Consider the following 72,089-nt stretch of genomic DNA (forward strand, 5'->3'; position numbering starts at 1 on the left):
AGTAAAAGCGTGCTATGTTCGGCCGGGCCGAATCTTATATACCCTCCACCATGGATCGCATTTGTCGAGTTCTTTTCCCGGCATCTCTTCTTAGCCAAAAAAAGGATAAAAGAAATGATTTGCTCTGCTATTAGGGCCGATATGGCCCATTTACAATACCAACTGACCTACACTAATAAGAAGTATTTGTGCAAAATTTCAAGCGGCTAGCTTCACTCCTTCGGAATTTAGCGTGCTTTCGACAGACAGACGGACGGGCGGACAGACCGACGGACATGGCTAGATCGACATAAAATGTCGCGACGATTAAGAATTTATATATTGGGTTGCCCAAAAAGTAATTGCGGATTTGCGGAAAGTAAATGCATTTTTAATTAAACTTAGAATGAACTTTAATCAAATATACTTTTTTAACACTTTTTTCTAAAGCAAGCTAAAAGTAACAGCTGATAATTGACAGAAGAAAGAATGCAATTACAGAATAACAAGCTGTGAAAAAAATTTGTCAACGCCGACTATATGAAAAATCCGCAATTACTTTTTGGGCAACCCAATACTTTATGGGGTTTCAGACGAATATTTCGAGTAGCTACAAACAGAATGACGAAATTAGTATACCCCCCATCTTATGGTGGAGGGTATAAAAATCAATTTGTGTTTGTTTGTTTGTATGTTTGTGTGTTCCTTATAGACTCGGAAACGGCTGAACCGATTTTCTTGATGGTGCATAATGACCCCGTGGTGAAAGTAGGGTACTACGTTTTTTGATATCTGAAGGGGGTCGGACCCTCCCCCTTACCCTAATTTTCAGAAACGCCAGATCTCGGAGATGGGTGGTGCGATTTAAGCACCATTTTGTGTGCTCTCACATAGTGGCCTATAAATAAAAATTTAGTATTCCAATTTCGGATGGGGTACCTAGGGTACCCCATAAAACCTACCAAACATATATTTGGAACAATCACGACCATATGGGACTCAAATGAAGGGTATTTAGGACAAGAAAACGCATCTGATATCCAATTGTCGGACCAAGTGCTAGGGGGACCACGTTTCTGGGGGTCCACCCCTTCCCCAAACTGGACTTATTTACTGACCATGGGAATATGGGGCTTAAATAAAAGGTATTTGAATGTAGAAATAGAATCTGATATCCAAATATGGGACCAAGTGTTTGGGGGCCGCCTCTCACCAAAAACATCCCCCAAAGGGGACAAATTTACGACCATAGCAATATGGGGCTCAAATAAAAGGTATTTGGGAGTAAAGCTCGACTTTGATATCAATATTCGGGAAAAGTGTCTATGGGGCCACACCACCCCCACAACACCACCCAAATAGTAAGTATTTTCTGACTATTGCAATATGAGGCTCAAATAAGAGGGTTTTTAGAGTGGAACACGAAACCGATATATATTTTCAAGGCTAACTCACTGAGTGGCCGCCCATCCCCCAAAACACCCCCCAAGCCGGTCATGTTTGCCGACTATGGAAATATGGGGCTTAAATTAAAGTTATGTGGGAGTAGACCACGTATCTGATATCAACATTAGGGGCCAACTGTCTAGCGGACGTCCCACCACCATAATAACCCCCAAATAGGACGTATTTGCTCACCAAGACAATTTGGGTCCTAAAGAGAGTGGAGCCAAATATTCATAGTTTTTAGGGCCAATACCCCAAACCGGACATATTTGCTGACTTTTGCAATAAGGAATTTAAATGAGATTAGAAAACGAATTTGAAATCCAATTTTGAGGGCAATGGCATTATGGGGTTGATATATTTTATGGGGCTGATATATTTTACGGGCTTAGTGTTTGGGGGACCACCCCAATCCTAAAAACACCCCTAAATCGGGCATATTTACCCACCATGTCAATGTGCAGCTTAAATGAAAGGTATTGGGGGGTAGAGCAAGAATTAATACCCATTTTCGGGACCAATTTTCTGGGGGACTACCCCTTTCCCAAAATACCCCACAAGGAGCAATTTTTTACTGACCATCGCAATATGAGGCTCAAATAAAGGTATTTGGGAGTAGAATACGAATTTGACATCCAAATGTAGGACCATATATTTAGGGCATCACCCCTTTCCCAAAACACCCCCAAAGAGAAAATATTTTCGACCATGTCAATATGTGGCTCAAATGAAAGGTATTTGAGATTAGAAAACGAATTTGATAACCTATTTTGTGGCCATGTGTTTGGGGGACGCATGATCCTGTAAACTCCTCTTAATCCAATGGCAATATGGAGTTTAAATAAGTGCTATTTGAGAGAAGAGCACGATGCTGATATTTTTTCAGGGCCAAGTATCTGGGGGACCACCTCTCCCCCGAAAACACCACTAAATCAGAAATCATGAGTAGACGGGCTGAAATGAAGTATTTTAAGAAAGGAGTACACCTTACATCCAAACTTAAATTCGTAGACCAATAAAGATCATATGGGATTGAGATAAAGGCACTTATATTGTGAAACTCTTAGTCAAATTAGCATGGTATTTAACTAAAAGATCTTCGAAAATAAATATTCCAAGGAAACTTTTGTTCCATATAAAGTAAAAGAAGGCGCAGCGGAGCGGGCCAGGATCAGCTAGTATAAAAAATTTTCATAATTGTCTATATTTCGATATTTTATTTATTTGTTTCGTTAGTTTTTTGCCTAAACTTCACTAAAATGATAAAGTGAACGCAATTTCTATCGAACTAATGAGGCTATCCGCATGAATTTTTTTCACAAATACTTCTTATTGATGTAGGCCACTGGCCGTTGTAAATGGTTCATTTGGTCCAGATTGATTTCAGCTCATAATACCTAACAATTTTAAACTACTTTGAAATTGTTTCGTACTACGTTTCTGGGAACGGACTCAGCTCAGTTTGAAAAGCTTATTCAAAAAGCGGATGCAAGTTTTTAATGTTTTTATACCCAACACCCCTTTAACAAACATGCTGATCGACTCAAAATCACTTTCTGAATCGATTCACCCATGTCCGTTTGTTTGTCTGTCTATCTTTCTGCCCGTGGTAATTTGTGAACAAATTTATTACAGGCATCACTTTTAGGGTCAAAGCCTACTTAAATTGGAGGAACTCGGTTCAAATTTTTATATAGCTCCCATATCTATGTTCGTCCGATTTGGACTAATACTGCGACAATATCATCATTAGTTAACCGATCCTCGCGAACTTAGGTGCAAAATTTTCTCTTATGACTCTTCTGATCACTAGCGAATTTTATAGAATTCGGTTTAGATTTAGATATAGCTCCCATGTATATGTGTTGCTCGATTTTCTATAGCCTTTGCAAGCGCATATATCAAAATTTCTTGCAAAATTTATACTATTACTATTTCTATTTACAATTTCTTCAATGACCCTTGAAATATTGTTACTTTTTTACCGTAGACGTCGTACTTTCAATTAAAACATAGTCCGCTTACAATTACTTAACAATGATTTTTAGATCTAATTATTGGGTTGCCCAAAAAGTAATTGCGGATTTTTCATATAGTCGGCGTTGACAAATTTTTTCATAGCTTGTGAGTCTGTAATTGCATTCTTTCTTCTGTCTGTTATCAGCTGTTACTTTTACCTTGCTTTAGAAAAAAAGTGTAAATTAAAGTATATTTGATTAAAGTTCATTCTAAGTTTTATTAAAAATGCATTTACTTTCTTTTAAAAAATCCGCAATTACTTTTTGGGCAACCCAATATTTGCTCTACAACTGTTGTTTGCTGTATTACGAATAAGAGAATAATAAATAAGTAAAAAGGCATTTAGTTCGGCCGGGGCGAACTTTGGATACCCACCACCTCGGGTATATATGTAAACCCCCTTTCGTCACAATCCGGTGAAAACTGGATAGCTTAGCACCCAAATTCGGCACGGACATTGAGTGGTCTAATAAATCTAAGTCGCTGTTGAATTTTGTATTTAAAATTGCAACAAAATCGGGTAATAAACAAAGCTTTCATGAGCTTCATACCCTAAATCGGCATATCGGTCTATATGGCAGCTATATCTAAATACAGTCCCATCTTTACCATATTTGGGTCGGATAGCGGGTAACCTTAATTTACTTACTGTTTCAAATTTCAGCGAAATCGGATAAAAAATAAAGATTTTATTCACTTCAGACTCTTTATCGGGATATCGGTCTGTATGGCAGTTATATCTAAATATAGTCCGATCCGAACCATCAAATGTTTCAAATTTCAGCGAAATCGGGTAATAAATAGAGCTTTCATGGGCTTCAAACCCTTTATCGGCAGATCGGTCTATATGACAGCTATATATAAATATAGTCCGATCTGAACCACATTTAAGTTCTACGATAGGAGGCGTAAAACAACTCAATATTTCAAATTTCAGCGAAATCTAACCGATAAAGCTTTTATGGGCTTTAGATCCTTTATCTGGAGATCGGTCTATATGGCAGCTATACCTATAATTTCAGCGAAATCGGGTAATAAATAAAGCTTTTATTCGCCTCAGACCCTTTATCGGGATATCGGTCTATATGACAGCTATTTCTGAACATAGTCCAATCTGAAGCATATTTGGATCCAATGTTAGGAGGCGTAATACTACTTACTGTTTCAAATTTCAGCGAAATCGGTTAAAAAATAAAGCTTTAATGGCTTCAGACCCTTAATCGGCAGATCGGTCTATATGGCAGCTATATCAAAATATAGTCCGATCTGAACCATATTTGGATCCTATATTAGGAGGTGTAAAACTACTCAATGTTTCAAATTTCAGCGAAATCGGTTAAAAAATAAAGCTTTAATGGGCTTTAGACCCTTTATCTGGAGATCGGTCTATATGGCAGCTATACCTAAATATAGTCCGATTTGATCCATATTTAGGACAAATATCAGGAGGCTTAAGATAACCCTCTGTTTAAAATTTCAGCGAAATTGAACAAAAAAATAAAGCTTTTATGAGCTTCAGACCCTTTATCGGCAGATCGGTCTATATGGCAGCTATATATAAATATTGTCCGATATGGACCGTATTTGGATCAGATGTTGGAAGGCCTAAAACTACTCACTATTTCAAACTTCAGCGAAATATCCGATTTCGCTGAAAATTTAAATATTTATGGGCATTAGACCCTTTATCGGAAAATCGGTCTATATAACAGCTATAGCCAAATATGGTCCGATTTGGCCCGTTCAAGAACTTAACCAGCGTGCATCAAATTTCAGCTCAATATTTCAAATTTTGAAGGCTGTAGAGTGATAAAAACAGACGTTAAATCGTCCTAGAATTCTACGACGATCCGAAATATATATACTTCGTAAGGTCGGAAATTGATATTTCGATGTGTTGCAAACGGAATGACTAAATAAATACACCCCCTATCCTACGGTGGTGGGTGTAAAAGTATAATAAAGAAATTCGAGGGAATACTACAAGGCGGATTTCAAAAAGGTGGTCTCAGCCGAACAGCTGTTACCAGCAAACCTGGCCGTTTGACGGTATTAAGATGTCAGATTTTTGTTTGTATTCCCTTTATTGTTATCTTCTTTTTCGTATATTCTCTGCTCATGCACGCACATGTATACACACACGTACACAAATTTCTTTGTGTGTGTTGGCAATACGTCGATCAGCTTGATGGCAAGATGGCTGCTTGCACCATATAATTCGTGGTTGTTGTACAAACGAGACCACCTCTAATTCTTTCGCCTTGGGAATACTACAAACAATGTGTGATGACGTAATAAGAAAACTGTTGCAATTTGAAATTTAAAATAACGGAAATTAAACTAAAGGGACCTTAAAACTAATAAACCCCATTTGTTACAACGTGTACGGATTTTGGACGTAATTCTACAAAGTGACAAGATTTTAATAAAATGTTTTACAAAAATAAAATTTTTATGTAATTTTTTAAGACAACATTTCAATGAAATTTTTTCTAAAGTTCTGTGATTTTATTGTTGACCTTTGGAATTTTATAACTTCGTCGTTTTGGTTTGGCTCGAGGTCATCGAATAATTTACGAAAACAGGTGTTGATGTGTTATTTAATAGTTTTATTTGAAATTTGTACCAATATTTCGACCACCGCCGGTGATCTTCATTAGGTTTGAACTATAAATTTATCAAATAAGTAATTTTACAAGTAAAAGCGTTCGGCCGGGCCAATTCTTATATACCCTCCACCATAGACCGCATTTGTCGAGTTCTTTTCCCGATATATCTTTTTAGGCAAACAAAGGATAAAAGAAAATAATTGATTTAATATTGGAGCTATATCAAGGTATGGTCCGATTCGGACCATAATTGTATTGAATGTTGGAGACCATAGTAGTAAAAGTCATTGTGTTAAATTTCAGCCAATTCGAATAAGAATTGCGCCCTTTAGGGGCTCAAGAAATAAAATATTGTAGAAAGATTGGTTTATATGGGAGCTGTATCGGACCATATTTGACACGTATGTTGAAGGTCTCCCATGACCATGAGCCGTGACCAAATCGGATAATAATTACGCCCTCTGGAGGCTTAAGAAGTCAAGATCCCAGATCGGTTTAAATGGCAGCTATATCAGGTTATGGATTGATTGAAACCATATTTTTTACAGTTGTTAGAAGTCATAACAAACTAATTTTTAAAAAATTTAAACTAATTTTGTTCTAAACAAAAAATTTAAGTAAAATTTTTTAAAATGATAAAATTTAATATTTATCAATTCTACAAAGACAACATTTTTCTAAGGCCAGGGCCGTAGTGAAATATCCATGTTTTTCACGATTACTGTGTTGAAAAACTACAAATATAACACTTTTATTAAAATGTTATCATAAATTATGGGAATGCCCTAATGAATGAAATCAGATTGTGATTTTGCTTGAACATATATTATCTACAAAAAGTAATCGTAAAATATATTAATTTTCGCTGTGAAACACGATCTTTATGGTCACCTTAAGTGCGAAAATGTGCAGGGGCAAACCCCTAATACCTTTCAATTGAGCTCAACATTGACGTGGTTGGTAAATATGCCTGTTTTAGGGGTGTTTTGGCCTTGACCCTGACCCACTTGACCCTGAAAATATATCAGCATCGTGCACTACTCTCAAATATCATTTATTTGAACCCCATATTGCCATTGGCCTCAAAATTAGATATCAAATTCGTTTTCTAATCTCATATACCTTTCATTTAAACCCCTTATTGCAAAAGTCAGCAAATATGTCCGGTGTAGGGTATGGGCCCTACAAACTATCAATATCGAGATCCACTCCATTTAAGGCCCAAAATCGTCAAAGTGAACAAATACGTCCTATTTGGGTGTTTTTATGGGGTGGAACGCCCCTAGGTGGTTGGTTCCGAATGTTGATATCAGTTTCGTGGTCTACTCCCAAATGCCTTTCATTTGAGCCCCATATTTACATAGTCGGCAAACATAACCGCTTTCGAGGGTGTTTTAGGAGGATCGGAAGGCCGTTCAGTGACTTGGCCTTGCAAATATAGATCAGATTCGTGTTCTACTCTAAAATACTTCTTATTACAGCCCCATATTGGAATGGTCAGCAAATACGTCCTCTATGGGTGGTGTTATCGGGGTGCGGTGGTCCCATACACACTTTTTTCCGAAAAATGATATCAGATTCGTGCTTTTCTCCCACAGACCTTTCATATGAGCCCCATATTGCTATTGTAGTAAATTTGTCCTTTTTGGGGGTTGTTTTTTGCAGAGGCGGACTTATTTACTGATTATGGCAAATAATAATGTTTGGGGGGTATTTTGCGGAAGGTGCCACCCCCAGAAACATGGTCCCACATTCGGATACCAAATTCGTATTCTACTCGCAAACACCTCTCATTTGAGCCCCATATTTGTTTGTAACACCTCGAAATATGCGTCTGAGACCCCATAAAGTACAAATATTCTGGATCATCATGTCATTTTAAGTCGATCTAGCCATGTCCGTAGGTCCGTCCATCTGTCTGTCTGTCGAAAGCACGCTAACTTTCGAAGGAGTAAAGCAAGCCGCTTGAAATTTTGCACAAATACTTCTTATTGGTGTAGGTCGGGTTTTTTGTCCATAAGCAGGTTAAGTTCGAACATGGGCTATATCGGACTATATCTTGATATAGCCCCTATATAAACCGATCAGCCGATTTAGGGTCTTAGGCCCATAAAAGCCACATTTACTATCCGATTTTGCTGAAATTTAAGACAATGAGTTGAGTTAGGCCCTTCGACATCCTTCGTCAGATCGGTTCAGATTTGGATATAGCTGCCATATAGACCGATCCTCCGATTTAGGGTCTTAGGCCCGATTTTGCTGAAATTTGTTTTTTCCGAAAAATGATATCAGATTCGTGCTTTGGCTTGCTTGGCTCAGATCGGTTTAGATTTGATATAGCTGCAATATATACCGATCCTCCGATTTTGGGTCTTAGGCCTATAAAAGCCACATGTATTATCCGATTTTGCTGAAATTTAAGACTGTGAGTTGTATTAGGCCCTTTGACATCCTTCGTCAGATCGGTTCAGATCTGGATATAGCTGCCATATAGACCGATCCTCCGATTTAGGGTCTTAGGGCCGATTTTGCTGAAATTTGGGAAAGTGAGTTGTCTTAGGCCCTTCGACATTTTCTTTCAATTTTACCCTGATCTGTTCAGATTTGGATATAGCTGCCATATAGACCGATCCGTCGGTCTTTAAATTTTCGCTGAAATTTAGGACAGTGTAGTCTGTTAGACTCTTCGACATTTTTTCTGGTGGGTATCCAAAGTTCGGCCCGACCGAACTTTACGCCTTTTTACTTGTTATATATAAAGATATGAGAGCTATATCTAAATCTGAACCGATATCCCTGAAATTCACCAGCAGTGTCGAGGGTCAGGGGAAAATCCCTCCACCAAATTTTGAGAGAATTGGTTCACAAGACTATTTTATTGCAATATTACTGCAAATCGGACGAACATATATATGGGACTATATCTAAATCTGGACCGATTTTGATCAAACTCTATGTATATTGTGGTAGTCGTCGAGGAAAGCGTTGTGCAATATTTTGGCAAGATTGGTCAATAAATGCGCTTGCAAGATTGGTCAATAAATGCGACTGCAGTTTGTACTCAAATTAACATGGACAGACGGACAGACAGACAGACAGAGGGACATAGCTAAATAGAATCAGAAAGTGATTCTGAGTCGATCGGTATGCTTATCAATGGGTCCTTCTCTCTTCCTTTTGGGTGTTACAAACTAATTCACTAAGTTATAATACCCTGTACCACAGTAGTTGTGTAGGGTATAAAAGAAAGCGCAAACAGACAAACCAATCGAAAGGCACGTCGCGAGTGGTGTAGGTCACTGCCTATACACAAAAACAGCACTGGCAGAATCAACTGTTGGGCGATCACCGTGCGAAGAACAAAAGAATTTTGCAAAGAATGTTTGTGTTTGTTGCTATTAGCGTCGTTGTTTAAGTTCGATTTGAATAAGGAAAGTAAGATTTGATTTGTTTTCTATTGCGCTTATGAATCAAGTCGACTTAAAGAACCCTGTTCAAATTCAGATGTGTGCTTTACAACTTACTGTAGTTGGAATGGTTGTAAAGCACCATGATCCATTTGACATCTCCTGCTGATGATTTCTCTTGGTCGAAAATGAAATCGCGAAACCAGGAAACCAGTCAAATGCTTCTAGCAACAACACACTCTTTGCTAACTTTTAAATCATTTTTTCTATAATATTCTTTGAATAGAAGGCATTAAACAATGGTCTAAAGCCGACCAATATCCTGCAATTGAATCTCAATAAAAAAATTGTTCATAAAACTTTTTATTTATTTTTGATTTCAATGACACTTTTGTGAAAAAATTATTGAAAGCTTCTTAAAACACAACACATCAATAACGTTTTCTCTAAAAATAATATTTGACTGTTTTATTTTTTAATTTTGCTGTTTTTCAATTCAAGCTTAGGGTCTTTTGTATTTAATTTATTTATCAACATTTTGATGCGTTTTCAAGATATGTATATATCTTATTATATATAAAAATCAATTTGTATTTGTTTGTAGGTTTGTTTGTTTGTTTGATTGTTTGTTTGATTGTTTGTTTGTATGTTTGTGTGTTCCTTATAGACACAGAAACGGCTGAACCGATTTTCTTGAAATTTTCACAGATGGTGCATAATGACCCCGTGGTGAAAATAGGGTACTATATTTTTTGATATATAAAGGGGAGGCGGACCCTCCCCCTTACCCTAATTTTCAGAAACGCCAGATCCCGGTGATGGGTGGTGCGATTTTAGCACAATTTTGTGTGCTCTCATATAGTGCCTTAAAAATAAAAAATTTGGTATTAAAATTTCGGATAGGGTACCTAGGGGGGCTGTCCCACCCTAAAACCTACCAAACATATATTTAGGCCAATCACGACAATATGGGACTCAAATGAAAGGTATTTAGGATAAGAAAACGTATCTGATATTCTATTGTCGGACCAAGTGCTAGGAGGACCATCATCATCGAACACATTTCGAACCGAACACTGATTTTGGTAATAAAATTCAATGATTTGCAAGCGTTGCTCGTTAGTAAGTCTATTCATGATGAAATGTCAAAGCATACTGAGCATCTTTCTCTTTGACACCATGTCTGAAATCCCACGTGATCTGTCAAATACTAATGCATGAAAATCCTAACCTCAAAAAAATCACCCTTTATATCTATATATCATTTACTTGAACCTCATATTGACATTGGCCTCTAAATTGGATATCAAATTCGTTTTCAAATCTTATTTAAACTCCTTATTGCAAAAGTCAGCAAATATGTCCGGTTCGGGGTATTGGCCCTAAAAACTATGAATATTTAGTTCCACTGTTTTTAAGACCCAAATTGTCTTGGTGAGCAAATACGTCCTATTTGGGGGTTGGTATGGTGGTGGGACGTCCCCTAGACAGGTGGACGCTAATGTTGATATCAGATACGTAGTCTACTCTCAAATACCTTTAATTTGAGCCCCATATTTCCATAGTCGGCAAACATGACCGGCTTGGGGGGTGTTTTGGGGGATGGTCGGCCACTCTGTTGGCCTTGAAATTATACATCGGTTTCGTGTTCCACTCTAAAAGCCCTCTTATTTGAGCCTCATATTGCAAAAGTCAGCAAATACTTACTATTTGGGTAGTGTTGTGGGGATGGGTTGACCCCATTGACACTTTCCCAAATATTGATATCAGATTCGTGTTTTACTCCCATAGACCTTTTATTTGATCCCCATATGGCTATGGTCGTACATTTTTCCCTTTGGGGGAGGTTTTTGGGGAGAGGCGGCCTTCCAAACACTTGGTCCCATATTTGGATATCAGATTCTACTTCTACACTCAACTACCTTTTAATTAAGCCCCATATTCCCATGGTCAGTAACTAAGTCCTGTTTGGGGGGTGTTTTGGGGAAGGGGTGGACCCCCACAGGATCATTATGCACCATCTGTGAAAATTTCAAGAAAATCGGTTCAGCCGTTTCTGAGTCTATAAGGAACACACAAACATACAAACAAACAAACAAATCTACAAACAAACACAAATTGATTTTTATATATAAGATTCTTATTAAAAAAATTTATTTTATATTTTTTATACCCGCTTCCGAAGGGGGTATATTCATTTTCTAATTCCCTTTGCAACACATCGAAATATCCATTTCCAGTTTAGTACAATTAATTTATTTAGTCTAAAAAATTTAACGTGAATGTTGTATTTCTAGTGTCCTCATTTAGATGCGGCAGTTGCTCTCAATCGTCATAAAACTTGCATGAATTATGCCAACTTTTTCCACACTTGATTCTAAATTATTAGTGAACTAGCTGTACCCGGCCCGCTCTCCTGCGCCTTCATTAGCACCACGCGATAAATAAGTTTCTTACTTACTACCATATGAATCTCCAAGTACAATTTGTTTATATACTACCAAATTCCATTTATTGAACCCCATATAGCCATGATTGACAAATATTCACATTTTGGGAGGTATTTTGAGGGGTAGGCAACCTCCTATCACTTGAACCTCAGTTAATACCATATTCGTAATCTACTCTCGAAAACCTATTATTTGGATCCCATATTGTCATGATGGTCTAATATGCCCACTTGGGACGATTTTGGTTTTGGGGCGGCCCCCTTAGTAGTTACACCCAATTTTTAGTATTCGGTAATTATATTTGCACTCTACTCTCGAATACCTTTCTATATTCGTTCTGTATTGTCCCGATCGGTGAACTTTTTATTCGGGCGGTACTCTTGGGTCGAAGCCCTAATCCAATTTTTGGCAAAAAAAATTCATTTGCGTCCCATATTGTCCCACTTTTTGGTTGTATTTTTGGGATGGTTTGTGTCTTGGACCCAATTTTGATATCTTTTCTCTTCTCCAAAATTCCTTTTATTTCAATTCCATACTGTCCCGATTTTTTAATTTTGGGCGCTACTTTTTTAACGGTTTTGGGTCTGGAGTGGCCTGCTAAGTACTTGAATCCAATTTTATGCCAAGTTCGTAATCTACTCTTAAATACCTTTCATTTGATACTCATATTGTCCCAATTGGTATATATATCCGTCCGGGTGGGTTTTGGGGTGGTGCGTCCCACAGGATATTTTACCCCAAAATTGTATACCAATTTCGTGTTTTTGGGGTACCTTAAGGTGGTATACAAAATTTCGCTTAAATCGGTGCACCCATCTCCGAGATCTGGCGTTTTTGAAAATGAGGGTAAGGGGAGGGTCCGCCCCCTATTTGGATATCTTAAAATATTGTACCCTATTTGGACATCTTCAATTTGGTCTATAATTTAGCTTTGAAGCATCTTACAAACGAACAAGTAAAAGCGTGCTAAGTTCGGCCGGGCCGAATCTTATATACCCTCCACCATGGAGCGCATTTGTCAGTTCTTTTCCCGGCATCTCTTCTTAGGCAAAAAATGATATAAGAAAAGAAAGAAAGAAAAATCTGCTATTAGAGCGATATCAAGATATGATCCGGTTTAGACCACAATTAAATTATATGTTGGAGACCTGTGTAAAATGTCAGCCAATTCGAATAAGAATTGCGCCCTTTGGGGGCTCAAAAAGTAAAATAGAGAGATCGATTTATATGGGATCTGTATCGGGCTGTAGACCGATTCAGACCATAATAAACACGTATGTTGATGGTCATGAGAGGATCCGTCGTACAAAATTTCAGGCAAATCGGATAAGAATTGCGCTCTCTAGAGGCCCATGAAGTCAAGACCCAAGATCGGTTTATATGGCAGCTATATCAGGTTATGGAACGATTTGACCCATACTTACCACAATTGTTAAAAGTGATACTAAAACACTATGTGCAAAATTTCAGTCTAGTCGGATGAGAATTGCGCCCTCTAGAGGCTCAAGAAATCAAGACCCAAGATCGGTTTATATGCCAGGTATATCAGGTTATGGACCGATGTGAACAACACTTGGCACAGTTGTTGGATATCATAACAAAACACTTCGTGCAAAATTTCATCCCAATTGGGTAAGAATTGCGCACTCTAGAGGCACATGAAGTTAAGACCCAATATCGGTTTATATGGCAGCTATATCAGGTTATGGACCGATTTGAACCATACTTGGCACAGTTGTTAGATATCGTAACAAAACACGTCGTGCAAGATTTCATTCTGATCGGATAAGAATTGCGCACACTAGAGGCTCAAGAAGTCAAGACCCAAGATCGGTTTATATGGCAGCTATATCAAAACATGGACCGATATGGCCCATTTACAATACCAACCGACCTACACTGATAAGAAGTATTTGTGCAAAATTTTAAGCGGCTAGCTTTACTCCTTCGGAAGTTAGCGTGCTTTCGACAGACAGACGGACGGACGGACGGACAGACATGGCTAGATCGACATAAAATTTCACGACGATCAAGAACATATATACTTTATGGGGTCTCAGACGAATATTTCGAGTAGTTACAAACAGAATGACGAAATTAGTATACCCCCCATCTTATGGTGGAGGGTATAACAACGCTTGCAATTTATTGAATTTTATTACCAAAATGCGTGCTCTGTTAAGAAAATTCATTGTGTTCACGAACGAAGCTCATTTCTGGTTCAATGGGTACGCCAGTAAGCAGAATTTTCGATTTTGGAATGAAATCAGCCAGAAGCATTGCAAGAGCTACCAATGCATCCAGAAAAAGTCACAGTTTGGTGCGGTTTATGGGCGCTGGCATCACTGAACCATACTTCTTCAAAGATGATACGATTCGCAACGTTACTGTGAATGGTGAGCGCTACCGTGAGATAGTATCCAACTATTTATACCCTCCACCATAGGATGGGGGTATATTAATTTCGTCATTCTGTTTGCAACACCGCGAAATATGCGTCTAAGACCCCATAAAGTATATATATTCCTGATCCTCATGTCATTTTAAGTCGATCTAGCCATGTTCGTCCGTCTGTCTGTCGAAAGCACGCTAACTTTCGAAGGAGTAAAGCTAGCCGCTTGAAATTTTGTACATATATTTTCTATTAGTGTTGGTCGGTTGGTATTGTAAATGGGTCAAATCGGTCCATGTTTTGATATAGCTGCCATATAAACCGATCTTGAGTCTTGATTTCTTGAGCCTCTAGAGGGCGCAATTCTCATCCGATTTAACTGAAATTTTGCACGTACTGTTTTGGTATCACTTTCAACAACTGTGCTAAGTATGATTCAAATCGGTTTATAATCTGATATAGCTGTCATATAAACCGATCGTGGATCTTGACTTCTTAAGCCAATAGAGCACGCAATTCTCATCCGATTTGGATGAAATTTTGGACGACGTGTTTTGTTGTGACTTCCAATAACTGTGCTAAGTATGGCGTAAATCGGTATAGAACCCGATATAGCTGCCATATAAACCGATCTGGGATCTTGACTTCTTGAGCCTCTAGAGGGCGCAATTCTCATCCGATGGGGCTGAAATTTTGTACAACGACTTCTCTCTTGAACTTCAACATACGTGTCTAATATGGTGTGAATCGATCAATAGCTTGATACAGCTCCCATATAAACCTATCTCCCGATTTTGCTTCTTGAACCCCTACAAGACGCAATTCTTATCCGAATGAACTGAAATCTTACACAATGACTTCTACAATGTGCAGCATTCATTTATGGTCCGAATCGTACCACAACTTGATATAGCTCCAATATCATAACAGTTCTAATTCAATATTCTATGTCTGTCTAAAAAGAGATACCGATACAAATGCGATCAATGGTGGAGGGTATATAAGATTCGGCCCGGCCGAACTTAGCACGCTCTTACTTGTTATACTATCCACCATAGTATGGGGTATACTAATTTCGTCATTCTGTTTGTAACTACTCGAAATATTCGTCTGAGACCCCATAAAGTATATATATTCTTGATCGTCGCGACATTTTATGTCGATCTAGCTTTGTCCGTCCGTCTGCCTGTCGAAAGCACGCAAACTTTCGAAGGAGTAAAGCTAGCCGCTTCAAATTTTGCACAAATACTTCTTATTAGTGTAGGTCGGTTGGTATTGTAAATGGGCCATATCGGTTCATGTTTTGATATAGCTGCCATATAAGCCGATCTTGGGTCGTGATTTCTTGAGCCTCTAGAGTGCGCAATTCTTATCCGATTTCAGTGAAATTTTTCACAACGTGTTTTGTTATGATATCCAACAATTATGCCAAGTATGGTTCAAATCGGTTCATAACCTGATATATCTGCTATATAATATGATCTTGGGTCTTGATTTCTTGAGCCTCTAGAGTGCGCAATTCTTATCCGATTGGAATGAAATTTTGCACGACGTGTTTCGTTATGATATCCAACAACTTTGCCAAGTATGGTTCAAATAGGGCCATAACCTGATATAGCTATCATATAAACAGATCTGGGGGCTTGACTTCTTGAGCTTCTAGAGGGAGCAATTCCTATCCGATTTGGCTGAAATTTTGCATGACGTATTTTATTTTTACTTTCAGCAACTGTTTTAAATGAGGTTCAAATCGGTTCATAACCTGATATAGCTGCCATATAAACCGATCTGGGATTTTGACTTCTTGAGCCTCTAGAGGTCGCAATTATTATCCGATTTGCCTGAAATTTTGTACGACGTATTCTCTTATGACCATCAACATACGTGTTTATTATGGTCTGAATCGGTCTATAGCCCGATACAGCTCCCATATAAATCTATCTCTCTATTTTACTTCTTGTTATATATAAGAATATAATTTAGTGCATTTATATTGACGTAGCAATTTTTAATCCCCTTCATCGTAGAATGGAGTATACTAATTCCGTTATTCTGTTTGTAACCCCCATAAAGTATATATATTCTTGATCGTCATGTCATTTTAAGTCGATCTAGCCATGTCCGTCCGTTTGTCTGTCGAAAGCACGCTATCTTTCGAAGGAGCCTTTTGAAATTTTGCAAAAATTTTTTTCTTAGTGTAGGTCGGTTGAGATTGTAAATGGGTCATATCGGTCCATGTTTTGATATAGCTGTCCTATAAACCAATCTTGGGTCTTGATTTCTTGAGTCTCTAGAGGGCGCAATTCTTATCCGATTTGAATGAATTTTTGCACGAAGTATTTTGTTATGATATCCAACAACTGTGCTAAGTATGGTTCAAATCGGTTCATAACCTGATATAGCTGTCATGTAAACAGATCTGGGGACTTGACTTCTTGAGCTTCTAGAGGGCACAATTCCTATCATTTGGCTGAAATTTTGCATGACGTATTTTATTCTTACTTTCAACAGCTGTGTCAAATAAGGTTCAAATCGGTTCATAACCAGATATAGCTGCCATCTAAACCAGCTTTTGCTTGTTGATATCATAATTGAAGAAGAGATTTTTTTACCCAAGGGTAGAATTTATTTATGCATACAATTTGACCGTATAATTTTCCATATTTTGTTAAATTTACAATATTTTTCACCAAAAGAAGAATGTGTCATGGAATCTTAAAATTTTTTCCTTTATTTTGATTAATTTTTCCTACCCTAATTGAATAAATTTGGTTGGCGATAAAGTTGTACCGTTCTCATTGAATTTGTTTTGTTTTTTTATATCTTGTATAGAAGGTTTTAAAAACACTCTCTCGTTTTAATCAGCCTCTGCCTGATTCTCAGCTGATTGCCTTAATTTGTACTTCATTTCACTCAGACCACCCTATAGTGGCAGCATTTTTCTTGGTAAAGCCTAATTACCGAATGATGACTTTAGACCTGAAAATGGTACATTGATGTAGCAAATGTTTGACGTTTTGCTTTGGTCATATCCAATAGGTAAAACCAAGCCCAAAAATGATTGCAAAATTTCGAAAGACTTCATTTCTGTTGGATTCTTCAAAGTGTTCGGTTCGATATTACGGGAAAGATAAATTATAACCTTTTTAGACCTTTTCGGTTTTGCGAGGAGGCTGATCTCCCGAGTGCTTTTGTCCACAATTGTCTGCCAGGGAAAAATCAACAGAAAGAACACTGATCGAGCCAACACTGAACACACACCTAAATACACAAGGAGCTTTACAGCAAGTCTCATTGAAATTCTGATTGCTGCTGGAGCCCACGACGGTTAGTGCCGCAACAGTACAAGCCAGATTGATAAAACTTCACCTGATGCCGAGCATACCCTGGAATTTCTAGTCCGACCATTGTCATATTAATATAATATCATTCTAATATTATACAGCACAGTTACTAATGTCGTCTTTGTTACCATCATATTTCGCCTTAACTTAAGCAGCCCAACAATGTTCATTTCATTTTGTCCATGATGGAGGCCACACACCGAGATTTCTAATTTGACTTGTACCAGTTCGCCTATCTGAAACAGGCCAACTTTTGTAACAATCGTTAAATTTCCGTATGTTCATTGTGGAGCTCGAAGAAGAAGTGGAGATCATAAGCAGCAAAATATCGCTTTCATACACAGTGTGCTAAATTTAAAAGAACATTTCTCGATTTGAAAATCGCATAATTTTTGCTGTGGTTTAAAGGTTTTAAGTATCATGAAATTGACTTAATTCTACATATTTATGCAAGATATTATAAATCTCTTTTGAATAGCATCTGCAGCATCGCAACATAAGAAGGCCTTCACTATGGGACGATTTGCTGGTGAGTCTTAAGTAAATGCTTTGATTTCATATAAATTTATATTGTCTTGCACTGATATTTTTTCGTGAGTGTATAAAAATGTTTACAATGATTCTGTGACTATTGCCTTGCATTAATAACAAAAACAAATTCATTGATGAATTTAGGCTTTCTTCTTTTTATACCCTCCACCATAAGATGGGGGGTATACTAATTTCGTCATTCTGATTGTAACTACTCGAAATATTCGTCTGAGACCCCATAAAGTATAAAGGGTGATTTTTTGAGGTTAGGATTTTCATGCATTAGTATTTGACAGATCACGTGGGATTTCAGACATGGTGTCAAAGAGAAAGATGCTCAGTATGCTTTGACATTTCATCATGAATAGACTTACTAACGAGCAACGCTTGCAAATCATTGAATTTTATTACCAAAATCAGTGTTCGGTTCGAAATGTGTTCATTCACCGTAACGTTGCGTCCAACAGCATCTTTGAAAAAATACGGTCCAATGATTCCACCAGCGTACAAACCACACCAAACAGTGCATTTTTCGGGGTGCATGGGCAGTTCTTGAACGGCTTCTGGTTGCTCTTCACTCTAAATGCGGCAATTTTGCTTATTTACGTAGCCATTCAACCAGAAATGAGCCTCATCGCTGAACGGTGAATGAACACATTTCGAACCGAACACTGATTTTGGTAATAAAATTCAATGATTTGCAAGCGTTGCTCGTTAGTAAGTCTATTCATGATGAAATGTCAAAGCATACTGAGCATCTTTCTCTTTGACACGATGTCTGAAATCCCACGTGATCTGTCAAATACTAATGCATGAAAATCCTAACCTCAAAAAAATCACCCTTTATATATTCTTGATCGTCGTGAAATTTTATGTCGATCTAGCCATGTCCGTCCGTCTGTCCGTCCGTCCGTCTGTCTGTCGAAAGCACGCTAACTTCCGAAGGAGTAAAGCTAGCCGCTTGAAATTTTGCACAAATACTTCTTATTAGTGTAGGTCGGTTGGTATTGTAAATGGGCCATATCGGTCCATGTTTTGATATAGCTGCCATATAAACCGATCTTGGGTCTTGTCTTCTTGAGCCTCTAGAGTGCGCAATTCTTATCCAATTGGGATGAAATTTTGCACGACGTATTTTGTTCTGATAGCCAACAACTGTGCCAAGTATGGTTCAAATCGGTTTATAACCTGATATAGCTCCCATATAAACCGATCTTGGGTCTTGACTTCTTCGACTTCTTGCGAAATTTCGGCCAAATCGGATAGGAATTGCGCCCTCTAGAAGCTCAAGAAGTCAAAACCGCAGATCGGTTTATATGGCAGCTGTATCAGGTTATGAACCGATTTGAACCATACTTGGCACAGTTGTTGGATATCATAACAAAACACGTCGTGCAAAATTTCATTCCAATCGGATAAAAATTGCGCCCTAAAGTGGCTCAAGAAATCAAGATCCAAGATCGGTTTATATGGCAGCTATATCAAAACATGGACGAATTTTGCCCATTTACAATACCAACCGACCTACACTAATAAAAAGTGTCTGTGTAAAATTTCAAGCATCTAGCTTAACTCCTTCGAAAGTTAGCGTGCTTTCGACAGACAGACAGACGGGCGGACGGACATGGCTAGATCGACATAAAATGTCATGACGATCAAGAATATATATATTGTATACCACACTCTTCCAATCCCACCAAACAGACAGCATAACCTTCTTTTGGTGGATATCAACCTTTGAAGTGGTTTGAGCTGGTTCACCATGCTTGGACCATGATCGCTTTCGACTAACGTTGTTGTAAACAATCCATTTTTCATCTCCAGTTATGATTCGTTTTAAAAACGGATCGAATACACACAAGCGTTGATTCGGTTTGTTAAATGAATTTCTTTCAATACATGTGGTACCCATATTAAAATTAACCCCAAACAAACAAATGTAAACAAAATTTCGCGCACTTTTTTTCTAAAGCAAGCTAAAAGTAACAGCTGATAACTGACAGAAGAAAGAATGCAATTACAGAGTCACAAGCCGTTGAAAAAATCTATCAACGCCGACTATATTACCGACAATTACTTTTTGGGCAACCCAATATAATAGTACAAGTAGAGAGTTTCCTTGTTGTAATTTTAACGAGTAGAGCTTTTCAGTAAACATTTATTGCGACCCAAAACAATTGCGACTAAATATACCATATATCCCTCGAACTATACTTCGCTCTTTATCATTTATTGAAATAAAAGTGTATCCCAATAGGATCATTTGTCCACTATTTATTTCAACATGATCTGTGTAAAATCGAAATGTCCAATTAAAAAAATCGAAGAACCTATGGTATCTTGCTGGTTATGTTATACGACTTATCACCCATAACATAAGAGAAGATAAAGGACTTCGTTGGTGTTGTGCAAAGTATAAAGTATTCGATGTTGAGTTTTATGCATTTTTTAAGAATAGTCGCAGTGAATTCGAAACAATAAATAATGACCTCGTCGCCTTAATGTAAAAATTTGCAAGATACAAATCAGTTTTTGAAAATGCATCATGCCTGGAGAATTTTCTGCAATCACCCATCGATTCAATGCGTTAAAGAAAAAAACCATTGAATCCTAATATAAACGCAGTTCCATGTAATATTGAAATTCCAATGGATCAACAACCATCAACCGGTTTAGTCGCCGACTACACGAGACTTAATACTCTGCCGCCTTCTGGTCTATTGACTCCATCGAACACAGCTGTTTCATCAAGTGCTCCTAGTGCCTCTGCCTTACCGTCTGGAACAACAACATTTTACACTCCACAAGCTACACCCAAACTACCAATTACGACTCCTAAACCACTTAAAGTTGCCCATAAGAAAGCGATTTATGCAGCGAAATTCGCTGCTGAAACTTCCACTGATGACATGTTATTTTATATAAAATCAAAGATTGACATTGATGTCGAATTGAGTGTTTACAAATTTAAGTACCATGAAAGGCGTAGCAAAGCTTCTTTCCGAATCACTGTTCCAGAAGACATTTTTGAAGTCGTTATAAAACCTGATTTTTGGCCCTCTAAGGCATTTATCCGAGAATATATCTTTAAGGATACGCCTCGATCTAATGTTGTTTACCTCCCAACTAATTCTAACTCTGAAATTATGCCAAAAAAATTAATTTATCATATGCTGCTGATTACATATCTCTAGTATATCAAAATGTTAGAGGGTTAAATACAAAACTGTCGTCTCTTTACCCAGATAGCTTTATTTTCGATTATCAAATCATCGCTTTTACTGAAACTTGGCTTCAGAATAAGGTATACGATTCTGAAATATTACATTCCAAATATCAAATATATAGGCGTGATCGGAACGATAAAATCTGGCGGTGGTGTGCTAATAGCGGTCTCCACTGAATTTCCTTCTGAAGAAATAATAGTGGAATCTTCCTTGGATATTGAATTTGTAGTCGTAAAAATATTTCAATATTTATTTCATGTTCTTACGTCCCACCCTCTTCTTCTTCTGTGAGGATATTTATTTAAAACATGTATCTGCAATCCAATCAGCATTTCAGTCATCTCAAACAAGAGACACATTGATTGCCCTTGGTGATTTTAATCTTCCTCAAATTAACTGGATTCATTCGTCCGAGTCAAATGATTTAACACCCGTGATACCAAATGGCATTTCTAATGAATGCATCGGCATATTGTTAAATTTCAAATTAATTACATAAACAATTCATTTTCTAAATTACTCGATCTTGTTTTCGTTAATCAACCAACTGAGCTATGTTTAAGTTCTAATGATCCGGTTGTAAGTACTGAGGATAGATATCATCCGACACTTAAATTACTTATACCCTGTCCCACTTCTAAAGTTAAAAGAGATGTAGCAATTGAAAAAGTGTACTATTTTGCTAAAACTGATTACATCAAACTGAACTCCCTTCTCTCATCTGTTCATTGGAATGAAATTTTCAGATCTAAAGATATCAATGAAATGATTTCAACTTTTTATACTGTGCTACTTGACTTTATTTCTCAATCTGTCCTTAAAACTACTTTTTGCAACGCATCTGGTCCTCCATGGAATACAACCAATCTTTCTAGGCTGAAGAACAAGAAGAATCTTACGTATAAAAATCAAATTTTGTTTGTTTGTATGTTTGTGTGTTCCTTATGGACTCAGAAACGGCTGAACCGATTTCATTGAAATTTTCACAGATGGTGCATAATGACCCCGTGGTGAAAATAGGGTACTACATTTTTTGATATCTGAAGGGGGGCGGACCCTCCCCTTACCCTGATTTTCGGAAACGCCAGATCTCGGAGATGGGTGGTGCGATTTAAGCACAATTTTGTGTGCTCTCATATAGTACCCGAAAAATAAAAATTTGGTATTCAAATTTCGGATGGGGTACCTAAGGGGGCTGTCCCACCCTAAAATCTACCAAACATGTATTTATGCCAATCACGATAATATGGGACTCAAATGAAAGGTATTTAGGATAAGAAAACGTATCTGATATCCAATTGTCGGACCAAGTGCTAGGGGGACCACCCCCACGTAGGCCACCTCTCACCATAGCAATATGGGGCTCAAATGAAAGGTCTTTGGGAGTAAAGCACGACTTTGATATCAATATTCGGGAGAAGTGTCTAGGGGGCCACGCCACCCCCACAACACCACCCAAATAGTAAATATTTTCTGACTATTGCAATATGAGGCTCAAATAAGAGGGCTTTTAAAGTGGAACACGAAACCGATATATATTTTCAAGGCCAACTCACTGAGTGGCCGCCCATCCCCCAAAACACCCCCAAGCCGGCCTTTTTTGATATTTGCTGACTTTTGCAATAAGGAGTTTGAATGAGATTAGAAAACGAATTTGATATCCAATTTTTAGGGCAATGACATTATGGGGTTCAAATAAATGATACATAGATATATGAGAATAGAGCACGTTGCTAATACATTTTACGGGCTTAGTGTTCGGGGGACCACCCCAATCCCCAAAACACCCCTTAATCGGGGATATTTACCGACCATGTCAATGTGGATCTTAAATGAAAGGTATTGGGGGGTAGAGTAAGAATTGATAGCCATTTTCGGGACTAATTTTCTGGGGGTATACCAAAATTTTTACCGACCATCGCAATATGGGGCTCAAATAAAGGTATTTGGGAGTAGAATACGAATTTGATATCTAAATGTAGGACCAAAACACCCCCAAAGGAAAAAAAATATTCGACCATATCAATATGTGGCTCAAATGAAAGGTACAATATTTGCGATTAGAAAACGAATTTGATAACCTATTTTGTGGCCATGTGTTTGGGAGACGCCTCATCCTGTAAACTTCTCTTAAGCCAATGGCAATATGGGGTTTAAATAAATGGTACTTGAGAGATCACGATGCTGATATTTTTTCAGGGCCAAGTATCTGGGGGACCACCTCTCCCCCGGAAACACCACTAAATCCGAATATCGGGCTGAAATAAAGTATTTTAAGAATGGAGTACACCTTACATCCAAGCTTAAATTCGTAGACCAATAATGATCATATGGGATTCAGGTAAAGGCACTTAGATTGTTAAACTCTTATTCAAGTTAGCATGGTATTTAACTAAAAGATCTTCGAAAATAAATATTCCAAGGAAACTTTTGTTCCATATAAAGTAAAAGAAGGCGCAGCATATCGGGTCCGGGTCAGCTAGTAAATTATATAAAAGGTTTAAACGCTCAGGGTCAACGTCTGACTTTTCGATGTATTCATTAACAAGATGCGAATATAATAAAGAAAACAAATTGGCGTATGATAGTTATTTGAATAAAATTAGAAATTAACTGAAATCAAATCCTATATCCTTCTACAAATTTGTGAATTCAAAGCGCCGTTGTAACAGTTTACCGAACTTTCTTAGATATAAAACTAAAGTAGCTGATAACGATTCAGGCATTGCGACATCTTTGCTGACTTTTTTAGCACTACCTACTCAGATAATTATTATGATTTATGTGGAACATATCCATACACAATCAACAATTCAGCTTTTATAGACGTATCTGAGATTGGCGAAAACATAGTACTTAAAAATTTAAGGTCACTGAAGATAACTTTTAATCCCGGTCCAGATGGAATTCGATCGAACATTTCAAAGCGCTCTCGAGCTTTCGTATCCTCTTTGTACACTTTTCAACAGTTCATTAAAGCATGGATATCTGCCGGAATTGTGGTTATTTAAAGCCGGAAATCGCATTGAGGTATCTAATTACAGGGGCATTTCAATTTTGAATGCTATTCCGAAGCTATTAGAGAAAATTCTGACTGACGCTATTTTACATCAAGCCTCTTCTATATTGTCTCCCTACCAACATGGATTACGGAAATCGAAATCGACGATAACAAATATTTTAGAATTTACTTGTTTGGTCAACGATGGCTTTAGGGAACGCCACCAAACGGATACTATATATACCGATTTTAGTAAAGCATTTGATAAAGTCAACCACAACCTTCTGTTAAGAAAAATAGATCTTATTGGTTTCAGTCCATCTTTACCAAAGTGGATCAGATCATATCTGACTCGACGTACTCAAAAAGTTAAATTTGGTACTGCAGTTTCCAAATCAATTGTTGTCTCTTCAGGAATTCCACAGGGTAGTCACCTTGGCCCTGTGCTGTTTTGTTTGTTCATAAACGATCTCCCTTTTGCTTTAAAGCACTCGAATATTTTGATGTATGCAGATGATGTAAAGATCTTCAGATCAACGAGAGACTCTGATGAACAGTGTTATCTTCAGTATGACCTTGACACTCTTTACGAATGGTGCAACCAGAACTTTATGAAACTTAATATTTCCAAATGCAAACACATATCATTTTCAAGAATAACCTCTCTTAAAACTAACTACTTTTTGGGTTCCAATCAACTTAAAGTAGTCTATAGCTTTAAAGACCTTGGATTTCTTCTAGATCAACGCTTAAACTTCCGTCAACACATCTCAATGGTTGTAAACAAAGCACATAGTGCTCTTGGCTGGAATGCTGGAGTAAAGAACTTTACGATTTCTCTATGACTTAACGATTTTTCTGTGGGATCCGTACTACAATATTCATTCTGATTTGATAGAATCAGTCAAATCAGAATGAGTATTTTAGTACGGATCGAAATGGGTGGGACAGAAGTTCATTACCTTCGTATGAGTACCGATTAAATCTTATAAAGCTTCCTACATTAAAAAGTCGTAGAACCATGCTAAACATTACGTTTTTGACTAAATTAATTCATTGCGAAATAGATTCCTGCTTTCTTTTGAGTCGAATTTTCTTTAACGTTCCTATCAGACCTAGCAGATATTTTGATCTTTTGAAAATTTCTTATTATAAAACCAACTATGCCAATAATGATAATGAATATAGGTGCCGAACCTATGTTATCAATTTAATCAACTGAAAGATATTATAGATCTATCTGAGAATCGAGAAAGTTTAAAAAGGAAAATTATATTATTTTTAAATTCTTTGGTGAATACATTTGTGAATATTGTATATTTTTATTAGTCTGAAAGGGTGTTTATTATCTGTAGACTTAAATACAATTCGGGACCAATTTTCTGGGGGTTTACCCCTTTCCCAAAATACCCCACAAACAGAAATTTTTTACTGACCATCGCAATATGGGGCTCAAATAAAGGTATTTGGGAGTCGAATATGAATTTGATATCCAAATGTAGGACCATGTATTTAGGGCATCAACTCCCTTTCCCAAAATACCCCCAAAGGGAAAAAATTTTTCGACCATCCCAATATGTGGCTCAAATGAAAGGTATTTGAGATTAGAAAACGAATTTGATAACCTAAATATTTTGGGGCCATGTATTTGAAGGACGCCTCATCCTGTAAACTCCTCTTAAGCCAATGGCAATATGGGCTTTAAATAAATGGTATTTGAGAGAATATCACGCTGCTGATATTTTTTTAGGGCCAAGTATCTGGGTAACCACCTCTCCCCCGAAAACACCACTAAATCAGAAATCATGAGTAGACGGGCTGAAATGAAGTATTTTAAGAATGGAGTACACATCCAGACTTAACTTAAATTAGTAAGTTAACTTAAATTAGTAGCCCAATAAAGATCATATGGGATTCTGATAAAGGCACTTATATTGTTAAATTCTTAGTCAAGTAAGCATGGTATTTCACTAAAATATCTTCGAAAATAAATATTCCAAGGAAAGTTTTGTTCCATACAAAGTAAAAGAAGGCGTAGCGGAGCGGGCCTGGGTCAGCTAGTGATATATATAGACCAATCATGACAATATGCTATTCAAATGAAAGGAATTTAAGGGAGAAAACGTATCTACTATCCAACTGTCGGACTAAGTGTTTGGGGGACCCCAAAACACCCAAAACAATATGGGACTCAAATGAGAGGTATTTGCGAGTAGAATACGAATTTGGTATCCAAATGTGGGACTAAGTTTCTGGGGGGTGCACCCGTTCCGCAAAACACCCCCAATAAAAGGTATTTAAGTGTAGAATACGAATCTGATATCTAAATGTGGGACCAAGTGCAGGGGGGACCGCCCCTTCCAAAAACAACCCCCAAGAGGGCTCAAATGAAAGGTCGTTGGAAGTAAAGCACAAATCTGATATTAATATTCGTGAAAAGTGTGTATGGGGCCACCCCACCCCCATAACACCACCCATGTAGGACGTATTTGCTGACGATTCCAATATGGGGCTGTAATAAGAAGTATTTTAGAGTAGAACACGAATCTGATTTATATTTTCAGGGCCAAGTCTCTGAACGGCCACCCCATCCCCCAAAACCAGTCTTGTTTGCCGACTTTGGAAATATGTGGCTCAAATGAAAGGTATTTGGGAGTAGACCACGAAACTGATATCAACATCCGGGACCAACTGCTTAAGGGACGTTCCACCCCCATAACAACGCGCAAATAGGACATATTTGCTCACCATGACAATTTGGGTCTTAAAGAGAGTGGAACTAAATAGTCATAGTATGTATATCCAATACATATCCAATATATATACAATTTAAAGTTTAAATACATTGGACAAATTTGAATTTGTCCCTTTAATTTAAGTACAATCTATCGTAGAATAAGTCGAAGTATATGAAGTCAAATTGTGAATTGTAAATGAATTTGTAGCACGTAAGAAAATATCTATTAGCACTAAGTGTATATATTGTGAATTTCTAATCTTAAGCCATTTTTAGTACTTAAGCTCATCTGCAATTCTTTTACTAATGAACTGCCCACTTCTTCTACAACCGCAGCAAGGTGAGCAACACATCTCTACTCTTTCTCTCATAATAAAACTAGTGTCTCTATATCCATACCCGAACTTTACCATTGCGTTATTTTTTTTCTAACTCTTTTTCATTGGGTTTACCTTCTCGTCATCTAACTTATTATTCCTCGCTCTATGAGGAATAATAAGACTAGTTCATCGCATATTATTACAGTCCACACAGCATCGACTGAGGGAATTCCGCCAGTGACGTCACCGCCTCTCTTTTCTCAAAGCAACAGCCGCTCTAACCCCGCTTCACGTCTAACTGGAAAGCCCCCATTCCTGTCCATGGTCCTTCGAAACCGTTCACTGAGTTAACCATCAATTGAGGTAAATCCCATCTGCAGTGTCTAGCATACGTAGATGTGTGTCATCGTTTCGGTAAGTGAAACCACATAAGTTGTCTAAGAAGTCAAGTCAAACAAAACAAAAAGACATAAAAAGGCAGCATACATTACATACACACTCAAAAAAAAAAAAAAAAAAAGAGAAAGAAAAAAGGAGATAGTGCCACACACAAAATTTACAGAAGGTCAAAATCGCATGTGAAAATTAAAAAACGCATTTTTAAATGCGGAGTGAAACAGGGGAAATTCTACGTAAAATCCCTTAAAAAAGAGATAAAATTTGTTATACTGCGGAGATTATCAGCTCGTCTCTATTTCTCTCAAAAAGTGTGTATGTAAATGCCTATGTCTATATACATAAAAAGATAGAATCGTCAATTGTGAGAGGAAAGTGCTAAAAGTGCAAAGAAGTGTTGTTTCTGTCTGTCCTCATGTGTTGGACACGGTGAAAAGTGCTGAAAATAACGTTATTCAAAACATATTTTTACCCGTCTCTGAAAATTGCTTAAAAGTAGTGTTATTTTGTTCGTAGCCATAAATCCCGTTAAAGTCAAATGAAAGTCGTTTAAAGTCTACATAACGGATTATGATTACAAGGAAAAGTACATAATTTATACCAAAAACATAAGATTCGGTAATACATAGGCGGTTCTATATACAACACAAAGTTCAACGATCGTTTCGTACAGTGTATAAGGGAACAGAGATTAATGTTAGCTCTCTCATTAGATTGGTATTGAGAAGAGAACAAATAACTAAACTGCAACAGGAAAGGCCAATGCCAACCACGAATGAAGAGCAAAGGAAAAGAAGAAGCACTCAGACAGACAGACACACACTTACAAGAAGAAGAATTTATTACATTTAAATAGATTTGAAGCTAAATGGAAATGAAATAATTAAAAGGAAAACAAAGGGCAAAATTTAAAAGAAGTGTAAAAAAAATAATATCGCACTTATTGAAACACTAATTCTAAATCACAGCACTATAGTTTTTATTGCACGGCTCCCTCACAAAAAAAACGTACATTATTGCACGATTCTATCTCCATTTACATTTCAAGTATAATCACCATCATCCACCTGCGACAAACGTAAACAAAAAAAAAAGAAAAAACAACCACGAACCTATCAAAGCAACTGGGTTACGAAAAAAAGAGAAAATTAAACTGAAGACATAAAGCGTAAATAAACAAAGTGAAAAAAACATAAACGCCATTCTCCGCTTAAGCTTTGTTATTGGCAAGTATGAGTGTATGTTTGTTCAAGGGGTCTCGTCCGTGCTGCTTACTCCCTACGCATTGACTCTGTCGCTGCTCAACAGGCAGAGCCCACGCGTTCAGCCACCTGATACACACACGTACATATGTAGGCAGGTTGGTTCGCTCTCACTAGAAGTGGTCATATGAGGATCAAAACAAACCACCAAATACGCGGTGTTGCCAGACTAGGGGGTTGGTAATATGTTGTGGGATTCATGTTTTTCTGAGAAAATTTCCGCGCTTATGTAAGTTGACGGAAAACCAACCCGTCCATAGAAATAGAATAGAAGTTTGGGAGTAGAAGAACAGTGGTGTTCATATAACGCCAGCAGACATACACTCGGAAAAAAAAAGATAAAAAATAAATAAATAAATGTTGGATAAATACAGCGGCAGTGCATTCGTGGAGATTTACCTTTCAATTCATATGTAATCTGAATTGATAAGCAGGAATAGTTTACATACTAACAGAGTCAATATATATATTAACTAACCCTTTTCATTACAAATCATATACGTATTGTTTACCTGATTTTCAGCCTTTGTGTGAACTTGTTTAACAAGTTAAAAATTTTTTTATGAATTAAACAGAGATATTTGAAGAAATTTTTGGGGTTATAATAGCGTATGTGTTTTTACAATTTTTGGAAATTGATATACACATATGATCAAGAAACCAACTCCAAGTAAATTTCAACAACTACCATCTGCAGGTGTTGTGAATTATTGAATACCCTAATTGCCCAAGTCTCTTAATGCACTTTCCTATACAGTAGGGGTTGCTCTATTGGACCGCGTTTCACAAGTTTGGTGCATTCAATAGAAATTTAATTTTCAGACACCACTGGTCCATCCTATTACGCTCATGTCGGAGATTTCAGTCCCTCACTGTGAATTATTTGGGTTGACTCTGAAATTTTGCCTTTGGTATTGTCGCTTTGAGTCTAAGACTACCCTTTAGACGCCCGCAAAGATTCTGAATTTTTAATTATATTTGGCATATGATGCAAGACCCGCTACTTTAATTATTCAGAATATTGTCACCTCCCTTGTTAGCGGAACAATTTTGACTATTCATCGGAGCTTTACGCTTGCACTCAATTCAATCGCAAATCAAAATTGTTTCTATCTCCCTGTGTTTCCAGAGGCAAACGGAATTTCTTACGACTTTTTACCAAATAATTCTACCAAATAATTCTGCTACGCTAGGTTTGTTTTCAGACCGGAATTTTCAGACTCTTCGCTTACTCACCCACTTTCTCATCGTACACTGTGTTGTACGCTTACTCGCTCTCTTTGCCCTCGTTCACTTTATTTTACGGAATCAGTACATGATGAGCTTGGAAAACGCAACGGCAGACTTGGCGTCACAGCCTTCAGTATCTAATCCTTTATCGAATTCCGCTTCCGCAATCAAAACTTCGTCGAGCCATGACAAGTTTCTTTTCGATTGTGACCATTTGATCAACTTTTGCACTCAGTTTGAACAGAGTGACATTCAGGATCAAACTGATTCGGTATTGGAAGTGAAATTGGAAGATCTCGAGAATCGGTGGCAACGACTGCAGGCTACCTATGAAGGTCTCATGCTAGCTCCAAGGAATGTCTATACCAAAGACTTCCGGGAGAATGCTAGAATTAATTTCAATGCTAGCTCCGAGGCCTATTACACGGCGAGGTCCCAAATCCTAGATATTCTAAGAATGTCAGGTGGAAATTCTCGCCAAAACGCGAGACATAGCCTTATTCCCGCTTACATTCCCCAGCCTTCGGTTAACCACTCTTCTCAAGATGTTGCCAACAGTTACATCAAAGTCCCGCCATGTGATACAGAGGTATTTAAAGGAGGTTACGAAGAATGGCCGTCATTCCGTGACATGTTCACGGCGGTTTACGTCAACCATCCGAAATTGACAAGAGCTCAGAAATTGTATCATTTGCGGAACAAGACTAGGGGTGCGGCCGGCGCCATAGTCAAAAGATACACTCTTTGCGACGAAAACTTCGAGCTCGCTTGGAGTGCTCTAAAGGCTCGCTATGAGAACAAGCGAGTCTTAGTAGATAATCAGTTAAAGATTCTCTTCAACATTCCTTCAGCTTCTGTGGAGAACAGTGAGGCAATTCACAAAATTCAATCCACCGTGAATGATTGTCTCTGCACTCTCAAGACTCTTGACGTCAATGTAGAAAGCTGGGATCCCATACTGCTATACTTGGTTTCGACCAAGTTGCCAGATGAAACGCTGGCTCTGTGGGAACAATCCCTCAGATCTCATCGCGATCTTCCTACCTGGAATCAGCTCGATGAATTTCTCATCAACAGGTATGAAATCGTGGAACGGCTCTCGAGCATAAAAGCCACAAAGACCAGAAGTTCGCTCCCGTCTCAAAGCAGTGGTAAGATTCAAACTTATCACTCGCAAGAAAAGCTAAGCTCTTCTTGCCCCCTGTGCAGTTCCGACCACACAATAAGGAGTTGTGGACAGTTTCGGAAATATACTGCACAACAACGCATAGATTTTGCATACAAACACAAATTGTGCATAAACTGCCTCTCCTCATCTCATCTCAAGACAAATTGCAAGAGCGTGAACACTTGCATCATTTGTCATAAGCCACATCACTCTCTGCTTCATCTAAGAGGTAAGCCAGAAGAAAAAACTGAGGATAATACAATCCATTCTGGTCACGAGGATGACAAGGGTCAAATAAAATCTTCTGGCATAAATTTAAGAAACACGTCTCATAATGAAGCTCCCTCAACTTCAGCCGCAAGGCGATCCTCACAGGTTCAGGCCAATTTTTCGGCCAACAACGACATGATTTTGTTACGAACAGCTCTAGTTCGTGTTGAACATCAAGGGGAGTTATTTACGCTAAGAGCTCTTATTGATCCCGGGTCTCAACGGACCTTTATAACACAGAGAATTCAGAAGCGCTTGCAAATTCCCACTTCTAAAGCGCATTTTGAGATTTTTGGAATTGGCGAACAGACTCAGACGTCGAATAAAGAATGCCAACTAGTCATTGTTGCGGAGAAATACGATGTCCGCTTTTCAGTCTCGGCAATAGTATTGCCTAAAATGACAAAATGGCTTCCGTCCGTATCGTTCGAAATCTCAAATCCCTCAGAGTTGGAGGAGCTAGATCTGGCCGATCCAAATTTCAATAAATCCGCTCAAATTGACCTGATTTTAGGCAATGATTCGGAACGATTCATAAATATTGAAGGTATCAGGAAGAATATATGTGGCGATACCTCAGCATACAATACAGTTTTTGGCTGGGTATTGAGCGGTCCAATGCAAACTGAGAGAATTTTCTCATTTTCCACAAACGTGGTTGAATCCGAAGATGTGAAAATAAGCGAACTTCTAAGAAAATTCTGGGAGCAAGAAGAGGTACCTATGGCTCCCCCTCTTTGCAAAGAAGATCAGTTTTGTGAAGAGTTCTACTGTAAAACTACGTCCAGATCCCCGGATGGTAGATACGTCGTGAGACTGCCTTTCAAAGCAGAATTCTCCGACGCCCTATCTCTTGGCTCATCCCGTTTTCTAGCGCTAGCTCAGTACAATCGGATGGAGACAAAGCTCTCTGATGATCCCGAGCTAAACACCGAGTACAATTCAGTGTTAAACGAATATATTTCTCTCGAACATGCTCAGGAGACCTCGTCTCAGGAGATTAACTGCGGTGGAAAATACAATTCCTTTTATCTCCCTCACCACGCAGTTGTCCGACCAGAGCACAAGTCCACGAAAGTGAGAGTCGTGTTCAACGCATCTCGCAAGAGCAAATCGGGTTACTCTCTGAACGATGTCCTCCACACTGGGCCTACACTACAAACCGATTTGACATCTGTGATCCTCAGCTGGCGTAGATACCGATATGTGTTCTGTGGGGACATTCAAAAGATGTATAGGCAGATATGGCTACATCCTATCGATAGAGCATATCAGCGAATACTTTTCAGACCGGATCCTAAGGGACCGGTGAGAGATTTTGAACTGAAAACAGTTACCTTCGGCCTGAATTGCGCACCGTTTTTGGCGATTCGCACCCTCTTACAACTTGCCTCTGACTCTGAGAACGAATTTCCCAATGTCGCGAAAGCATTGAGGAAAGAGACATATGTCGATGACATTTTGTCCGGCGGCTTCTCTATAGAGGACACCATTCGGGCGCAAGAGGACTTGAGATCAGTTCTTAAGCAAGCGGGGTTTTCTCTCGTCAAGTTGACTGCGAACGATCCACAGTTGCTCGCGCATCTCCCACCGGAGAGTCTGTATGACTCTGATTTCCTACGCTTCGATGAATCAAGCACTACCAAGACACTTGGTATCAGGTGGAACGCGCTCACTGATTCGTTTAGTTATACCCTCGGCCCTTTACCGACAGACCAGCCCATGAGCAAACGCAAGGTCCTCTCTGCCGTCGCGCAATTGTTTGACCCTGCAGGATGGGTTGCCCCTGTAGTGATCAGGTCGAAGATACTGATACAGCAACTTTGGCTAGAAGGGCTGGATTGGGATGACGAACTCGGCTCAGAGACCCTGCTGAAGTGGAATTCTCTAGTGAATGATTTGAATCACATCGGGGCGATTTCCATATCAGATGGCTACAGTATCATCCCTCTGATACCGTGGAGCTTCACGGGTTCTCTGACGCGTCTCAAGCAGCAATGTGCGCATGCTTGTACATTCGGTGTCAAACCTCCAACTCGGTTGTTTTCTCGAATTTGCTCGTCGCAAAGAGCAAAGTAGCCCCACTGAAGCCTGTGTGCCTGCCACGTCTAGAGCTCAACGGAGCGTACCTCCTCGCAAAGCTTGTCAATTTTGTATTATGCACTTTCGATCTAGACATTAGTGGCATAACTCTCTGGACGGACTCATCCATTGTCCTTGGTTGGTTAACAAAACCACCATGGACATGGGAAACGTACGTGGCAAATCGGACGTCCAGAATTCATGACCTTCTTCCAGGGGGGACATGGCGGCATGTCCCTACTCATGACAATCCAGCGGACCTCGGCACAAGAGGTTGTAGGCCGCAGGACCTCACCTGTAACTCATTGTGGTTTCATGGCCCGAATTGGCTGACGAACCCACCGTCAGAATGGCCGAACAGGAACCCTTTGGTTTCCCCGGAAATAGGGAAACGCCTGGATATCCAAGTTATACACGAGACAGTAGAAGACTCAGACCTCTTGCTCAGATTCTCTTCGTACCCGCGAGCACTGAGGGTAGTCTTCTACATATTCAGATTCTACCATAACTGCCTTGGTAGATCTAGAGGTGACACAAGAAACTCCTCTCCCATTCTTACCCAAGATGAGGTAAGGCACACCAAATCCCGTTTAATAAGGTTAGCCCAGATGAAATGGTACCCTGAGGAATACAAGCAGGTTAGTAGGGCTGAGGAATTGTCCAACAAAAGTTCACTACAATGTCTGAACCCCTTCTTAGATCGGGACAAAATCCTACGCGTTAATGGCCGACTCGCGGCCTGTTCTTTACCCTACAACGAACGATTTCCCATCATACTGCCGGGGAACTCTCGCCTTTGCCATTTATATTTGCTCCATTTGCACGAGTTTCTCGCCCACGGTGAGTGCATTCTCATGTGTCGTATGATTCAAACAGAGTTTTACGTCTCACGACTCAAGCCGAGAGTGAAGAACATCATTCATAAATGCAAGACTTGCATCATTTTTAAGAAGAGACCGTGCGTCCAAATAATGGCTCCGCTCCCCCCTGACAGATGCACTATTACACCAGCATTTCACGTGACTGGTATAGATTTTGCAGGACCTTTTGAAATTAAGGTTTCATCCCTGCGCCGATCCCCTCTCCTGAAAGGCTATGTGAGCATTTTCGTGTGCTTCGCTACCAAGGCCGTACATTTAGAGCCATGTTCCGAGCTCTCCACAGCAGCATTTGAAGCCGCATTCTCTCGTTTCCTTGGGAGGCGAGGCCTACCTAGAAAGGTAGTGTCTGATAATGGGAGAAATTTCGTAGGGGCCAGTCGCAAAATGCTTAGAGAATTTAGAAGTTTTATTCAGGTGGCGGCAAGCGACATTGCGGAAAAATATGCTACACAGGGTTTCGAGTGGCAGTTCATACCCCCTCATGCTCCACATATGGGTGGCCTTTGGGAGTCGGCTGTTAAATCTTTCAAGCACCATTTCAAAAGAGTAGCTGGGGCTCATTTGTTTACCTTCGAGCAGTTTTCGACCGTCCTTGCTCGAATTGAAGGAGTTCTAAACTCACGGCCCATCTCCGCTATCTCTGAGGATCCTAATGATCTCACAGCCCTAACACCCGGACACTTTTTGAAAGGTGCTCCAATCATGGCATTTCCCGAGCCTAGTGCTGATGACATTTCCCTGGTGAATAGGTGGTTGAAGCTTAAGGCAATCCATCACCAGTTTGCTATACGATGGAAGGAAGAATATCTGAGGACGCTACAGAAGCGATATAAATGGAAAACCACTTCACCCAACATAAGGGTCGGCGATCTTGTGGTCGTAATGGATGATCTACTACCGCCTAGCGAATGGCGATTAGGAAGAGTGGCCAAGACTCACAATGGTTCGGACAAGAACATTAGGGTAGCCGACGTAAGAATTGCATCGGGAGTCATTACGCGACCGATTGTTAAATTATGCCACTTACCTTTGCTCAACCAACCCCAATAGAAATCCTAGTATAATACTATCTCGATGCATCATTGTGTTTGCTAAACCATCTTATCACTCATCTTATCTCGTTCTCATAGGCTCTATGTCACTTGTTGATTGCATTACCAAATCATTAACATCTGTCTTCTTTCAGGTCAAATATGAATGCCCAAGAGTTATACAAGTGCATGCTTTGCAAAAAACGTCATGCCCTCAGGTTCTGCCCACAATTTATACTGATGACTGTAGAAGACAGGAGAGCCGCCGTTCGACAACACCGTTACTGTCGAAATTGTCTGGCAAAAAGCCATTCTGTAGTAGAGTGTCAGTCGACGGATACGTGCCGAAAATGTGGGTTTCAGCATCATACAATGCTGCACCCACGAAAACTTGTACTGAAGTCAAAAAGCTCCAACGCCGCCTCCAAGTCGCACTCATCTAACCAACCAACTTCATCTCGGCCCCAAAGAAATCCAGCAGCACAGTCCAATGCCACAGCCAAATCACGCATTGGCCAACGTCAGCACTCAGCTTCGGCTGGCCAACAACAACAAAGGCGAGCCAAAAGGCACAATAAACCAAAGGGTCAAAGAAGCCACCAACAACAACCACCCAAGCACCAACGAAAATTGAAGACCCAAAAGTCCAACAAAGAGCGCCCACTAACTTCACAACCCAACTACTTAATTTTATCTGAAGCCATCAAGTCGTTGGCAACAGTGTTATGCGCTTCACCAAATCTTGCGCAAGCGCAAGGCCGGCGCCATGGACAAATTTGAATTTGTCCCTTTAATTTAAGTACAATCTATCGTAGAATAAGTCGAAGTATATGAAGTCAAATTGTGAATTGTAAATGAATTTGTAGCACGTAAGAAAATATCTATTAGCACTAAGTGTATATATTGTGAATTTCTAATCTTAAGCCATTTTTAGTACTTAAGCTCATCTGCAATTCTTTTACTAATGAACTGCCCACTTCTTCTACAACCGCAGCAAGGTGAGCAACACATCTCTACTCTTTCTCTCATAATAAAACTAGTGTCTCTATATCCATACCCGAACTTTACCATTGCGTAATTTTTTTTTTCTAACTCTTTTTCATTGGGTTTACCTTCTCGTCATCTAACTTATTATTCCTCGCTCTATGAGGAATAATAAGACTAGTTCATCGCATATTATTACAGTCCACACAGCATCGACTGAGGGAATTCCGCCAGTGACGTCACCGCCTCTCTTTTCTCAAAGCAACAGCCGCTCTAACCCCGCTTCACGTCTAACTGGAAAACCCCCATTCCTGTCCATACATATCCAATTTTGAGGACAATGTACGATGCTGATATATTTTCAGTGCCAAGTGTTTGGGGGACCACCCCACTCCCCAAAACACCCCTTAATCGGGCATATTTACCAACCACCTCAATGTGGGGCTCAAATGAAAGGTATTGGGGTATACCCCTTCCCTTAAATACCCCACAAACAACAATTATTTACTGACCATCGCAATTTGAGGCTCAAATAAAAGTATTTGCGAGTACAATACGAATCTGATATCCAAATGTGAGACCATGTATTTGGGGCACCGCCCCTTTCCCAAAACACCTTCCAAATAGTACAAATTTTGGGGCCAAATGTTTAAGGACGCCTCATCCCATAAACTACTCTTAAGCCAATGGCAATATGGGGTATAAATAAATGGTATTTGAGAGAAGAGCACGATGGTGATATTCTTTTCTGGGCCAGGAGTCTAAGAGACTACCTTACCCCCGGACATGATGACAATATCGAGCTAATATAAAGAATTTTAATAATGGAGTATATCTAAGACCCAAACGTTAATGACCCTAAACCCTGCGAGCGAATTCATAGACCAGTAAAGATCTTATGGGTTCATATAAAGGCATTTATATTGTTATGCTTTTGCGATATACATATATTATTTTCGTATCATGGTATTTCACTAAAAGCTCTTTATTGGTCGAAAATAAATATTCAAAGGATAATTTTGTTCCATATAAAGTAAGAGAAGGCGCAGCGGAGCGGGCCCGGTTCAGCTAGTGTTCCATAAACATAAGAATATCTTATAGATAAATTCTTATGTATTATCGATTTTTGTAAGTTCGTCTAAAAGAATTGAGCATCTGGAATTAACTTTAGTGTTTCCTTTGATTTCGAATATGTAGTACTCAATGAAAGATATAAAATTTTCACAAACATTTGTCGTTGCCTGCCTGTTGACTCCAAAAACTCTCTGCACCAATCGTAGCAAAGTGAAAAATTTGTCCGTTGTGACATTTGCAACTCAAATGCAATGTATACAAATGTCAAACGATTTGGTCAGCGCCGTTAGCTTACTCTCAATTGAAGTGAGAGAATTATGGGCATCTATATAAATGGAAACGAAAATGAAGTAGCAGTTGTCGGTTCTCCGAGAATTAATTCTGTGAACACTCTTTCAATGAATATTTCTGCAGGTAATGTTTCAATGCCACACATCCAGCTTGTTAATGAGACGGGACACAATCAAGCCGCACTAAAGAATGGTGTTGTTAGAAAGCCAACTAAACAAAAAGGAAAGTTTTTTTGCTGATGAAGCTAGTTCTCAACCAACTAATATAACAGTTGCTGTTTCTCTCCCTAATTCATGTGGCGAGTTTGCTAATTCCCATGATGTTTGTGCTCTCAACCGGCTTATGATATAAATATTGCTAACAACTCACATTTCTACTTGGGTTAGTGTATCTAGTCGAAGAAAAAAACGCAATTGCTTTGTTGTTTGTGAAAATAACAATAATGATTTGGATGTCATTGCACGTAGAAAATGGATTCACATTTCTTCGTTCAAACCAAGTGTTACTGAAGAGCAAATATTGAGTTACGTTGTTAAACTTGCCAAAGTCAATCAGAGTCAGCACCTTTCTCGTAAACTCATTAAAAAGGATGATAATATTCAGGAGTTAGTTTTATGCCTGGCACAACAGCAAGTCTGTATGATAAAGTATTTAATTGAGCAGTGTGGTCATCAGATGTAAAAGTCCCTTTAAGTTATTTCAAAGGCATCAACAGCCAAATGAAAGAAGATAAAACCAGCGGAACCTCAAAACAAATTGCGATCAGGAATGCGTACTTAATCATCGGATATATTCTTTGAAACTGCACAGTGTGAATATGACGTTATTGTTCTTGTAGAGGCCTGGGTGAGTGCAAATTTTTTTTACCGAGGAATTTTTTAATACACGTATCCCTTAAGTATTTTGGAAAGATCGCGATTTCCACAAATTAAACTGCTCTAGAGGTGGTGGTGTTGTTATTGCTGTTCGTCGTGAATTCCATGCTGTCTGTGTGAATCTACCTAATTCCGACGACTTACTTGATCAATCAATCAATTATGTGTCCAGATAAATAAGAATTCTTCATTGCTTATTTTTGTATCGTATATACCTCCTAACAGTTTTTATACTACATGTAATGCTCATATTCACAATATATCATATATTGCCGTCTTATATAAATATAGAGTGCTTGCTATTTTTGGTGATTTTAATCTAAATAATATCGTTTGGACAACGTTTCCCGACAGTTGGTTTATGTTAACTACAAATATCAATTTTGATAATGAAATTAATTTAATTGATACTTTTCTATGTATTGATCTTCGTCAAATTAAAAGTTATTTTGATGCTTTGAAAAGAATTTTAGACACTTCTCTTAAAGTTGATTTGAAATTTTTGATGTTTCCCAAAGCTGAGTCTTTTAATCGGTACTACTATGAATTTACTAGTTGTGTTTCTATTTGTTTAATAAATCCATTGCAAATATCGATTGGCCTAATATTTTTTTTTTTTTTTTGTTAATCTTTCTGTGGAAGATTATAACTCCAGCTTCGTTAACATCATTAATTCGTATTTTCATGATTTCCGGCGTACTGCTACGAATGGAAAACATAAATTGCCATGGTATACGCATGGACTAAAAAAAGTTGAAAAATTGAGAAATAAACATCATAAGCTTTATAAATCCACAAATAATAATGAAAACAAAAGGATCGTAATCCAAATAAATTTTGGATTTTGTTAAATCAATTACATCTTCTAGAGATTATCCAGAAGTTATGAACCTGAATTGTAACTTTGCTACTACGACTTCCGAAATAGTAAATTTATTTGCGGATTTTTGTAGATCAAACTTTGATATGAAGACAGAATCTGTTTCTTCAGAGTTCTTGAATTCATTTGAATCGTGCATTAACTTTGGCCTCATACAATTAGACGTAGATGAGGTCTATCAGGGTATTCTGTTTCTTCAGAGTTCTTGAATTCATTTGCATCGTGCATTAACTTTGGCCTCATACAATTAGACGTAGATGAAGTCTATCAGGGTATTATGGAATTCAAAAGTTCCAATAAACTGGATATTGATATGATTCCATCCATCTTTTTAAAGAACATAGCCCCTTCAATATGTTCGCCATTAATTGCAATATTTAACAAATCATTGTCAACAGGTTTGTTTATTCACCAATGGAAAATTGCTTTTAAAACACCTTTTTTTTTAAATCGGGCGATAAATCCAATGTTCTACACTACCGTCCTATTGCCAAGCTTTCTTGTGTATCTAAAATCTTTGAGTATATTATGCATAGCAAAATTTTCTCAACTATTTAGCCGTTTTTAACCGATTATCAACGTGGGTTTATTGAAGGTAGTTTCACAACGAATCTTTGAAAAAGATAGCCAAGTCGACTGTTTATACTAAAACTTTTCAAAAGCTTTTGAAAAAGTTTCATATTCTACTTCAATTTCCAAGTTATTTAGGATTGGTTTTAATTCTCAAACTGCTTTGGTATACTTCCTATTTAACTGGAAGATTTTATAATGTTAGAATTGATGGTTTTTCTTCATCCCCATATTAATGTATTTCGGGCGTTCCCCAAGGCAGTGTCTTGGGGCCTCTGCTTAGTACAGTTTACGGGCTCCTCGCCAAATAGGGTAATTTTTTCTCATGCGGTAGAGTTCAATGCGCTGAATGAAATTGCACAAAAATTTTGTTGGGGAAGGGCCTAGTTCGTGAAATTTAGAACTCTTAAGTTAAAAATGTAAAAGTTAATAATGTCTTTATTTTTGAATCGATTTAAATGAAACCAACGTTGTATTGTAGCAAAGACCTGCCAGACAAAAAAAATATATATTTAATCCTTTGTAAATTATGATGACAATAGCAAAATGTTACCCAATTTTTTTTCTAAAAACAAATTATTTAAAATTATAATTATAGCCATGTCCGTCCGTCTGTCTGTCGAGAGCACGCTAACTTCCGAAGGAGTAAAGCTAGCCGCTTGAAATTTTGCACAAATAATTCTTATTGGTGTAGGTCGGTTGGTATTGTAAATGGGCCATATCGGTCCATAACCTGATATAGCTGCCATATAAACCGATCTTGGGTCTTGACTTCTTGAGCCTCTAGAGTGTGCAATTCTTGTCCGATTGGAATGAAATTTTGCACGACGTGTTTTGTTATAATATCCAACAACTGTGCTGAGTATGGTTTAAATCGGTCCATAACCTGATATAGCTGCCATATAAACCGATCTTGGGTCTTGACTTCTACAGCCTCTAGAGTGCGCAATTCTTATCCGATTGGAATGAAATTTCTCACGACGTGTTTTGTTATGATATCCAACAACTAAGCTAAGAATGGTTCAAATCGGTCTATAACCTGATATAGCTGCCATATAAACTGATCTTGGGTCTTGATTTCTTGAGCCTCTAGAGGGCGCAATTCTTATCCGATTTGAATGAGGTCGCAATTATTATCCGATGGCTGAAATTTTGTACGACGGATTCTCTCATGACTATCAACATACGTGTTTATTATGGTCTGAATCGGTCTATAGCCCGATACAGCTCCCATATAAATCGATCTCTCTATTTTACTTCTTGAGCCCCCAAAGGGCGCAATTCTTATTCGAATTGGCTGACATTTTACACAGGCCTTCAACATATAAATTAATTGTGGTCCAAGCCGGACCATGTCTTGATATCGCTCTAATAGCAGAGGAAATCTTTTCTTATATCCTTTTTTCCCAAAGAAGAGATGCCCGGAAAAGAACTCGACAAATGCGATCCATGGTGGAGGGTATATAAGACTCGGCCCGGCCGAACTTAGCACGCTTTTACTTGTTTTACGCTAAAAAACTCCTATCTTATTCCGTTGTGAAATTGAAACTGTTTTTATACCCACCACCGACGGATGGGGGTATATTCATTTTGTCATTCCGTTTGCAACACATCGAAATATCCATTTCTGACCCTATAAAGTATATATATTCTTGATCAGCGTAAAAATCTAAGACGATCTAGACATGTCCGTCCGTCTGTCCGTCTGTCTGTTGAAATCACGCTACAGTCTTCAAAAATAGAGATATTGAGCTGAAATTTTGCACAGGTTCTTTTTTTGTCCATAAGCAGGTTAAGTTCGAAGATGGGCTATATCGGACTATATCTTGATATAGCCCCCATATAGACCGATCCTCCAATTTAGGGTCTTAGGCCCATAAAAGCAATTATCCGATTTTGCTGAAATTCGGGACAGTGAGTTGTCTTAGGCCCTTCAACATCTTCCGTCAATATGGCTCAGATCGGTTTAGATTTTTATATAGCTACCATATAAACCGATCCTCCGATTTAGGGTCTTTGGCCCATAAAAGCCACATTTATTATCGGATTTTGTTAAAATTCGGGACAGTGAGTTATGTTAGGCCCTTCGACATCCTCCGTTTATTTGGCCCAGGTCGGTTCAGATTTGGATATAGCTGCCATATAGACCGATCCTCCGATTTAGGGTCATAGGCCCATAAAAGCTACATTTATTACCCGATTTTGCTGAAATTTGGGACAGTGAGTTTTCTTAGGCCCTTCGACGTCCTCCGTCAATACGGCTCAGATCGGTTCAGATTTGGATATAGCTGCCATATAGACCGATCCTCCGATTTAGGGTCATAGACCAATAAAAGCTGCCTTTATTATCCGATTTTGCTGAAATGTGGGACAGTGAGTTGTGTTAGGCCCTTCGACATTCTCCGTCAATATGGCTCAGATCGGTTCAGATTTGGATATAGCAGCCATATAGACCGATTCTCCGATTTAGGGTCTTAGGCCCATAAAAGCCACATTTATTATCCGATTTTGAGAAAATTTGGGACAGTGAGTTGTATTAGGCCCCTCAACATCCTCCGTCAATGTGGCTCAAATCGGTTCAGATTTGGATATAGCTGCCATATAGACCGATCTCTCGGTTTTAGGTTTTGGGGCCATAAAAAGCCCATTTATTGTCCGATGTTGCCGAAATTTGGGACAAAGAGTTAAGTTGAGCCCCTCCACATATTTCTGCAATTTGGTCTAGATCGATCAAGATTTGCATATAGCAGTGCAATCGGATTAAAAATGCGCCTTTTATGGGGCCAAGACTTTATATCGAGAGATCGGTTTATATGGCGATCTCTCGATATAAAGTCTTGGCCCCATAAAAGCCGCATTTTTAATTCGATTGCACTGAAATTTGACACACTGACTTATGTCATGCTTTTCGACATCCGTGTGGTATATAGATCAGATCGGTTTATTTTTAGATATAACTACTAAAAAGACCCATATTTTGTTATATACATTTGAACAATAACTTTTACTTATTAGTATCTGGTCCAAATCGGAACATAGCTGATATGGGGCATAAGGTATGAATTTTGCACCGGATTTTGAGGAAAGGTGGTTTACATATATATCCGAGGTGGTGGGTATCCAAAGTTGGGCCCAGCCGAACTTAACGCATTTTTACTTGTTTTTTTTTCTATTCTTCAATGTCAATTAAAAGTAGCCTACTATGGTTTTTTTAATTTTGTTGCTGAAATTTTGAACATTTAAAATTTTGTTTAAACTGTTTTGAATTATTAAAAAAACAAGTAAAAGCGTGCTAAGTTCGGCCGGGCCGAATCTTATATACCCTGTACCATGGATCGTATTTGTCGAGTTCTTTTCCCGTCATCTCTTCTTAGGCTAAATAAAAGCGTGCTAAGTTCGGCCGGGCCGAATCTTAAATACCCTCCACCATGGAGCGCATTTGTCGAGTTCTTTTCCCGACATCTCTTCTTAGGCAAAAAATGATATAAGAAAAGATTTGCTCTGCTATTAGAGCGATATCAAGATATGATCCGGTCTAGACCACAATTAAATTATATGTTGAAGACCTGTGTAAAATGTCAGCCAATTCGAATAAGAATTGCGCCCTTTGGGGGCTCATGAAGTAAAATAGAGAGATCGATTTATATGGGAGCTGTATCGGGCTATCGACCGAATCAGACCATAACAAACACGTATGTTGATGGTCATGAGAGGATCCGTTGTACAATATTTCAGGCAAATCGGTCAAGAGGTCAAGATCCCAAATCGGTTTATATGGCAGCTATATCAGGTTATGAACCGAATTGAATCATACTTAGCACAGTTGTTGGATATCATAACAAAACACGTCGTGCAAAATTTCATTCCAATCGGGTAAGAATTGCGCTCTCTAGAGGCTCAAGAAGTCAAGACCCAAGATCGGTTTATTTGGCAGCTATACCAGGTTATGGACCGATTTAAACCACACTTAACACAGTAGTTAGAAGTTATACTAAAACACTACGTGCAGAAACACGTATGTTGATGGTTATGAGAGGATCCGTTGTACAAAATTTCAGGCAAATCGAATAATAATTGCGACCTCCAGAGGCTCAAGAGGTCAAGATCCCAGATCGGTTTATATGGCAGCTATATCAGGTTATGAACCGATTTGAATCATGCTTAGCACAGTTGTTGGACATCATTCCAATCGGGTAAGAATTGCGCTCTCTAGAGGCTCAAGAAGTCAAGTCAAGTCCCAAGATCGGTTTATATGGCAGCTATTCCAGGTTATGGACCGATTTGAACCACACTTAACACAGTAGTCAGAAGTGATACTAGAACACTATGTGCAGAATTTCAGCCAAATCGGATAAGAATTGCGCCCTCTAGAGGCTCAAGAAGTCAAGACCCAAGATCGGTTTACATGACAGCTATACCAGGTTTTAGACCGATTTGAACCATACTTAGCACAGTTATTAGAAGTGATACTAAAACACTATATGCAAAATTTCAGTCAAGTCGGATGAGAATTGCTCCCTCTAGAGGCTCAAGAAGTCAAGACCCAAGATCGGTTTATATGGCAGCTATATCAAAACAAGGACGGATATGGCCCATTTGCAATGCCAACCGACCTACACTAATAAAAAGTATTTGTGCAAAATTTCAAGCGGCTAGCTTTACTCTTTCGGAAGTTAGCGTGCTTTCGACAGACAGACTGACGGATGGACGGACGGATGGGCGGACAGATGGACGGACATTGCTAGATAGACATAAAACGTCGCGACGATCAAGAATATATATACTTTATGGGGTCTCAGACGAATTTTTCGAGTAGTTACAAACAGAATGACGAAATTAGTATACCCCCCATCCTATGGTGGAGGGTATGAAAACACTAGTGTGCATTAGATTACGCAATTAAAACTGAACAAGTAAAAGCGTGCTAAGTTCGGCCGGTCCGAATCTTATATACTCTCCACCATAGATCGCATTTGTCGAGTTCTTTTCCCGGCATCTCTTCTTAGGCGAAAAAGAATATAAGAAAAGAGTTGCTCTGCTATTAAAACGATATCAAGATATGGTCCGGTTCGGACCACAATTAAATTATATGTTGGAGACCTGTGTAAAATTTCAGCCAATTCTTATAAGAATTGCGCCCATTGGGGCTCACGAAGTAAAATAGAGAGAACGATTTATATGGGATCTGTTTCGGGCTATAGACCGATTCAGACCATAATAAACACGTTTGTTGATGGTCATGAGAGGATCCATCGTACAAAATTTCAGGCATATCGGATAATAATTGCGACCTCTAGGGGTCAAGAAGTCAAGATTCCAGATCGGTTTATATGGCAGCTACATCAGGTTATGAACCGATTTGAACTTTATTTGACCCAGTTTGTGACTTTTGATAAGCCAACGACTTAACCTTTGGGTACTTTGCATATGCTTTGAAACCAAATGTGTAAGGGTGATAGTAAGATTGGTAGTAGGCCGAGAGAAAAATAAACAAAATATTAGTTACGTAAGTATAGAGAAGAAAAAAAAATTTTGGGAGATGGATTGAAAAAAAAAACTTGAAGAGAAACGACATTAATTTTTTTGTGCTACGGAAGAAAAATGTAGAAAAATTGTTTAAATATCAGAAAGAAAAGAAAAATAAAAGATTGTGCCAGAAAAATAACAAAAAGCCATAACCGGACTTTCTAATAAGGATCTAAGGACCGAAAACAACATTGCATCAATTTTGCAGTCCATAAACTTGGGGTCATTTGCAATACCAGCGACCAAAGACACGTTATGGACCTACAATTCTTCAGAAAGAAATTCTCTAGAGATTGGATGCAGTAAACCTTGAACTTCGAAACTCTCCTTACCAACATTTTGCTGGAGCAGCAATTCTCAATTATATTAAAGTTTTACCTGAATATACCAGTTTTTCAAAATACCCGGATGCGTCAATTTTTTTTAATATATCCGGATATGCCAAATATTTAAAAATATACGGATTTCAAAATCCTTATTGGCTGTTTAACCTTTTTAAGCTGGAACTAACAAAGTGCCAAGAATCCAAACACTTTCCTTGCAAAAATATAAAATCAAATTTCATATATAATTACGAATTTTCATTTTACACTCAAAACTATATTGTATTACGCCAAACAAATATTCATGATTTGTACTTTTATTTTAATTATCATTCACTTTTAAATATAAACGTTTGTTGTTGATTATGAAACTTTAAGGGGTATCATTACGTCACGAAAGGTGAAGGCAGTCTATTAGGAGGTGCATTTAGGGCTGACGAGAATTGGTAAGTCAGCAGGAGGGTCGGGTAAAGAGTCCAGAGCAACAACCTCACATCTAATGTTGCTCACTAACTATTAATACCATCCGGATTCTTAAGCTCACTAGCACAAACACACACACACATCACACATGACACAATAGCTACCTTATACTTTACTTTTATGTAGACGCATCCGAATTAGTCTCCAAAGGAAAAGAACTGCCCCAAGACTGAGCACGGCCGGGGCCAGAAGGTAGCGTCTCCGGAGGGGATTGAGCCAGAAGGGTGGATCGTCACATAAATTAAATGGCGCCCAACGTGGGGCCTCAACAGGGTTTTTTTTATACCCTCCACCATAAGATGGGGGGTATACTAATATCGTCATTCTGTTTGTAACTACTCGAAATATTCGTCTGAGACCCCATAAAGTATATATATTCTTGATCGTCGTGACATTTTATGTCGATCTAGCCATGTCCGTCCGTCTGTCCGTCCGTCCGTCTGTCTGTCGAAAGCACGCTAACTTCCGAAGGAGTAAAGCTAGCCGCTTGAAATTTTGCACAAATACTTCTTATTAGTGTAGGTCGGTTGGTATTGTAAATGGGCTATATCGGTCCATGTTTTGATATAGCTGTCATATAAACCAATCTTGGGTCTTGACTTCTTGAGCCTCTAGTGGGCGCAATTCTTATCCGATTTTAATGAATTTTGGCACTACGTGTTTTGTTATGACATCCAACAACTGTGCCAAGTATGGTTCAAATCGGTCAATAACCTGATATAGCTGCCATATAAACCGATCTTGGGTCTTGACTTCTTGAGCCTCTAGAGTGTGCAATTCTAATCCGATTGGAATGAAATTTTGCACGACGTGTTTTGTCATGATATCTAACAACTATACTAAGAATGGTTCTAATCAGTCTATAACCTGATATAGCTGTCATATAAACCGATCTTGGGTCTTGACTTCTTGAGCCGATTTGAATGAATTTTGGCACGACGTGTTTTGTTATGATATCCAACAACTGTGCCAAGTATGGTTCAAATCGGTCCATAACCTGATATAGCTGCCATATAAACCGATCTTGGGTCTTGACTTCTTGAGCCTCTAGAGTGTGCAATTCTTGTCCGATTGGAATGAAATTTTGCACGACGTGTTTTGTCATGATATCCAACAACTATGCCAAGAATGGTTCAAATCGGTTCATAACCTGATATAGCTGTCATATAAACCGATCTGGGATCTTGACTTCTTGAGCCTCTAGAGGTCGCAATTATTATCCGATTTGCCTGAAATTTTGTGCGACGGATTCTCTCATGACCATCAACATACGTGTTTGTTATGGTCTGAATCGGTCTATAGGCCGATACAGCTCCCACATAAACCGATCTCTCTATTTTACTTCTTGAGCCCCCAAAGGGCGCAATTCTTATTCGAATTAGCTGACATTTTACACAGGCCTTTAACATATAATTTAATTGTGGTCCAAACCGGACCTTATCTTGATATCGCTCTAATAGCAGAGGAAATCTTTTCTTATATCCTTTTTTCCCAAAGAAGAGATGCCTGGAAAAGAACTCGACAAATGCGATCCATGGTGGAGGGTATATAAGATTCGGCCCGGCCGAACTTAGCACGCTTTTACTTGTTTTTGATTGAAATATAGTATTTTGTTTGAAGTTTTTTTTTTTCAGCTACTTCAGCTGTTGAGGTCCAACACATACACTCATACTAAATGTTAAGCTATCTACATGTGGACTTTTCATAAGTCGATAAACGGATTATGATACCCTTGGAGATATTTTGATATTTTCACACAGATACACCTTATCATAGCCTAGAGAAGAATTTCATTGGAATTTTGATTTCTTTTAAATTGTTTTGAACTGAGCCAGTGAAGTTACTTTTAGGGTTTTCACACAGCTTACATCTAAAATTGTACATACGATACGAGTCGGATTTTGAGACTGGCCTTTTGTCAGACTTCTACTCTCACACGTATGAACAATTTTTGGAAACTACATACATACCTGGGTTGATTTTTGTTTCTGGAAAAATCTTAGGAACTTACCTCAGGAATAAGTTTCACTTCGTATGGTATTGATAGACAAAAAGTATTGTACCACCTAATGGATTAACCTTTATCCGAGTAGTGACGTTTAACTATAATTATTTAATTGGATTTGTTATCTGAATATTTTGTGTAAAAATTATTTAATATCTTGAGAATGCTTGTTACTCGAAGTGTTGAAGATTTGACAGTAGAAGAAGTGAATAGAGAAAATAACGTGTCTTTTGTCGTCAATGGTGAGGACGGAAATATGGAAGAGACTGGACCTATGACTAGGTCAAGGACAAGAAATATTCGCGATGCTTCTGGAAGACTACGGAGCGTAACAAGGAATGTTACTGGTTGTTTAACGAACTCAATAGATGAGAATAGAGTACATAATATGATTTCTGAGTCAATTTGTGATTTGAGAAGCGAGTTAACCGCATCAATTACAGAAGAGATTGGTAAACTCTACCGCAGAGATATTGTGTTTAAATGTTTTATTCAAACAGAAAATTATGTATTCATATGAAAATACAGAAATACTAAATGACAATGTCTACTCGATAGGTTAACAAAATTAAAAGTAGTAATATAAAAAGGTGTTTTTACATTCATTTAACAACACTCTCCCTGAATGTAAACTGCTTTCATTAAATTCAAAGTAATAACATAAATAGTAGATATTGTGTGGATTTACAAAAGACCGAACTTATTTCTAAGATATTGCAATTTTTGCGATGATACAGCTTTGGTAAATACATCAGCTAACATTTCGTTTGTAGGAATGTATTCCAAAGTTACTTCTTCTTCATCAATTTTCTGCCTAATAAACTTGGCTTTTATATCCACGTGTTTTGTTCTATTAGAGTAGTTATTGTTCAAAGCAACTTGAATCGCTCCCTTGTTGTCGCAGAAGATTTTCATAGCTTCTTCAATTTTTGGATTAAGCTCCATCTCGAGTTTTTTTAGATACACAGATTCCTGTATCGCAGCAGTTAAAGACATGAACTCTGCTTCTGTTGACGACAAAGCTACAGTCTTCTGTTTCTTAGTTGCCCATGACACAGCTGCTGATTGATGCAAGAACACATATCCGGTGGTTGATTGTCGATCATCAATATTTCCGGCCCAGTCTGCATCGCAGTAGCCTTTTATGTTAGATTCTTTCAAATCAGCTCTATAAACAAGTTGTGAATCTAAAGTCCCCTTGAGGTATCGCATTACCCGCTTTGCGGCTTCCCAATGAGCTTTTCCAGGATTTTTGCTAAATCTGCTTAACAAATTTACAGCATAGGTAATATCTGGACGCGATACTTGTGATGCAAACAAAAGACATCCAACTGCTTGCATATATGGAACTTGCGACATTTCTTTAATTTCTTTTTGATTCTTGGGACACATTGAAGTTGAAAGTTTTTGATTCACACCTATTGGCGTTGTTGTGGGATTGCAATCAAACATTCCAAAACGCTTTAAAACATCTTCAATATATTTTGATTGGTCGATCTTTATACTATTTTTTTCTCGTGTTATCCGCATACCAAGTATATTTGACACCTCTCCCATGTCCTTCATTTGGAATGCCTTCGATAACTTTTTCTTTAAATTCATAATTATCTTCATTTTGTCGGAAAAAATAAGAACATCATCGACGTATATTGCTACATATAATTTAAATTCGTCTGTTACTTTAAAGTATATGCATTGGTCGATTTCGCTACGAATAAGCCCCATCTTTAAAAACTCAGCATTTATAGTCTCGTTCCAGACTCTTCCAGACTGTTTCAATCCATATATTGATTTTAAAAGTTTACACACCTTCTTTGAACCATCCTTGAAACCTTCCGGTTGCTGCATATATATGGTTTCTTTGAGACTCCCGTTAAGATACGCACTTACTGCATCCATTTGATGTATCATCATATTATATTTAGCGGCCAAAGAAACTAAATATCTTATGGAACTGTATCTTACAACTGGTGCGAATGTTTCATTAAAATCTATACCTTCTCGCTGAGTGAACCCTTGCGCAACAAGCCGTGCTTTGAACTTCATAGGCGTGCCATCATCATTGTACTTCGTTTTGAAAACCCATTTAGATTGAATCGACTTTTCACCTGGTGGAAGTTCAGTCAAGATCCATGTTTTATTTGAATCCAACGAACTAATTTCTTCTTCCATCGCTGTTTTCCAATCACTTGCGTTTTCCGATGATATTGCTTCTTGAAAATTGCCAGGATCACTTGAAACATAATCTGTGGCGCAAAAAGTCGACGACTGTTGTCTTTTTGCAGCAATGCGCTCAGATTTCCTGACAGGTCCCTCGTGATTCATTTGTCTGTTGTTTGTTCTCGATGACCATGGGCTATCGCATTGTCTTTCATTTTCTTCAGCATTTGAAAAACACTCTAAGTCTGCATATTCATCTTCTGTGTCAGAGCCTTCAATCGGATTTTCGTTTGGTGTTAACGTTTCGTTCATGTCAGCCAATACAGAATCCTTATCATTAAAGCTCGATGTGGATGTTGATTCATTCTTCAATTCATTATCATTGTCTCTTTCCCTTGAATCAATGTCCGCATGTTGTACAATTTCGGGATAGTAAAAATTTTGTTGATTGCCTGAATCCATATTGACTTTCCCGTGCTCTAAAAACACAACATCACGACTTTCTATGATTTCGTTTTTCTGGGTGTTCAATAGTCTATACGCCTTGCGGTTTGCACTGTAGCCCACCATTATACAATCTATTGATTTTGAGTCTAACTTATATCTCTTTTCCTTCGGTACATGAACCAACACTGGACATCCAAATACTCTCAAAAACTTCAAATTGGGACGACGGTTTGACCAAATTTCTTCTGGACACTTTTCCAATCCTCTACACGGAACTCTATTTATCAAAAAAGCTCCAGTAGCAGCAGCCTCAGCCCAGAATCGGTTATCCAGACAACTATCGATTAACATACAACGTACTCTCTCGATTATAGTACGATTCATTCTTTCAGCTACCCCATTTTGTTCAGGCGAATAGGGACAGGTAGTTTGGTGAATTATTCCATGGTCTTTCAAAAATTTAGAAAACTCTAAACTCACATATTCGCCTCCATTATCAGATCGAAGGATTTTGATTTTCTTTCCAGTTTGTTTTTCCGCTAGATTTTTGAATTCCACAAACTTAGAGTACACTTCTGATTTTCTGGCAATTGGATACACAAAAACTTTTCTAGAGAAATCATCCACGAATGTCACCATAAAACGCTTGCCGGAGAAAGATTCAGTTTGTAACGGTCCAACGACATCAGAATGAATAATCTCCAAGAGTTCTTTAGCTCGTATGCCTTCTTCTCTATTCGGTTTACGAGTCTGTTTGCCTTTTACACACACCGTGCACGGATCCAAATTTTTCATAGAAAAATTAACTCCAAAACTTGCCTTTTTTACTGCTTCTAAATTTGTGTTGCAAATATGTCCCATTCTGCGATGCCAAATATTAAAATCATTAGTAACCGAAAATGCGTTTGAATTCGAACTGCCAGTATTACATTCCAAGCGGTATAAATCATTGGTTACCTTCGCAGAAGCCACAACATTCTTTCTGTCACCAACAATTTTACACGAATCACCTTCAAATATGACTTTTTTACCATTTCTGGTGATTTGTCTGACAGAAAGCAAATTTGCACATAAATTTGGAACATATTCCACATCTTTTATTGTCACAAGGCCTGATTTCTTTCCCTGATTAACTTCCAAGTCTATATCTCCAACGCACTTCACTTGAAGTTCTTCTTTATTTGCCACAATGACCTTCCTTCCTTCAACATTCCTCTTGTTATACATATATTCATCAGAATTGATCATGTGGTTACTTGCACCACTATCTATATACCACGACGAAGCATTCGTGTTCGCATTGGTAAAGGCATTTGCACAGAGGACAGATTCAGATCTAGCAAATAAAAGTTCAGACTTCTTACCAGAATTTCCTTTGACAACTTGGTTGGAGTCATTTCGGTTTGGACAATTTTTAGCGATGTGGCCAATCTTGTTACAATTATAGCAGACGAATTGCTTTTTGGTCTTCTTGCTTGATTTGGCTTGAAGAACAGCATCTTTTTCACAGGTCTGGTCGAACTTTGCGTCTTGCAACAAAAGATTCTTGACAATATCAACGGTAAATTTTTCTTTAGAATTCTCTACGGCCATTACCAAAGGTTTAAAATCGTCGCTCAATCCAGCTAACATCAATGAAGCTGTTAGTTCATCGTCTACATTGAGGCCTGCGTTGTTTACCTTGATCGCCATGATAACCAGCTCATTTACGTAGTCTTGAACAGATGTATAATCCTTTAACTTAATATTGACCAGCTGCTTCAATAGCTCGACTTTCCGAGTTAGTCCTGTATCTTCATACGCTTTAAGCAATGCATCCCATGCAGCTTTGGCAGTCGTTGCTGTAGCGATGTGTCCATAATTATTGGGGTCAATCATTAGCGTAATTTCTGCTAAAGCTCTTTCGTCAACTTCTGTGTTGGGCATTGCCTCCTTGACAGCCTTCCAGCATCCTTTTATCACCAATAATGATTTTGCTTGTCTCTTCCAGACATCAAAATTCTCCCTGCCCTTAAATCGCTCTAAAGGAGTTGATAATTGGTTGCTGGCCATATATTTCTCAAAAATTTTTTTTTGTTCACAAAAAAAAAAACCGATTGAAAAAAATTATTCTTGCGTGTCTATAGGCCCATAACCTATTGTGTTTAAATGTTTTATTCAAACAGAAAATTATGTATTCATATGAAAATACAGAAATACTAAATGACAATGTCTACTCGATAGGTTAACAAAATTAAAAGTAGTAATATAAAAAGGTGTTTTTACATTCATTTAACAACAAGAGATACGTCCTAGAGAAGCTAATGGTAGTCCTTATACTCCTCCGATTTCTTCCGAGAAGACTATGAATGTAATAAGAAATTGGAAATTAGCGTTTACTGGAAGTAGTAATGATATCTCCATTGACGAGTTTATCTATAGGGTCAATATTATGACGGAGAATACTCTAGGAGGCGATTTTCAATTGTTATGCAAGTATGCTCATTTATTGTTCGACGATAAAGCTTTAGGGTGGTTTTAGAGGTACCATCGCCAAAAAGACAATATAGAGTGGTCCGAACTTGCTACTGCCTTAAAGAGACAATATAAGGAATTCTACAACGATTACGACATTAGGGACGATATGCGTCGTAGGAAACAAAGACTAAACGAGACATTCGATGACTATTGTGATGCAATAATGGGTTTATCTGATAAACTTCGCTTGCCAATGGATGAAGAGGAAATTTGCGAAACGCTAACACGTAATCTAAGGTCTGAAATACGTCATAAATTATTGCACTTTAATATTGGTAGTGTAGCAGAATTGAGGAAAGCTGTTAGAAAGCATGAGAAGTTCGTAGGCGATATGCAAGCACTACATCGTTATAGACAGTTCCGTGATAAGGGAAAAATTTCTGAAATTAGTGAGGAAGTAGATGAATTAGAGGAAGAACTAGTCGATGGTGAGTTGCTTAAAATGCATAGGCAAACACAATGCTGGAATTGCGAAGAATATGGCCACACTTATAAGGATTGCGAAAAGGACAGAACAGTATTTTGTTATGGATGTGGTCTAAAAAATATGTTTAAACCTAACAGTAAAAAATGTAACAATTCGGGAAACTCGAAGAGGGATGTTCCTTATTTGAAGAAGGGACATCCTTATGCACCGTTAAGGAAGTAAATGATATAAAGATAGACAGTGATGTGGATAATGCTAAATTTTAAGGTGAGTTTGAATTTATACCACATGATTTGGTGAAAAATAAGCGTGTAGGTTTGAATTTTAGTTTAAGGAAAGGAACCAAATCTAAACGTAGTGCTATTCGTATGAGAAATTTTTGGAGAAAACTAAAATCTTTTAAGAAATGTACGGTTGCGTCGATAGTGATAAAAGATAATGATACAAGACCATTTTTGCCATTGACTATCGAAGATAAATTGTATTTTGCCCTGTTGGATAGTGGGGCAAATAGAAGTGTAATTGGTGGTAGATTGGCTCAAGAAATAGAACACTTACCAAACTTTAGAAAGTGTCATGGTAATGTGAGAACAGCAGATGGGTAGAGACAGGACATTTCAGGCATAGTTAATTTGGAATTCACTTTTCAAAATCAGGAGTGTAACTTTGAATTTTTAGTATTAAAATCTATAAAGCAGGATATCATATGCGGAATGGATTTCTGGAATAAATTTCAGATCTCTATAAATATGATTAATGAAATATTTGAAGTCAAAAATCACAGTAGTGATTCTGATTTTATTATATTATCGGACGAAAAGACTCGGAAACTACGTGCTATAGTGGATATGTTCCCTAATTCAGAGAAGGAAGGCTTAGGCTGTACAAATTTTGTTGAGCACAACATCGATACGGGTGATGCGAAACCCATAAAACAGCGATATTATCCAATTTCACCAGCAAAAGAGAAACTATTGTGTGCCGAAATTGACAGGATGCTTTCGTTAGGGGTAATTGAAGAATGTCCGCAATCTGCTTGGTCTTCCCCGGGAGTTTTAATAGAGAAGCCAGAAAAGGTTAGATTTTGGGTTGATAGTAGGAAACTGAATGCTGTCACAGTTAAGAAGGTTCGCTAAAGGTTGATCCGGAGAAAGTAAATGCAATATCACAGTTTCCAACACCGACTTCATTGCGATCTCTTCGACAATTTTTGGGCATGATTGGTTGGTACCGTCGTTTCATCGAGGATTTTTCAAAGTACACGTTTCCATTGACTGAATTGCTGTCTACGAAAAGGGTATTCAAATGGACGGAAGATGCTCAGAATTCATTCGAATTGTTAAAGGCGAAATTATGTAGCGCACCAGTGTTAGTTCATGCTGACTTTGCAAAACCATTTATAGTACAGTGCGATGCCAGTACAGTTGGAGGGAGAGCGGTCTTAGCCCAAGAGGACAGTGAGGGAATTGAACGACCCATAGCATATATGTCCCAGAAGCTTAACAAGGCTCAAAGAAATTACACGATTACTGAATTGGAATGTTTAGCCGTTGTTTTGGCTATTAAGAGATTTCGAGCGTACATTGAGGGGTATGAATTTAAGGTTGTGACGGATCATGCCAGCCTGAAGTGGCTGATGCGCCAAAGTGACCTGTCTGGACGTTTAGCCAGATGGGCATTGAAATTGCAAGTCTTCAAATTTACTATTGAACACCGAAAAGGCAGGGCGAATATTGTACCTGATGCGCTTTCACGAGCGTTTGTAGATAGAAATGTTGTGTCCGAAGTGAATATTGAAGTGTTGCCGACCGTAGATTTAGATTCAGATGCTTTTCGCGGTGAAGAGTATTCAAGATGGCGTGATACACTAACCAAGTCGGAATATCCTGATTTTAAAATAGATGGGATCTATATTTACAAGAGAGTAACCTTTACAACGGGAGATATGGACGATCGACACTCTTGGAGGTTAGTACTACCACGGGAGCTGAGGAACAATGCTATTTACTCTGCCCATAATCAACCTAATGTATCCCACTGTGGTATTGCGAAAACCACGGAATTAATTAGACGATACTTTTATTGGCCTAGATTGGTAACAGATGTAAAAGAATATATTGGAACCTGCAAAATTTGTAAAACTTCCAAGGTGCCAACATCAATTTTACGACCGCCAATGGGCCAGATGATTGAGACGAAAATACCTTTTCAGAGGCTTTATATAGACCTCATTGGACCATTTCCCAGAACTCGGAGTGGACACATAGGGATATTAATAATTTTAGATCATTTTTCAAAATTTAGTTTTCTCAAGCCATTAAAAAAGCTAGTGTCAAAACCGATAATTTCATGTTTAAGGGATGAAATTTTTATGTGCTATGGTGTTCCAGAGGTTATAGTCTCTGATAACGGTACGCAGTTCAAGAGTAGAGGCTTTGAGAAATTAATGGGGACATTTGGTATCAAACATCAGTTCACTGCACTTTACAGTCCGCAGTCGAATGCAAGTGAACGGGTAAATAGATCAATAAACTCCGCACTACGAGCGTATGCGAATGAAGATCATCGTCTGTGGGACGCTTACTTACCGAGTGTGAACTGTGCGTTGAGAAATACTATCCATGCAACGACAGGTGAAACACCGTACCAGATAATTTTTGGCCAACATATGATAACACATGGAAAGGATTTTTATATTATGAGAAGATTGGAGATATTGGAAGAGTGATACCAACATGCAGAGAAAGGACAAATTCACATTATTATTATTATTATTACGAAATTAAAATCGGCATATAAGAAAAATGAAAGAATTTACAATCTGAAATCAAGAATAAGAGAATTCGAAGCGGGTCAGGCAGTTGTTAGAAGAAATTTTACACAAAGCTCTAATCTGAAATACTATAACGCAAAGTTGGCTCCAACAGGTATAGAAGCACAAGTTATTCGAAAGATAGGAAATGTAAATTATGAGTTAAAGGACATGGAAAGCGGAAAAGTCGGCATTTTCCATGCGAAGGATATATGGACATAATTAATTTTTTTTTTTGTTTTTTTAAGCAGTATATAATTTTTGACTTTTGATAAGCCAACGACTTAACCTTTGGGTACTTTGCATATGCTTTGAAGCCAAATGTGTAAAGGTGATAGTAAGATTGGTAGTAGGCCGAGAGAAAAATAAACAAAAAATTAGTTACGTAGGTATAGAGAAGAAAAAAAATTTTGGGAGATGGATTGAAAAAAAAACTTGATGAGAAAAGACATTAATTTTTTTGTGCTACGGAAGAAAAATGTAGAAAAATTGTTTAAATATCAGAAAGAAAAGAAAAATAAAAGATTGTGCCAGAAAAATAACAAAAAGCCATAACCGGACTTTCTAATAAGGATCTAAGGACCGAAAACAACATTGCATCAATTTTGCTTGATTATGAAACTTTAAGGGGTATCATTACGTCACGAAAGGTGAAGGCAGTCTATTAGGAGGTGCATTTAGGGCTGACGAGAATTGGTAAGTCAGCAGGAGGGTCGGGTAAAGAGTCCAGAGCAACAACCTCACATCTAATGTTGCTCACTAACTATTAATACCATCCGGATTCTTAAGCTCACTAGAACAAACACACACATCACACATGACACAATAGCTACCTTACACTTTACTTTTATGTAGACGCATACGAATTAGTCTCCAAAGGAAAAGAACTGCCCCAAGACTGCGCACGGCCGGGGCCAGAAGGTAGCGTCTCCGGAGGGGATTGAGCCAGAAGGGTGGATCGTCACAAGTTGTTGAAAGTAAAAATAAAATACGTCGTGCAAAATTTCATTCTGATCGGATAAGAATTGGGCACGCTAGAGGCTCAAGAAGTCAAGACCCAAGATCGGTTTATATGGCAGCTATATCAGGTTATGGACCGTTTTAAACCATGCTTAACACAGTTGTTGGTTATCATAACAAAACACGTCGTACAAAATTTCATTCCAATCGGATAAGAATTGCGCATTCTAGAGGCTTAAGAAATCAAGACCCAAGATCGGTTTATATGGCAGCTATATCAGGTTATGGACCGATTTGAACCATACTTTGCACATTTGTTGATTATCATAACAAAACATGTCGTGCAAAATTTCATTCCCATTGGATAAGAAATGCGCCCTCTAGAGGCTTAAGAAATCAAGACCCAAGATCGGTTTATATGGCAGCTATATCAAAACATGGACCGATATGGCAATATTTGCAATACCAACCGACCTACGCTAATAAAAAGTATTTGTGAAAAATTTCAAGCTGCTGGCTTTACTCCTTCGGAAGTTAGCGTGCTTTCGACAGACAGACGGACGGACGGACAGACGGACGGACATGGCTAGATCGACATAAAATGTCACGACGATCAAGAATATATATACTTTATGGGGTCTCAGACGAATATTTCGAGTAGTTACAAACAGAATGACGAAATTAGTATACCCCCCATCTTATGGTGGAGGGTATAAAAACAGTGTTGAGTCTTAACCCACTATTGTTTGGTCGTCACTATGCCTTTAGGAAACTCTTAGACAATTGAATTAAATGTGCCCTGATTGATCAAATTAAATGTGAATTTACTTGATGAAAAGATGAACTCGTGAAATGTGGTTTCAGTAGAGACTAGCACTGTGTAGGTTAATACAAGCCTTCAACCAATACAAATATTGGCCACTTCGGCTACCACTGCCTCTTAAAAAATGTTTAGAACCTTTTATCTTCTGCTGACTTTGTAATGAACTGTAGTACCACAGATAGACACAGCATTTGCAAAGACTCTTAAATGTCACACTACTTGTTTTGAGATAGTTAAGTTTTGGTATTATTATGTAGTCTTCCATACGGAGTCTTCCATAAACGGTATCCAAAACGATAGCCAAAATTGCATAACTGGGGTAATAATGTGATTTTTTATACCCTCCACCATATAATGGGGGGTATACTAATTTCGTCATTCTGTTTGTAACTACTCGAAATACTCGTCTGAGACCCCATAAAGTATATATATATTCTTGATCGTCGCGACATTTTATGTCAATCTAGCCATGTCCGTCCGTCTGTCCGTCCGTCTATCTGTCGAAAGCACGCTAACTTTCGAAGGAGTAAGGCTAGCCGCTTGAAATTTTGCACAAATACTTTTTATTAGTGTAGGTCGGTTGGTATTGCAAATAGGCCATATCGGTCCATGTTTTGATATAGCTGCCATATAAACCGATCTTGGGTCTTGACTTCTTGAGTATCTAGAGCGCGCAATTCTCATCCGATTTGACTGAAATTTTGCACATAGTGCAAATGTATGGTTCAAATCGGTCAATAACCTGGTATAGCTGTCATATAAACCGATCTTGGGTCTTGACTTCTTGAGCCTCTAGAGGGCGCAATTCTCATTCGATTTGACTGAAATTTTGCACATAGTGTTTTAGTATCACTTCTAACAACTGTGCTAAGTATGGTTCAAATCGGTTCATAACCTGGTATAGCTGCCATATAAACCGATCTTGGGTCTTGACTTCTTGAACCTCTAGAGAGCGCGATTCTTATCCGATTGGAATGAAATTTTGCACGACGTGTATTGTTATGATATCCAACAATTGTGCCAAGTATTCTTATCCGGTTGGAATGAATTTTGGCACGACGTGTTTTGTTATGATATCCAACAACTGTGCCAAGTATGGTTCAAATCGGTCCATAACCTGATATAGCTGTCATATAAACCGATCTTGGGTCTTGACTTCTTGAGCCTCTGGAGGGCGCAATTCTTATCCGATTTGACTGAAATTTTGTACGTAGTATTTTGTTGTGATATTCAACAACTGCGCCAAGTATGGTTCAAATCGGTCCATAACCTGATATAGCTGCCATATTAACCGATCTTGGGTCTTGAATTCTTGAGCCTCTAGAGTGCGCAATTCTTATCCGATTGGATTGAAATTTTGCACGACGCGTTTTGTTATGATATCCAACAACTGTATCAAGTATGGTTCAAATCGGTTCATAACCTGATATAGCTGCAATATAAACCGATCTTGGGTCTTGACTTCTTGAGCCTCTAGAGGGCGCAATTCTTATCCGATTTGACTGAAATTTTGTACGTAGTATTTTGCTGTGATATACAACAACTGTGCCATGTATGATTCAAATCGGTCCATAACCTGATATAGCTGCCATATAAACCGATCTTGGGTCTTGACTTCTTGAGCCTCTAGAGGGCGCAATTCCAATCCGATTGGAATGAATTTTGCATTGTTGGCATAGTTGTTGGATATCATAACAAAACACGTCGTGCAAAATTTCATTCCAATCGGACAAGAATTGCACACTCTAGAGGCTCAAGAAGTCAAGACCCAAGATCGGTTTATATGGCAGCTATATCAGGTTATGGACCGATTTGAACCATACTTGGCACAGTTGTTGGATATCATAACAAAACTCGTCGTGCCAAAATTCATTCAAATCGGATAAGAATTGCGCCCTCTAGAGGCTCAAGAAGTCAAGACCCAAGATCGGTTTATATGACAGCTATATCAGGTTATAGACCGATTTGAACCATTCTTGGTATAGTTGTTAGATATCATGACAAAACACGTCGTGCAAAATTTCATTCCAATCGGATTAGAATTGCACACTCTAGAGGCTCAAGAAGTCAAGACCCAAGATCGGTTTATATGGCAGCTATATCAGGTTATTGACCGATTTGAACCATACTTGGCACAGTTGTTGGATGTCATAACAAAACACGTAGTGCCAAAATTCATTATCGAATAAGAATTGCGCCCACTAGAGGCTCAAGAAGTCAAGACCCAAGATTGGTTTATATGACAGCTATATCAAAACATGGACCGATATAGCCCATTTACAATACCAACCGACCTACACTAATAAGAAGTATTTGTGCAAAATTTCAAGCGGCTAGCTTTACTCCTTCGGAAGTTAGCGTGCTTTCGACAGACGGACGGACGGACGGACGGACAGACGGACGGACATGGCTAGATCGACATAAAATGTCACGACGATCAAGAATATATATACTTTATGGGGTCTCAGACGAATATTTCGAGTAGTTACAAACAGAATGACGAAATTAGTATACCCCCATCTTATGGTGGAGGGTATAAAAACACAGGGTTTGTTTAGGGATGGATAATTATAACAGATACAGATTTGAGCCCCTTTTTGTCAAAATCCACAAATATGTCCAGTTTTGATGGGAACGCAGGGTGGAGCGGCCACCCACGTTCTTACAAACAAACAACAAATTTCGCCCATGAACATTCCACTAAGGAAAAGGGGCAAACTTCTCACATATCAATGAGTGCAGCGGGTTCAAGTTTTAGGCTCAATGATAAGGGGCCACCTTTTTAAAGCCGTGTCCGAACGGCGTGCCGCAGTGCGACACCTATTTGGAGAGAAGTTATACATGGCATAGTATTTCACAAATGTGCCAGCATTAGCCCGTACTTAGCCCTGAAAAAATATCAGCATTGTGCTCTACTCTCAAATTTCTTTAATTTGAGCCCCAATTGCCATTGGTTTAGGGGGAGTTAATGGGTTGGCACGACCCCCAAACATTTGGCCTCAAACTTGGATATCAAATTAGTTTTTTATTACCAAATACCTATTATCTATCGCCATAGTAGGCAATCATAACCGGTTTGAAAGTTTGAAGGGAGTTTCGAGGCGGACTCTGAAGTAATATCACACTAATTAATTTTTTTGTATTGGTTATCTACATTTAAAATCATATTTCAAACCGACCACTTGGGATGCTACATTCTTAAAGATCCGCAGGTCCTCATGTGTCCATCCCAATTTGATGGTAAAATGTGTACTCTACTTCCAAAGACCTTTTATTGTATTTCTGTCCTATTCTATCCTGATCGGCCTTAAAATATTACTTTTTATTATTTATATATTATTTTTATTTTTTTTATGTAGAATAGGGGGAGGGGGATTGCCCTCTGACATGACAGGGTCGGCCCCCCCGACGCGATCTACTGTTCTGCGGAACGGACGTGACCCACATACTCGAATCCTTATACCAACATTAGATTCGAAATATACTGTCATAGACCTTTTTTTAATTGACATATCAGATATCAAATAATGTAGTACCCTGTTTTCACCACGGGATCATTATGCACCAACTGTGAAAATTTCAAGAAAATCGGTTCAGCCGTTCCTGGGTCTATAAGGAACACACAAACAAACAAACAAACAAACCTACAAACAAACACAAATTGATTTTTATATATAAGATTTATTATATTCATAGAACCCTGTTTTACTGCTTATAATCAAAAGTTTGGATATTTATTGGGTTGTCTCAAAAGTAATTGCGGATTTTTTAAAAGAAAGTAAATGCATTTTTAATAAAACAGAATGAACTTTAATTAAATATATAATTGGCATTTTGTTCGATAACCTTTTGCCATCTTCCTGGCAAATTAAGTATTCCACGCTCATAGAACTTCTGGCCTTTATCTGCAAAAAACTGAACCAAGTTCGATTTTATAGCCTCATCATTGCCGAAAGTTTTACCATTTAAGGAGTTCTGAAAGATCGAAATAAATGGTAGTCTGATGGTGCAAGGTCAGGGCAATATGGTGGATGCATCAAAAGTTCCCAGCCAAGCTCACTCAGTTTTTGGCGAGTGACCAAAGATGTGTGCGGTCTAGCGTTGTCCTGGTGGAATATGACACCTTTACGATTGACCAATTCTGGTCGCTTCTCCTTGATGGCTGTATAAAATTTGTCCAATTGTTGACAGTAAACATCCGAATTAATCGTTTGGTTCCTTGGAAGCAGTTCAAAAAATTAATTTCTTTCAATACATGTGGTATCCAAATATCAAGCTTTTTCACCAGTCCAAGACTTTTTATGTGATAATGAACGGTTGATTTTGGTATATTTAACTTCTCTCCTATTTCACGCTCAGTTACATGACGATCCAATTCGATTAATGCTTAAAATTTGTCAACGCCGACTATATGAAAAATCAGCAATTACTTTTTGTGCAACCCAATAGTTAAATCTATTGATATAAAATTTATAGATAAATCTAAGTACTGTGTCGTTGTTTTTGAAGTCACACTTGCATGTGGAACGGGCGTAGCGATTCTTGACCAGCCTCTGGAAAGGCTGGATCGTTCCGACACAGAAAACCGACGTTGTACACGAATACAAGGGTTTAAAATTTAAAAACAAAATGTTTACTTCAAGGTTACCGTTTTTGTGTAAATTTTGATGGTCTATCAATGACTACACTTTGCAAATGTGCCCTAAGTTCTTACGCTTCAATTCTTCGTTCGCCTGTGCCTGTATAGTCAGTTCAGGATGATCCTAAAAATGTAAAGATGAGTTGTTAGTTATTGAATTCTAATAAAATATCGCGTATCCTCATGTTTATGTGATATTCGAAATATTTTTTTTTTTTTGAACAAAAAAACACTATATTATAGGCAGTACTTACTTTTTACACTTTTCACTTCCCTGCAAAGTTAAAAATATCCAATACCTTCAAGATTTTACGTAGAATAAATGACGCAGAGATCTAACTGCGCATGTTGTGCATTGTTGTAATATAATTTCTTTTGCACACAACAAAAGCATGAGAGCAAAATTAAACAACAAGCCGGAAATAGTGGCAAAATGTTGAACGTCTTCCAAGTATACATTAAGTAGCTTACTTGAACTTGAGTTGGAAAATTCCCCCATCAAATTTTCATAAATGAGACAATTTTCATTGTATACCTATGTGGACTTATTAATATTATGAAAAGTTTCTTTACATGTAGAGAAACAAAGTTTCATAAATATATGAACTTTTTTCATAAACTATCATATTTATACATTTTCTTTCATTAAGAATTGTCATTATATTTATGATTTTTTTCATTAATATAACAAAAATTTTCATAATATTTATGAACAAAAGGTTATGAAACCCGATCATTATATTTATGAAGGAAAATTCTCTCTGTGTAGCAGATGCGGTAAATAGTTACCGGGTGAATGTGGTCCTTGGTCGACCGTCTTCCATTGGACCTGTTCTGGCTCAATTACGATCCGACAAAAGCTGCCGCCCCAATTCCTACAGAGCAAGGATTGATGCAGAATGTGTGTCCCGATTGTAACCAGGGACCACATGACACACGTCACCTTTTTAACTGCCTAGCCAGACCCACTCGTCTCAGACCCAAATCTCTCTGGACGCACCCCATCTTAGTCGCATAGTTCCTGGATCTGGGCACTTAAGAGAATCAAGCATACGAAAGGTAAAACACAACACACTGCTACAACAACCTGTCGATTACCTGTTCCCGGCACGAGATGACTAGGATCGCCACCTCCACATACAAATTTGGTTACAGCAACAACATCCACATACATAAGTGGTTAAAACAACAACATTAACTGTTATCATTTATTCATACAATTTTAAACTCCTTTTGTTTCCATATCTTAACTGTCTCATTAAAAAAATCACTTTAGGTTTACGAAGACTTTTTTAAGTTTCCAGAATGTATGTACCCATGTAAATGTCATAACGTTGCAATTCCTTACCTGTGCTTTTAACTTTTTTGTATACTCCAAACACTCTTCTGACAAGCGGAACAGCTTTCGATTTCCCAAATGATCTTTCCTTCATTTGCAGCTCCTTTAACTAAAACGACGAATCCCTATAACCCGGAGGAGGTTAATAAAAAAACGTTACATAATTTTAACAAGGTTTTTAATATAACGAATGGAAATAGAAAATGAACAAATGGAATTCTCAAATAATACTCTAATAGTAAAAAAGATAAATTGGAATTAAATTCTTGTCATTCAAATTAAAAATGTTTATTTTTGTGGGAGGCCAGATACTTGCGACATGCTTGCAGACTGTGGCGGTTCAAATAGCTTTCTTGACTGAATGGCTTAGTGCACTGTGGGCATTGAAAATGCCAATTATGATGACCCTTGGTGCGTTGATGGGCTCTCAAATTTGACCTATGTCAATGGGGTGGAAACTTTATGTTTAAAAAGCCTTATTATAGTTGCACCGTAACTAATCTACTTACCTGTCAGCGAAGCCTTTGCCACATGACTTTGCAGGACAAACGTAAGGCTTTTCGCCTGTATGCAAACGCATATGGCCTTGCAGAACCCAAGGACGGTCGAATTTTTTATGGCACTGTTTACACTCATAGTTTTTCTCTAAATGGGTTGTACGATTGCGTTTGTTTTTTCCCAGTGTCAAAACATTGAAATCATACATTTCATCTTCATTATCATCCAATACTTTTGAAGAATGGTCGGTTTGTTGCGGGGTTGCTTTAAGCTTAAGCTGGTATCCTGCTGGCAAAAGTGATTTATTGTACAGCATTTTAACTAAATCTGGAGCTCTTTCGGGTAATACATGATGTTCCTCTATGGCAGGCTGGGATTTAACAATTGCGGCTGGAGTCGACGTTCTTTTCAGGCTACCATTCTCATCTGTTTTCCAATAAACATGACTGATTGTGCCATTAGAATCTCCGTCGCTATATCGCTCCAATAAAAGCTTTCCCACTATCTCCTCTAGGTCGTATCTGGCAGATATAGGAATTTGATCATTATCATACCTGCAATAAAACGAAACATATTTACACATATGTAATTTTAAGGAACGTTTTCAAGTTCGAATTTGAAATGAAACGTACTGTGGCGAGTCCAACAAAGGAGTTTGATTCTTGTTCTTATGTTTTACCACCTTTTCGGCATAAACTTTAAAAGTGCTAGCACAGTTTTTCCTCTTCAGTCGAGGTAATTTGGTTATTTGCGGAAGAATATCCATGCGACGAAAAACATCTACGTGGAAGCAAGTACTTACATGTATATATTCTAAATTCCGAGTGAAAATACATTATTTTTAAATCTTACCATCCAAAGCTTCATTTGCACGAATTTTCGAGAAATCGTAACGTTGCGAGAATATGCTGCGTACCATTTTGCTTTTTCGGGTATCTATTTCTTTTTTTACGCTAAACAACTCCTATCTTATTCCGTTGTGAAATTGAAACTGTTTTTTTTTCTTTTCTTTTATGTCAATTCAAAGTAGCCTACTATGGTTTTTTTAATTTTGTTGCTGAAATTTTGAACATTTAAAATTTTGCTTGAAATGTTTTGAATTATTAAAAAAAAACAAGTAAAAGAGTGCTAAATTCGGCCGGGCCGAATCTTATATACCCTGTACCATGGATCGTATTTGTCGAGTTCTTTTCCCGTCATCTCTTCTTAGGCAAAATAAAAGCGTGCTAATTTCGGCCGGGCCGAATCTTAAATACCCTCCACCATGGAGCGCATTTGTCGAGTTCTTTTCCCGACATCTCTTCTTAGGCAAAAAATGATATAAGAAAAGATTTGCTCTGCTATTAGAGCGATATCAAGATATGATCCGGTTTAGACCACAATTAAATTATATGTTGGAGACCTGTGTAAAATGTCAGCCAATTCGAATAGGAATTGCGCCCTTTAGGGGCTCAAGAAGTAAAATAGAGAGATCGATTTATATGGGAGCTGTATCGGGCTATCGACCGATTCAGACCATAATAAACACGTATGTTGATGGTCATGAGAGGATCCGTTGTACAATATTTCAGGCAAATCGGATAATAATTGCGACCTCCAAAGGCTCAAGAGGTCAAGATCCCAAATCGGTTTATATGGCAGCTATATCAGGTTATGAACCGAATTGAATCATACTTAGCACAGTTGTTGGATATCATAACAAAACACGTCGTGCAAAATTTCATTACAATCGGGTAAGAATTGCGCTCTCTAGAGGCTCAAGAAGTCAAGACCCAAGATCGGTTTATATAGGAGCTATACCAGGTTATGGACTGATTTGAACCACACTTAACACAGTAGTTAGAAGTGATACTAAAACACTATGTGCAGAAACACGTATGTTGATGGTCATAAGAGGATCCGTTGCACAAAATTTCAGGCAAATCGGATAATAATTGCGACCTCCAGAGGCTCAAGAGGTCAAGATCCCAAATCGGTTTATATGGCAGCTATATCAGGTTATGAACCGATTTGAATCATACTTAGCACAGTTGTTGGACATCATTCCAATCGGGTAAGAATTGCGCTCTCTAGAGGCTCAAGAAGTCAAGTCAAGTCCCAAGATCGGTTTATATGGCAGCTATACCAGGTTATGGACCGATTTGAACCACACTTAACACAGCAGTTAGAAGTGATACTAAAACACTATGTGCAGAATTTCACTCAAATCGGATAAGAATTGCGCCCTCTGGAGGCTCAAGAAGTCAAGACACACAATCGGTTTACTTGGCAGCTATATCAAAACATGGACCGATATGGCCCATTTGCAATACCAACCGACCTACACTAATAAAAAGTACTTGTGAAAAATTTCAAGCGGCTAGCTTTACTCCTTCGGAAGTTAGCGTGCTTTCGACAGACAGACGGACGGATGGACGGACGGACGGACATGGCTAGATAGACATAAAATGTCGCGACGATCAAGAATATATATACTTTATGGGGTCTCAGACGAATTTTTCGAGTAGTTACAAACAGAATGACGAAATTAGTATACCCCCCATCCTATGGTGGACGTGTTTTGTTATGATATCCAACAATTGTGATAAGTATGATTTAATTCGGTTCATAACCTGAAATAGCTGTCATATAAACCGATCTGGGATCTTGACTTCTTGAGCCTCTAGAGGTCGCAATTATTATCCGATTTAACTGAAATTTTGCACATAGTGTTTTAGTTTCACTTCTAACAACTGTGCTAAGTATGGTTCAAATTGGTTCATAACCTGGTATAGCTGCCATATAAACCGATCTTGGGTCTTGACTTCTTGAACCTCTAGAGAGCGCAATTCTTATCCGATTGGAATGAAATTTTGCACGACGTGTTTTGTTATGATATTCAACAACTTCGCTATGTATTATTCAATTCGGTTTTTAACCTAATATAGCTGTCATATAAACCGATCTTGGGTCTTGACTTCTTGAGCCTCTAAAGGGCGCAATTCTCATCCGATTTGACTGAAATTTTGCACATAGTGTTTTAGTATCACTTCTAACAACTGTGCTACGTATGGTTCAAATCGGTTCATAACCTGATATAGCTGCCATATTAGCCGATCTTGGGTCTTGATTTCTTGAGCCTCTAGAGTGCGCAATTCTTATCCGATTGGAATGAAATTTTGCACGACGTGTTTTGTTATGATATCCAACAACTGTGCTAAGGATGATTCAATTCGGTTCATAACGTGTCATATTAACCGATCTGGGATCTTGACTTCTTGAGCCTCCAGAGGTCGCAATTATTATCCGATTTGCCTGAAATTTGGATACAACGATTGTACAACGGATCCTCTCATGACCATCAACATACGTGTTTATTATGGTCTGAATCGGTCTATAGCCCGATACAGCTTCCATATAAATCGATCTCTCTATTTTACTTCTTGAGCCCCCAAAGGGCGCAATTCTTATTCGAATTGGCTGACATTTTACACAGGTCTCCAACATGTAATTTAATTGTGGTCTAAACCGAATCATATCTTAATATCGCTCTAATAGCAGAGCAAATCTTTTCTTATATCATTTTTTGCCTAAAAAGAAATGTCGGGAAAAGAACTCGACAAATGCGCTCCATGGTGGAGGGTATATAAGATTCGGCCCGGCCGAACTTAGCACGCTTTTACTTGTTAGTTTTAGAATAAATAGACACGACGAGAACATTAGACAAAATGTTCAGCAGTTTTTATCCCATCCTAGTGCTGGCGACACTTAGGTAGTCAGCCGTGTAAACTTCTCTACAAAGTTTTGTCGGTCTGCGACAAGCCATTCGGTCTCGGCAATAAGAAGGAGGTCCTTCATGATAAAGATTAAACTTTTATCGGACAATATTCAGTGAAAAAAAGAGAGAAACAGCATGTCATGAGTGAGAGCGAATCGAGATGTCAAGGATTCGAAATTATTATATTCGAAAATTTTACCAAAGAATTAAACATGAAACCAATGGCCTTGGTACACAGAAAAAATATCAAAAAAATTGGTATATAAACGTATTCCAAATTACAGAACTGTTGGCAGCAATGAATTAAATTCAGACAATACACCAGTATTGGTTAATATCAAAACCACATACGAAATGAGATCTGCTAGGTATAAGATACTAAAACCAAATACAAATATCCCTACACCCAACCAAATTTGTTATTCAAAACAGCAAAAATGTTAGCTAAAACCAGTTTTTATCTGTTCAAAATGGGAAAGCAGACATTAATGCTGTTTCAGCAAATATGGGGCTGCTGTATTAGCAAACATTTCGGTCAGTACAAAGATCTGCTAAAAAAATGTATGCTATTTTTTATGTTTGCCTGTTATTTCTTTTGATTACTTTATGCATTTTTTAGAAGTTTTGTTGGAAGAGATTATTTCAATTTGAGGAATATTACTGTAAAGAAGCTACCTGATCAATTCATTGGTATACATTTCGAAATGTGGCTGAGCTCGGTCGCATTTTTTGTTATTGCTCTAATAATGTTTACATGCCTGGCATGGACTTTTGTATCTAAAGTAAAAGAAAAATATTATGGAAAGTATACATTCAGTGGTGATTATAAACTTCCACTGAGACACATATTTACGTTTGTATTTTATTTTTATACCCACCACCATGGGATGGGGGTATACCAATCTAGTCATTCCGTTTGTAACGCCTCGAACTATTCATCTGAGACCCCATAAAGAATATATATTCTTGATCGCCTCGACGTTCTGAGTCGACATAGCCAGACAGACGGACGGACCGATTTGAATTCTTGAACGCCTGGAAGCCGCAAATTTTATCCGATTTGGCTGAAATTTTGCAAGTGGTGTTCTGTTATGACTTCTAACAAATGTGCGGTCCAAATCGGTTCATAACCTGATTTAGCTCCCATATAAACCGATCTGCCGATTTGATTTCTTGAGCCCTTACAAGCCGCAATTTTTGTCCGATTCGACTGAAATTTTGCATGTAGTATTTTGTTATGACTTCCAACAACTGTGGATAGTACGGTACAAATCGATCTATAACCTGATATAGCTCCCATATGAACCGGTCTCTCGATTATCCTTGTTCGGTTCCTAGGAAATTTAATTTTTGCTGGTTTGACAGAAGTTTGTTATGTAGAATGAAATTATGATCTTCAACTAACTTCATTTTCTATAAATTTTTGCAGATTCCATGGTGGTGGGTTCCCAAGATTCGGCCCGGCCGAACTTAGCACGCTTTTACTTGTTTCTCCTTACATCCCATTCATAATTAAGCCGCAGTCATTTTCAGCACACAGGAGACGTTTTAGCAGTGAGTCTGCTGCTCTGGAATTGTAGAATTAATTTATAGTAGAACTATTGCTGTAATAGCAGAGCTACTACCACAACAGCAGCAAAAGTTAGTTTAGACGATTTCGTCCACTTAGACGTTTCGTCTATTGTGATACCACAGGAGGCCCCTTGGCCTTCTAGTTCCTACCGTTGAACCATCCAGATCGCTTTAAAAAGCCCAATAACTTCCGAATGTTCACATCAGCTAAATCAGATAGGTTCTCAAAGAAACGAGAACCTAAAGTGGATCTCCTTCTGACTGCTTGTGCGGCACACACACACAGAAGGTGTTCTATAGTCTATTCTTCTTCGATGTCCTCACAGCTTCTGCAAAAGTGGTTGCTGGCAACTTTCAGTCCGTCTGCATGTTTTCCGATTGGACAGTGACCTGTCATGACGGACACAATGACTGAGACATCTGTTCTAGTCAATGACAGCAAAGCGGTAGACCCCTTCAAATCTAGATTAGGCCACATAGTTATGGAATGCTTACAGCCTCCTCTTTGTGTAATCCACACTGCGTGGAACATCGGATATTGTATCAAGGATAATACAGCGTACGTAACCGCCACATGACCAATAAGAAAGCTCCCTCAACACTACAGCAGTGGCCGCTTCAATTTGTCTAGCCACAATGTTCACAGGCTTAAGATGTAGCATTTAATTCAGTGCATAAGAGGGTGTCGTCCTCAGTGCGGCTGTGATGAATTTTTTTTTTTGAAGCGCCGTCCATCAGACCACAACACCATATAGCATTATAGGTCTGACAACTGCAGTATATAATCAATGAATGACTTTTGCCAATGGTTCTCTTGCAGGTGTATGGGACAAGTGTTGCCTTTCTTGCCCTTTCCAAAATGTTGGATTTGAAGTTCAATTTCCTGTCCAGCAAAACACCCAGGTATTTTGGGCTTTCTGTAAATGGAACATTCTCCCCTTCCAAGAAGGCAGGTTCCACTGTAAGCAACTTGTATCTTCTGCTGAAAAGAACTACATCTGTCTTGCATTGATTTATACCTAGACCACTTTCGGTAGCCCACTTCGCTGTTGCACGTAGAGCTTCCTGAAGTATATCTCTTAGAGTGCTGGGAAACTTTCCCCAAACCGTAATTGCCACGTCATCAGCATACGCGACCACCTTTACACCTTTTTCTTCCTGAAACAATAATATATTGTTAATGGCTACATTCTAAAGTAGAGGAGACAGTACACCTCCTTGAGGTGTTCCTCTGCTGACCCATCATTTTAGATCCACAGATCCCAAGCCTGCCGTAATACATCTTTTCGTGTGTAAGCTATTAATAAACTCCTTCATGATTGACGTCGGTTTTACATTATTGAAA

The 72,089-nt window shown here is 38.3% G+C and overlaps 5 protein-coding genes across 5 annotated transcripts; 4 read left to right on the plus strand and 1 right to left on the minus strand.

The window, feature by feature from the left end:
• The first annotated feature begins 27,259 nt into the window (after nucleotides 1–27,259).
• Nucleotides 27,260–36,844, plus strand: LOC131998520 (uncharacterized). The gene is made up of 2 exons (XM_059370856.1): nucleotides 27,260–27,876; nucleotides 35,938–36,844. The coding sequence occupies exon 2, from the start codon at nucleotides 35,945–35,947 to the stop codon at nucleotides 36,560–36,562; it is 618 nt and encodes a 205-aa protein (XP_059226839.1). The 5' UTR covers nucleotides 27,260–27,876; nucleotides 35,938–35,944; the 3' UTR covers nucleotides 36,563–36,844.
• On the plus strand, nucleotides 30,439–33,867 carry LOC131996737 (uncharacterized). The gene has a single exon (XM_059366570.1). It carries the CDS (start codon nucleotides 30,439–30,441, stop codon nucleotides 33,865–33,867), a length of 3,429 nt encoding a protein of 1,142 aa, XP_059222553.1.
• On the plus strand, nucleotides 34,842–35,810 carry LOC131996739 (uncharacterized). The gene is made up of 2 exons (XM_059366578.1): nucleotides 34,842–35,723; nucleotides 35,802–35,810. Exons 1-2 carry the CDS (start codon nucleotides 34,842–34,844, stop codon nucleotides 35,808–35,810), a joined length of 891 nt encoding a protein of 296 aa, XP_059222561.1.
• An 18,249-nt stretch (nucleotides 36,845–55,093) lies between the features above and the next one.
• Nucleotides 55,094–55,480, plus strand: LOC131996741 (uncharacterized). Its single transcript, XM_059366590.1, has one exon. The coding sequence runs from the start codon at nucleotides 55,094–55,096 to the stop codon at nucleotides 55,478–55,480; it is 387 nt and encodes a 128-aa protein (XP_059222573.1).
• Nucleotides 55,481–65,078: 9,598 nt separating this feature from the next.
• Nucleotides 65,079–66,426, minus strand: LOC106094552 (zinc finger protein 568-like). The gene is made up of 4 exons (XM_013261773.2): nucleotides 66,268–66,426; nucleotides 66,048–66,195; nucleotides 65,427–65,969; nucleotides 65,079–65,355 (listed from the first exon to the last, which is right to left on the minus strand). Exons 1-4 carry the CDS (start codon nucleotides 66,332–66,334, stop codon nucleotides 65,196–65,198), a joined length of 918 nt encoding a protein of 305 aa, XP_013117227.1. The 5' UTR covers nucleotides 66,335–66,426; the 3' UTR covers nucleotides 65,079–65,195.
• Nucleotides 66,427–72,089: the final 5,663 nt, after the last annotated feature.

This window comes from Stomoxys calcitrans, chromosome 1 (genome assembly GCF_963082655.1).
Source record: "Stomoxys calcitrans chromosome 1, idStoCalc2.1, whole genome shotgun sequence".
NCBI lineage: Eukaryota > Metazoa > Arthropoda > Insecta > Diptera > Muscidae > Stomoxys > Stomoxys calcitrans.

What these genes read in the sequence shown, in the direction of transcription:
- LOC106094552 (XM_013261773.2), bottom strand. Translation starts at nt 66,334, where the DNA reads ATGGTACGCAGCATATTCTCGCAACGTTACGATTTCTCGAAAATTCGT. An exon ending in CCTTTGTTGGACTCGCCACA is followed by an intron (nt 65,970 to 66,047) that starts GTACGTTTCATT and finishes GTTTTATTGCAG; the next exon opens with GTATGATAATGATCAAATTC. An exon ending in GGCAAAGGCTTCGCTGACAG is followed by an intron (nt 65,356 to 65,426) that starts GTAAGTAGATTA and finishes CCATTGACATAG; the next exon opens with GTCAAATTTGAGAGCCCATC.
- LOC131996741 (XM_059366590.1), top strand. Translation starts at nt 55,094, where the DNA reads ATGATTAATGAAATATTTGAAGTCAAAAATCACAGTAGTGATTCTGAT.
- LOC131996739 (XM_059366578.1), top strand. Translation starts at nt 34,842, where the DNA reads ATGGCTCCGCTCCCCCCTGACAGATGCACTATTACACCAGCATTTCAC.
- LOC131996737 (XM_059366570.1), top strand. Translation starts at nt 30,439, where the DNA reads ATGAGCTTGGAAAACGCAACGGCAGACTTGGCGTCACAGCCTTCAGTA.
- LOC131998520 (XM_059370856.1), top strand. Translation starts at nt 35,945, where the DNA reads ATGAATGCCCAAGAGTTATACAAGTGCATGCTTTGCAAAAAACGTCAT.